We start from the raw sequence: 59,704 nt of genomic DNA on the forward strand, positions 1-59,704 counted from the left end.
ACTATTAGAGGAAACACCTTAGTTTTAAAACTTGAATTAAGTGTGCTTTCCAATGAAGCATGTTGCAGAGAAATGTAACTGCTCAAACAATGCCTTCATAAAATGTGCCTAGAGTGAAACATATATGTTTCACATGTTTCTATGATATGTCACCATAAAAATGGCAAAATGTCTACTGTCGTAATGAATAAAAAGTAGCGCACGTAATCACAAGAATCGTTAAAATCTTTATTTTCATTAAACCTTTCGCCTAGTTATATAAATATACTACTTGAATGTATTTAAATTCTACGGTAAATAGTTGAACAATCTGACGAAACCAAGGAAAATAAGAATGACAACAATTGCAAAAAATTAGGAAGCACCTGGGATTGATTCCAGGTCGACTGTTTCGTGAGCAATGCGCTTGACCATTACGCTACGCCGTCAACATGTTCGCTGCGGCTGACGCATATAAGCGGCGCGTTCACTAGCAGAGTTCTCAGTTTAGTTTGTTCGGCTGTGCACTCGTGTTAGTTCAAGTAACCAACGACATATCACGTAACGTGTTCCTGTCTGCAGTTGTGTGTTTTCGTTTTTTGTCGTCTGTGTTGTGCATTGTTTGCAATGGTGGCGACTGAACCGACACCGGGGCCTTCGAACGCGAAAAAGTGTAGGAAGAGTGACCAATATACTGCCCATGAGTTACTACGTGTGTTAGAAGATAGTGATGTAGAGTTCAGAGAGGACGAACCAGATGAGGGTGACTGGCATTTGGAGACTGCAGAAACAGACCACAGTGATGACAGTGTGGAAGCAGAACTGTCCCGTATGTTTCGTGACAGTTCGGAATCGGACGATACGGGCGACGATGATGAGGAAATCGCCGACGATAAAGAACCAGCGCTCGCAGAGGTAAGCAAACCAGGTGTTACGTGGCATGAAGAACCACATGGGATGCAGTATCACCCGTTTACGAAAGCAGAATGTTTGCTGATGAAGCCTGCTGGCAATACGCCAATGGATTTCTTTAGGCTACTGGTTACAGATGACATACTGCAGCTCATAGTTGACGAAACAAATGATAACGCACGGAATATATTTGCGAGCGCAAATACACAAGAGGGCTCTAGAATTAGTAATTGGAAACCCGTAAGTATAGAAGAAATACGTGTCTTCCTGGGGATTTCATTACATATGGGTAATGTCAAATGTGCCCGACTACAAGACTACTGGAAGAGGGATCCGCTGTTCGAAAATAAAGGAATAACGATGAGTATGAGCAGAGACAGATATTTGCTGATCTTACGCGCATTGCATTTTGCAAAAAATCCAGAGTCAGGAGAACCGAAACCAAATGATCGACTGTATAAGATACGCCCTATATTGAATTATTTCAACAACAAAATGTGTAATGTGTATTATCCAGGTAGGGATCTCTCTTTAGATGAATCAATGATTCTTTGGAGGGGACGATTGTCATTTAGACAATACATAAAAAACAAACGAAATAAGTATGGCATCAAATTGTACATGCTAAATAACCCAGACGGCTTCATCAATAAATGCGCTGTGTACACGGGGATGCGTGGTGATATGGGGGGAAAAGGGCATGCTGAAAAGATAGTATTGCATTTGTTAGAAGAGAAGGTGAATGTTGGCCATCACATTTACATGGACAATTTTTACAACAGCTTTGCCTTAGCTAAAACCCTGTTGAATGCAAAAACACATTGCACCGGGACACTAAGGGTAAATAGGAAAAATACCCCTAAAGACGTGGTATGCGCCAAACTGGGGAAAGGGGACACCATAGCACGATATTCGGACGGGGTAATGATCGGCAAATGGAAGGATAGACGAGAGGTCTCCTATATTTCCACAGAATACCCCAATACAATGGAACGTGTGCAGAATGCACGCCAGCAAATAGTCGCGAAACCACTGCCAATTATCAGATATAATAGTTGTATGTCTGGGACCGATAGGCAGGACCAGATGTTGTCTTATTATTTATGTGAACGAAAGACAATCCGCTGGCCAAAGAAACTATTCTTCCATGTAGTTGACATGCTAATGTTCAATGCACATTACCTATATAATAAATACTCAGGGCATAATATGACTTTGTATGATTATAGAATACAAATAATAAAGGGACTACTTCCACCAATGGACGTTACAAAAGGTGTGCGTAACAAATGTAAAGACACACATGTTGTGCAAAAGCGGGACGCAACGGAAGGGACGAAGCAAGTTATGCGGAAGCGATGTAAAACGTGCGCGGCACGGGGCAAGCGTACGGATACACCATACGTGTGTATAACGTGTCCAAACCAACCTGGATTCTGTTTGAACTGCTGCACAATTACACATCCATAATGTAATGGGACGTCGTATCTACAGAGGAAGATCTGTTTGTGTTTGATTTGTAAAGTGTTTGTTTTATTTGATAGCCATGTAAATATAGTTACATTGGTTGCTCAGAATATGATGTTTCTGTACAGTACCGTATGTGGACGTATTTGTGGTTTGCTATACAAACATCACCTCTACACCTTGAAAACGTATTTGTTACTAGCTGCAGTGCCCGGCGTTGCCCGGGTGTGTATTCATTCCTGTCTTATTTTAGTCCATCTGCTTCTTCTCTCTCTGTCCATCGCCTCCTGTTCTATCGCTATCTATTTTCCATTCATCTCAGTTCCGTTTTCACACAGGTCAATCTTCATGACATAATATTTCCTGTACTATGTGTCCCACAAGAATATAATTTTCCATGTTCCCCGGGAAGAATATTAGGAAACTGCAAAATGCGTTGCGAATGGAGTTGGTATTACAGACGTAATACATTACAACCACATGCATAGTGGGACGGATTTTCGTGCGTTTCATAGTTTTGACGTCATATCTCCTGTACTACGTGTCATACTATGATATAATTTCAAAGCTACATTTAGTGGTATATATGCATATCCTCTGCAAAATTCTTCGCGAATAGCTTTAGTAGTAATGACATAATAAATAGAAATCACAAACCTGATGTTGCGGTTATTCACGAACAGAATTGTTTATGACGTCATATCTCCTGAACTATATATCGTAAGTAGGTTTTGCTACCATAGCAAATGATTCATTACCTTAGAGAAGATTTGTACCAAATTTGATTGCAATCGGTGTACTAGTTTAGGAGCAGATGTGGAATATCGTCACATGATGCGGCTGTTTTTGACGAATTACATTGTTCATGACGTCATATCTCCTGACGTATGTGTCGTATGTGGTTCTTACCCCTACAGTGATAGTTTTCCGATAATAGGAATATGTGTACCAAGTTTCGTTGAAATCGGTCCAGTAGGAGGAGATGTGGAACATACATACATACACATACAGTCATTTCTAAAATATGTATATATTTGTGATTGGGTTTCCATAGCACCACATTGCAGACGAGTCCTGTTTCTTTTTCTTCGTTTTATACATCTTTTGGTGTTTTCCGACTAATTCTTTTTCAATGGAGTGGATTTGTCACTTGTGTGAATTGCATTTTCTGTCCAGTTAGCAATACAATAAATAAATAAGGGGCTTTGTTAGAATTGTTTGCAATAAATGCATGTAACGCTTATAAGCGACAGACAGCAGGCAGCATTTATCACATGATCGGCATGCAGCTAAAGTGTATTTGTATTTCTATATCTAGCACCTCTTCCGCAGACGTTATATTCGTTGCCAATATTACATTCGTGCACAACATGAATTTGTCGCAAAACTAGACATTAGTCTTGCGATCAAAATTTAGGCGTGTTCATAATTTGTATTCAGCCAGGTATGGATTACGAAATATAAATTCCAGCAGTATCTTATTATAACTTGCAACTGCTGACTTCCCTTGCAGAACAAAGTTTTATTCATCCATAAGAATTATGAAACGATACAGTGGCGAGCTAAGTCGGTAACTATGTAAAGTTATTTCCTCGAAATAAAAATCATAGAAGGCCGTGCGGCTGCAAAGAGAAGTGATTGCAGCGCTCCTGGCAGCTGGCCCCGAACTGTTTTGACTGAGTGGAACGCTGCGCCTCTGGTAGCCAGCGTACGAACTCCAAACGAATCAGCTGGCGGCATCTAGTTTATTCGCCACAAACTTACAGGTTTCGCAGGGCTATGATTTCAGCTCTCAGCGCACGTGCGCTTACAAGCGTCCGCCTCGCGTGTTAGCGGCTCGCACTGGCGACCGCAGCGAACGTGTTAAATAAATGTCTGCAGGATGATCTTGGGTGGACTCCAGCTATTATTCTGATTACACGCTTTTGTGCAATAAATACTTTATTCCTCAGTGATGAATTACCCCAAAATATGATGCCATATGAAAGCAACGAGTGAAAATAGGCGTAGTAAGCTAATTTACTAAGATGTTTATCACCAAAATTAGCAATGACCCTTATTGCATAAGTAGCTGAACTCAAACGTTTCAGCAGATCATCAATGTGTTTCTTCCAATTTAATCTCTCATCAATGGACACACCTAAAAATTTGGAATATTCTACCTTAGCTATATGCTTCTGATTAAGGTCTATATTTATTAATGGCATCATACCATTCACTGTACGGAACTGTATGTACTGTGTCTTATCAAAATTCAGTGAGAGTCCGTTTACAAGGAACCACTTAGTAATTTTCTGAAAGACAGATCGGTAATGCATCACTTCAGATAAAGAAAAAAATTATGATTTTTTTCCGTTTATACGTAAGTAATACTTTAATAGTTCAGTTGTAATTTCTGTTGTCAGTAAAGATACCCCTAAGCAAAAGATGTCAACTTTTTTTCAAGAGACGTCTTCACTGTTTTCCACACTTGACTTTCCGAATTATACCTGTAGTTAACAGCTTTGGCAAGTAAGGTAATTTGTTGACCTCCATTGAATCTTAAAAAGTGTTTTAAAACGGGCAAATAAGTAAAGCACTCGTAAAATTAATAGTAAACAATTTATAGGTCAGCTTGTCAAACTTTCAAAACACACTCGAATTTAGGAATTTCATAGCAGAACTGTCACTGTTTTTTCTCGCTAGATTAGAAACACTTCATTATGTTGATGTGTAGATATCTAGAACACCAATATAAAATACTTATGAGGGCACAGAACGAAAAACATTTTCATCCGTGTTTTGACACTTCGCTTTTTGTCAAATTCAGATATGGCGGACACTCAATGATATGATCTCTTGACCGGCACGCGCTAGAGCCATCTATCAGTAGGTCCAGTAGTTGAGCATCCCTCATTTCGCTAGCTTTAGACGCCTGACTTTACGGGCCTTGAGCAATGAATTCTCTGGCAGCTACGAGACGCAGGTGTCTTTGGTAGCCAGGTCCCAGGGGACAGTCTCGCGCCAGTAAAACGCCTGGCTTCGTTGACCACTTCCACGTCACTAACTGCCTTACACTCCTACCGGCAATTGCAAATGAACAGCTTTCGTGGAGCACTATGCTCGAGTAGCTATAAAACTCGTATAGTTTTCCTCATCTTGATCTCTCAGTTATCTATATGCACTAAACAAATTAGCGAATATACTAAAATGGTTGACTGCTATTAAAGGAAGAAAATATGGTACCAATTACATTTCAGTTGTGCTTGAGAATTTTCACTTGAAAGAAAGAAAGCATGTAATTACTATTTTTGTAACACGTTCGTGTGACTCCATTGTAGAAACAGACGCAAGATTAAACAGTAGTCAGCATTTGTTGTAACGTACATGGTCAAGGCAATTGTCATTCTAAACTAAATATTGCTGTATCTGTTATGGTATTGAAGCTTTTCCCACAAAATTAATAAAGTAAGACCATACCATATGTTACTGCTACTTTGGGGATTATTTTAATTACATTAATATATTTTAAATGTAATTATTATTATCTGCCCAAAAATTACTTCAATGTCGTATGATTGTTTGTCTAAGCCAAGTAAAAGACCTCCAAATTTCATAAACACTTCTCTGTTAATGCTTTGTGTAGGACACCAGACTCTCATATTTTTCTAGCCGTCTGTATCACTGGTAGAGGTCATTCATGGATATCTCCATGCCAGCAAAGTTAGAACAATCGAGTTTTATGCAGTCTAAAAACGAAATCTAGATTACTACCACATGCAGGGTCATGTCTGTGTACATCACGTCTTTGTGATAATGACTCACTAAACTTTGATTTACTGTTGGAATGAGGCATCTTTTTAGCATACAGTTAAGTTGCAAATTACTGAGAAGTACGGCCTGTATACTCAGTCACGTACAGTATTAAATATTCCTTTCATAACTCTGTTTTTCGTCGGAATAATGTTAGTGTACATTAATTTAAGCAGAGACTAATACAAAGGAGAAAATGTTAACAGAAGAAAGTGTAGCATGTAAGCAACTGTTTTTCACATATAATGGTTCCTAATTTGTGAAAGATGAAACTATGGTCAATAGCTTGCTGTATATCTAATGAGTGTGTGTTTAACATGTCAATTTGAGGCCTGGATGAACGACTAGCCATCTGACTCAGAGTACTTTTTAACTCTGTCACCGAGTTTGCAGTGGAAAATGTAAATAGCATCAGCTGCAACGTTATTTCCAATATAGTCGAGACGTGAAAAATGAGAGTACCTATTATGCCTACTTTTTTCCAACCTTAAATGTGGCATCATATTCTGGAGCGATTTGGCAGGAGCTAGGCGAGTTTTCAAAATGCAAAAAAGGCCATTAGAATCACGAAGGCCGTGAACTTAAAAATTCCTGTAAGCCCCTGTTGAAGAATCTAGGTAGTCTACCTTTACTGTGTATTTATATTACGGAAACTCTCGTCTACTTTAAAACTGACGTAATGGGCAATGAGTAGCAGACTATTTAAACAGTGACAACCGTCGCCATAACGATGTTGCTGTTGTTATGATCTTACGTCCGAAGACTGGTTTGATTAAGTTCTCCAAGCTACACTATTCTGTGCAAGTCTCTTCATCTCTAAGTAGTTACTGCAGCCTACATCCTTTCGGGCCTGCTTACTTTATTCATCTCTTTAACAGCATTAACTGTGTAAGATGTAAATAAATTCTAGCAGCAAATATCAGACAACAGAAACAAAAAGTAACAAAGAAAGCAAGCATGTGAGAAAAAGTAAGCGTTATGTGAGTAGACAAGTATAGCATATACCGTCGGCGCAGCCAGGTGTTTTACTGGTGCGAGAAATTCCCGCACGGCGTTTCACTGGCGCGAGACATCCCCAGGGGGCCAGCCTATCTTTGTTGCAGTGCTGCCACTCATCTTTGCTCTTGTTTGGGTTTGGGAATGTGTACACCAGTCAGCTGAGACGGGTAATGTTGCCGAAGTTGCGCGTGGTTACGTTTCTTGGCGGTCTGTTACCGACAACGATAACATCTTTAGACAGTGTTGACAAAGAGAAACATGACTATTTATCACTTTACAAGTCTTCGAACGCTGAAAATGGATGGGATAGAGTACGGATGATGTTCAGTACAGAGTAAGCCAAGTTTGTTATGGACTTCGTCATTTGTAGTAATACTTATATGACATTTACCAAAAACGTGGAAGTGAAACGTAGGCGATAGAAAGTTCACAAGAAAAGAAACTTTTCAACTGTGGTGCTACTGAATAATGTTGAAGATTAGATGGGTTGACCGCTGTGCAAAGGACGATGTACTAGATAGAGCTGGGAAGGAAAGAAGTGGTTCAGACTCTTAGATTTATTTTATTGAGTTCAGAAACCGTGGATATCGTCACACAGATTAGCAAAAGATCTTTCATTTCTTTCGGATTTTTAAACTGCGTAGTGTATTGTAGATTATAATTGGAACGTAGGTTTCAAGAGCAGATACTATTCCAAATGTTGTTAGCATGCTTTCCCAATGCTGGGTAGGTGCTATTTCACCGTGGAAAACTACAGCAAATTTCCATAACAGACTGAACTGTAGCGTAAGTAGAGGTATAGATTAGGCTGGAAGTTGACATTTTTGTTGAGAGTTTGTGAAGTTATTGAAGAATGTTGTGGTAATTGATTAATCTGTAACGTTACCTAACGCGATGCCTATGTTCCCTCAATATTTAACGCCATTTTGTTATTAAAACAGCAGCTGCAAGTAAAATTTGAAAAAAAAAAGACTGCTTCTGCCACGATGTTTGTGTTGATGATTGTATGTGAGATGATGATACCCAGATTAAAATTTCACTCTGCAGCAGTATGTGTTCTGATTTAAAACATCCTGGCAGATTAAAACTGTGTGCCAGACCAGGATTCAAACCTGGGTCCATGACAAAGTTTTAAACCACCAGAAAGTTTCTAGTGGTGTGTATTTGTCGAATCCACGTTCAGGTGACAAAATTTTGGGAAGGTTAAATACGTTATCAACAGATGGCTGTACGGTAGGTTTGAAAGAGTATGCAGAATGTGTGTGAAGCTGTTTTGAAAACAACAAAACACTTGGTTTTAAATGTGCTTGAAAATGCGTGCTACTATTTAGGAACAACTGTCATTTCCCAGTGCTTCCAGTCTATGATAGCCTGTTGGAAAAAGGGTTCTTCCAGTTATGTGTGAATTTTAGTTTATTTTTTCCAGAGATCACACTTTATAATGATAGATACATCATATTGCAAATTTATGCATAATAAACAGCACACATTTGCCCAATTCCAACATATCAAAAATCACAGCTGCGCACACAAACAGTGTAAAAGTGATATGATCTGTAATAGAGTTTTGTGTGAATGGAATGAATAATTGCAAGAACCATTTTGCCTCATATTTGTTTGAGTGCATGTTGTGGGGCAGGAGATACAGTGGTGAGAACTATTTATTTATTAAATTTATAGAATAATTTTGCAGAGTTTATAATAATGTATAAAGTTTGTGTTTTGTTCCATTTTGTTGTTTCTGATTATAACTTCATAATAGCCCCAGGAGTAAAGGAGCTTATTCACCAAACAGCAGAAGCATTGAGTTGTCAACAGGCACTCACAAATAAGAAAGAAAACTTGTTAGATTTCTGAATGAACCCTTTCTTGGGCTAGTGTGTTCACACACACACACACACACACACACACACACACACACACACACACACACACACACACACTCTCTCTCTCTCTTCGGCAGGTGGACTAGAGGTTGTGTGGGTGTGGGAGGGAGGGGTTGAGGGGGAGAGATAGAGAGAGAGAGAGAGAGAGAGAGAGAGAGAGACAGACGGGAGGCACGAAGAGGGGTTTGGGGTGGGTAGCTAATGGCTCAGAGGGAGGTAGCTGCTTTACTGGCTACGAATGTGGGACGGAGAGGTGACAGGTGCATGTGTTTTGGAGCTGATGGGGACTGGTGCACAGGGAAGGTAACAGGAGTAGGAAATGCTGGATGGGTGGATTGGGCAGGTCTTGGACCTCGATCTTCCACAGGGATATGATCCTCGTGGCAAGGGGTTGGAATTGAGAGTGGCATAGGAGTGGAATAGAGTGTTGTGTAGGTTGGGTGGGAGACAGCACACAACATAAGGAGAGGTGAAAGGATCTTGGGTAATATGTACCTCAGTTCAGGACATGATAACAGATAATAATCAAAACCCTGGCAGTTGTTCCAGTCCAGGGTGGCAATGGGTGGCAGGGTTGATGCTCTTTTTCGGCTGATTCTGGGGTGGGGGGGGGGGGGGAGGTTGGAGGACAAGGGTGTGTGAGGATATGGCATGGAAAATCTGTTTGTAGACTAGGTTTTGTGGGGTATTACCTGTCTGTGAAGGACTCCATGAGGCCTTGAGTATACTGTGCATCTGAGTTCTCTTCACTGCAGATATGTCGTTCACAAGTTGCAAGGCAGTATGGGAACTTTTTTTATGTGGAAAGGATGATAGTTCCCATTTGCAAATACTGTTGGTAGTTAGTGAGCTTAATATGGACAGAGATTTGGCTGGAGCTATCAGAGAGGTGGAGGTCAAGATTCAGAAAGGTGCCACGTTGTGGTAAGGAGGATCAGGTGAAGTGGATGGGAGAGAAAGTGTCAAGGTTGTGAAGGAGTGAGGATAGGGTGTCTTGGCCCTGAGTCCAGATGATGAGGATGTCATCACCGAACCTCAACTAGACAATGGGTTTGAGGATATTGGGAGAATAGGAATGTTTCCTCTAGATGGCTCATAAAAAGTTTGGCTTAGGTGGATGTCTTGCTGGTGCCCATGGCTACACCGCAGAATTGTTCATGTACCTTTCACTGAAAGGAGAGGTAGTTGTGTGTCAAATAGGTAGCACAGCCATAACAACACAATAAGGCAAGTACACTGAGGTGCTAAAAATCATGGGATGGTGATATGCATATATACAGATGGCGGTAGTATCATGTGCATAAGGTATAAAATGACACTGCATTGGCAGTGGTGTCGTTTGTACTTGGTGATTCATGTGATAAGGCATCTGACATGACTGCGGCTACACATTGGGAATTAACAGACTTTGAATGCAGAATTGTAGTTGGAGCTAGATGCATGGGACATTCCACATTGGGAATTGTTTGGGAATTCAATATTCTGAGATCTACAATGTTAAGAGTGTGCTAAGAATACCAAATTTGTGCCATTTCCTCTCACCGCAAGCAACGCAGTGGCTGACAGCTTTCTCTTAATGAGCAAGAGCAGCAGCACTTGCAAAGGGTTTTCAGTGCTAACAGGCAAGCAACACTGGGTGAAATACTAACAGAAATCAGTGTTGGACGTATGAGGAATGTATCTGTTAAGACATTACAGCAAAATACGAGGTTAATGGGCTATGGCAGCAGACAGCTGGTGTGAGTGCCTTTGCTAAAAGCACGACATCGCCTGGGGTGCCTCTCCTGGTCTCGCGACCATATCATTTGGACGCTATATGACTTGAAAACCATGGCCTGATATGCTGTGTCCCAATTTCAATTGGTAGGGTTCGAGTGTGGTGCAAACTCTAAGACACCGCTGATGGTGGTTCCATAATGGTGTGGGCTGTGTTTACGTTGAACTGACTGGTTCCTCTGGTCCAACTGAACAAAACATTGACTGGAAGTGGTTATGTTCGGCTGCTTGGAGACCGTTTGCAACTGTTCATGGATTTCATTTTCCCACACAACAATTTAATTTTTATGGGTGATAATGCACCTTGTCATTTGGCCACAATTGTTCACAACTGATTTGAAGAACACTCTGGGCAACTTGAGCAAAAGGTATGATCCCCAGATCACCCGACACAAATCTCATCAAACATTTGTGGGACATAATCAAGAGGTCAGTTTGTGCACAAAATCCTGCACTGGCAACTCTTTCGCAATTACGGATGGCTATAGAGGCAGTATAGTTCAACATTTATGAAGGGGACCTCCAGCAACTTGTTGAGCCCATGCCACTTTGAGCTGATGCACTATGCTGTGCAAAAGGTGGTCTGACATAATATTGGGAGGTATACCATGACTTTTGCAACGTCAGTGTGTTACTGTTAGAAAATGTATATTTATCTTAAGGCAGAATAACTGATGATGCACAAATACAAAAACTTTATTCATCCAGTATTTGAGTGTGAGTGTTCGTAATAACTTCCAACAAACGTTACACACAGTTTCAATGTTTAACACACTAACTCATTTGTAAAGCAATCAAGCATTTGACGTGGTTGTATACATGGGAGTTGGATTCTTTAAAGAGACAGGATTTATTGGTTGTAGCCTAAAAGACTAAGATACCTGCTGAATTCATTTAGGATGCATAGGGCATTACAAATGAGCGCACAGACTGGTAACCAAAAGCTGTCTCATGAGTAGTCATATTCAATTCCATTATTCGTCAACTGATCTGTTCCCAACATTGTCATGCATTGGTGGATGTCAGATTAAAGGTCTACAGGGTTGTCAGGTGATCCGAGGACTTTTCTGTGTCACTTATCATTTCGTTAACTTCTGGAAATGATTCGTTGGTGTTAAAAAGGCTAGGCGATATATCAGTTCAAACAGCAGAGGGGAAGGATATACATCATTCATTATTCTGTGTATGTAAAGCACTGCAGTGTTCAAACTAATCTTTAGTTTGAGGACAGCTTCACCTTGAAGCTGGCCAAAGTCGCTGTCCAAACAGTAGAGGTATCTCTACCAGACATATGCTGTTCAAGTGAGCATGTCATTTGTCAGTGAATGGTATGTACAAAACTGCTGGTTCTGTTCATGTGCCATTGACTGAGATGGGTCAGTCATAAGAACTGGACTCTTATTCAAAAGGGCAGCAGTTCAAAACTCAGCTGGATTTGGGTTTGCTGAATTTTTTAGGCAAATACTGTGATGGTTTGTTTGAAAAGGTACGACCAGTTCCCTTCCTCTTTCAGAGCTTATACTCTGTCTCAAATGTGTATGCCATTGCTAGGATGTTAAATCTTAAACTTTCCTTCAGGTGATATCATCTCAAATCATATAGATCATGTCGACTCGCTGTCACGAATTTCTCTGGAAAAAATATGTATTAGACCTCTGTATCATAAGTGTTAAGAAATAAAATATTTTAGTTTTATCTTAATTTTTGTAAACGGATGACCCTTTGAAAAATGTTTATTTTGTAAATAACTCTTAAAACAGTAGAGAACAAAAAAATATAACTAATAAACTAAAAGTACTGAAGACCTGGTGGATGTTTTGTGTTAAAGCTCCATCTTAGTGTGTTAAAATTTAGCTGACACCCACACGCTTACGGGCTTCCTGTAACTTATAAATTTAAGATGAAAATATGAGATTTAAGTTAATTTTTCCTATGTACTGCTATCACAGCAGCCACCTATACTGACAGGGTATAGTTACTGATGCTGATGCCAGGTAGCTGCTCTAAGCAACAGATACATAAATACATACCCACTTCCTCCCATTATTTAATTTCGAAAGCTCGTAAAATACAGAGTGGTTAAAGATATTTGGGAATGCCCAGATTGTTACTGTGGGCATCCGTTGCAAGAATATATGCTTACTGTTGCTCTGGAATACTACCTAAGTGATGTCAAAGATTGCAGCAGGCAAAGCCCTAACAAGGCTGACATATCTGTTACTCAAAATGGTGAGACACTTAAAAAGATGTATTAGAAGATCAATAAGAGAAGCTTACACCTATTAGGTGCTAAACTTGTGTGGCAATATGTACATATGCATATGTAATGTAATTTCATGATAATCTCCTAATGAAGAAGGAGAACCCGAATTTAAAAACTGGTTTCACAAAATTCTACTCCATGCAACGGAAATGGTTGAAATGCTAGCCGGTGAAGGGAGTTTGCACATGTACACTCCTGGAAATGGAAAAAAGAACACATTGACACCGGTGTGTCAGAACCACCATACTTGCTTCGGACACTGCGAGAGGGCTGTACAAGCAATGATCACACGCACGGCACAGCGGACACACCAGGAACCGCGGTGTTGGCCGTCGAATGGCGCTAGCTGCGCAGCATTTGCGCACCGCCGCCGTCAGTGTCAGCCAGTTTGCCGTGGCATACGGAGCTCCATCGCAGTCTTTAACACTGGTAGCATGCCGCGACAGCGTGGACGTGAACCGTATGTGCAGTTGACGGACTTTGAGCGAGGGCGTATAGTGGGCATGCGGGAGGCCGGGTGGATGTACCGCCGAATTGCTCAACACGTGGGGCGTGAGGTCTCCACAGTACATCGATGTTGTCGCCAGTGGTCGGCGGAAGGTGCACATGCCCGTCGACTTGGGACCGGACCGCAGCGACGCACGGATGCACGCCAAGACCGTAGGATCCTACGCAGTGCCGTAGGGGACCGCACCGCCACTTCCCAGCAAATTAGGGACACTGTTGCTCCTGGGGTATCGGCGAGGACCATTCGCAACCGTCTCCATGAAGCTGGGCTACGGTCCCGCACACCGTTAGGCCGTCTTCCGCTCACGCCCCAACATCGTGCAGCCCGCCTCCAGTGGTGTCGCGACAGGCGTGAATGGAGGGACGAATGGAGATGTGTCGTCTTCAGCGATGAGAGTCGCTTCTGCCTTGGTGCCAATGATGGTCGTATGCGTGTTTGGCGCCGTGCAGGTGAGCGCCACAATCAGGACTGCATACGACCGAGGCACACAGGGCCAACACCCGGCATCATGGTGTGGGGAGCGATCTCCTACACTGGCTGTACACCACTGGTGATCGTCAAGGGGACACTGAATAGTGCACGGTACATCCAAACCGTCATCGAACCCATTGTTCTACCATTCCTAGACCAGCAAGGGAACTTGCTGTTCCAACAGGACAATGCACGTCCGCATGTATCCCGTGCCACCCAACGTGCTCTAGAAGGTGTAAGTCAACTACCCTGGCCAGCAAGATCTCCGGATCTGTCCCCCATTGAGCATGTTTGGGACTGGATGAAGCGTTGTCTCATGCGGTCTGCACGTCCAGCATGAACCCTGGTCCAACTGAGGCGCCAGGTGGAAATGGCATGGCAAGCCGTTCCACAGGACTACATCCAGCATCTCTACGATTGTCTCCATGGGAGAATAGCAGCCTGCATTGCTGCGAAAGGTGGATATACACTGTACTAGTGCCGACATTGTGCCTGCTCTGTTGCCTGTGTCTATGTGCCTGTGGTTCTGTCAGTGTGATCATGTGATGTATCTGACCCCAGGAATGTGTCAATAAAGTTTCCCCTTCCTGGGACAATGAATTCACGGTGTTCTTATTTCAATTTCCAGGAGTGTATTTACTGCATAAATTTGAGACTTGTTTGTTTCGCCATGAGCAGTGTCAGAGGAAGATGTACACACTGATGGAAGTGACGCTTTTGTGCATATGTTAAGAGCTGCAAGATAAATGTTGGTTGCAGGAGTGTGCACTGCATCCTGGTGCTGAAGTGATAACTGTTGAATTATTACATCTTGAGGATACTGACAATGATGTAACTTATGCATTGTGGGAGGGAGGAGAGTTGGTGAAGAAGTCAATAGAGACAGTGAAGTTTGTTACAGAAGTTAGGCATTGGGTCATGAAAGGAATAGCTCACCATCATATCTGTAGGATTCAGAGATAGGCCATAGCACAAGTAAAATCAGCCACATCCCACAATATTGGCACATTAGTTCTTCATTTGGACTTTGCTGAGAACTGGTCTGTTGCTTTGCAGAACAAAATTCAAAGTTACCACTGGCATGCACCACAGGTATCAATATTTACATGCATTGCTCATTTCCGTAGAACATCACGTCGTTTGGCTATTGTCAGTGATGATCTCATTCATGACAGCTGCACATGCATGCTATGTTGCCAGTATGATTATTGATGACGTGGCATCTAGAGCCCATGCATTTCCTAAACATGTGTATACGATTGATGTTGCAGCATCTCATTTTAAAAACTGCTTTCAGCTTCGTGAGCTTGGTAAGCACTGTAGTACAGGCAAAAAATTGATATTTTCAGCAACAGAGGGAAAAAAAAGGTGCATGTGATGGTGTAGGAGGTCCATGTAAACATCTTGCAACAAGATTTAATCTCCATCATGAAGTTGTTAACACTATAAGAGATGTTACTGGATTTGTACACACTATGTCAACATTAGTAATGTACATGAAATTCTTAATTCTAAATGAAAGTATGTTAAGGGAATTCCATTTAAAAATGAGTGGCACATACATTACAAGAACAGTTCTCCACAAAATGTAGCCTGTTACTGTGTGTGAATGCTGAGACCACAGTATACATTGGAAGACTGTCGTGAGCCACTTCATTTCTGGTATGTATGATAATCAGTGGTGGGTGGGACAGATAATAAGTGTTTGTCATGAACTGCTAGATATAACCATCTCCTTTATGACAACTGATAGTTCTGTTAATGCTTTCAAATGACCATCATCAAAAGATCAGTGTGCAGTTCCTATTTCCAAAGTACTGGTCTTGTTGAATCATCCTTGTCTGTGTGCAAATTCAGCTCGGCTATACAAGTTCAATGAGAAGAGAAAAGGGAACGAGTGAACTCTTTTTCAGTGGTGCAGTGTTGATTGTTACATTGTAGGCAATTTTAATTCGTGGAAAGTCATGAATAAGTGAACTCATGACAGAAGATAATAATAATTTGTGAATAATATCATTAAAAAAATGGGTATAAATATTCTGTATCTCATTTTTGTTATAAAACACTTTCAAACAAATTTATGAATTGTTTTTCCACTCATCTATAATGTAGTACAGTAATTGTCTTGATTCAGAAATACCAGTTTTGCATGACATTTACTTAAAATTAGCAGTCAGTTTAAATAAATATTGCCCACTCTGATTGTACACTTCCTAAGTACAATGACCCACTACCGTACCATAAAATTTTTATAACATTTAGGATGGGGGTTTTGGAGAAAACAATTTTTCAATGACCAATAAATTTCAAATTCTTTCATCTTTATGTACAAATATTTTGACAGTTTAAGAATTTCATGCATTATTGTGATGGCTCACAATCAGCAGTCCTTAAACTTTATAATTTCTAAAGGCAGATAACATCCGGTGACTATTCATACTTACAAACCATAATTTTTAAATTTGCAAAAAATTACAAATTTTCATAGTTTATTTTTCCAAAAAAGAAAAAAAGCTCATAAGTGTGTGTATTAATCATGCCTCATAGTATTGGGGACAAAATATTTATTGAAAATAAATTGGTTTCTTTATTACAATTTCTCAGTTTTCCCTTTCATTTTGACATTTTCGCAAATACTCTCATTTAGAGAGGTCTGTAGCGTTTTAACAAGTCATCAGAAAATCAAAATATTGTAGCTTTGGAGAGGTGTCATGTGGAACCTCAACATATATTTTTCAGAAAACTGAAATAGTGATGTGACACATTCACTTTTGACCTGTGTGATTTGAGGTGAAATCGACCCATCATAATTCATGTGTCCCACAGGGGGCTCATGGCTTGTGAACACAGGAATTGAACAGTTGCGACGTTATTTCCTTTCCCTTATTGCAGTCTCTCTCTCTCTCTCTCTCTCTCTCTCTCTCTCTCTCTCTCTTCCATTCTTTCAGAATTAATACCTCATTGCACAATAGGGGCTACAGTATGCCTGTGGTAACACCTGCCTGCAAATTAATACAAGGTTATATTTCATGACCGCAGTTTGGCATTCATTTTGCAACCTGTAGGGGATGCTTTACTTGAGATGACATTCTCAATTTACCTCATTAGTTAATCACTTATCTCTTTTTGCATTGATACATTTTTCAAAACTTTACAGAAGTATGAACCATCTGCAGAGAGACCCATTATTTAGCACAGTCCCTATCCACTGTGCGTGAAAACCTAAATCACTCATCAGCTGAATGGCTTAATACTACAGCCCAGCACCCAATTTGGTACCCACCTATGTGGGGAGGGAGGGGGGAGGAATGTTCCTCTACAGTTGCAGCCCCCTGACTGTCAGTGAAGAGATCAAAATGCTGATGCATGAGCTGTAAACTCTTGATGTCAGGCATGCCAAGGAGTAGGTGCTATGCGTTCTGGGGCACTAGAACTCACAGAAAAAGGTTACCGTGCCATGTACTGCTAAGGCATGTTCACACACATGAGAAGGGATTCCAGTGTGGACTATCTGTAATGAAATGAGTAAAACTAACACACAATGACAGCCACACTGAAATGGCTCTCTCAATAAATCATTTGCAAGGAATAAGAGTTTTAATGCAGAGTTCCATGGTTTGTCTGTTCTTATCAACACCATGGTCAGATGGTCAGATGAGAAGTTGATTCAAGGAATTTGCCCAGTACCTTGTTTGCTCAAGTAATAATGGAGAAAGCTATGGCTACAAAATAACATCAAAGATAGGTTTTCTGCAGTTGCTTTTGTAGAGGAAATGGGTAGTTGCTCTCAATTAATTATTATTATTATTCTGGATTTACAATGTGAGTACATTTTTCCAGCACCTATTCTAGATTACAGTAAGTCACTAATTATTGTTCTCCACTCTTCTCTATTTGTCCATAAATCTTCAGGAATGTTGTTCTTCCTCATTGCTGACTGAACTCCCTGTTTCCATCTATCAGGTGGTCGTTCCCTTTTTCTTCTTCCAATTGGTACCCAGTCGATTATGCATTTTGGTAGCCTTTCCTGTTCCATTCGTCTGATGTGTCCATACCATTTAAGTTGTTTGTGCTCGATGAAATCAATAATTGAATTTTTACATTTCATCTTGTCTCTGATTACTTCATTTCTTATTCTTTCTCGTCTTGATATTCTTGCTGAACGTCTCCAGAAATCCATTTCTGTGGCTAATAATTTTGATTTCAGTTGCCATTTTGTTGTCCACACTTCTGAACCATATGTAATAATGCTCCTAACTATTGTTTTAAAAATCCTTATTTTGTTATCAGTTGTTATGTGTTTGTCCCAGAGAATTCCATTCAATAAAGAGATTGTCGTCTTTCCAGAATTTATTCTTGATCTAATTTCTTTGTCCTGTTTCCCATCATTTGTAATTTTCACACCTAAATATTTATATTCCTCAGTAGCTGTTATTGTTCCCATCCCTTCTTCTAATATTAAGTCTCCATTCACTCCACCAATTGCCATGTACTTTGTTTTATTCATGTTTACATTTAGACCTGATTTTTTATATTCTTGAATCAATTTTCTGGTCATATACTCTATGTCCTCATAGTCTTGGGCTATAATCAGTTGGTCATCTGCAAATTGTAACAAGTATATTGTTCTATCATTTATTGGTATTCCCATAGCGTGACATTTTTTCTTCCAATTCTGTAAAGTTACTTCTGCTCTCAATTAATCAAGACATAAAACGCTGCTCAGTCAGGTGCTCTTCAGTCTACTAGGCAACGTACCAGTTTCCATTACTCCTTATAAAATATTGAACATAACTTGGAGCTCCCATTTCATCAATATTTCACACTACAAACTGCTGAGGAACTGTACCCTAGTTATGAGTGCTGATGTGTTCACTTTGTTCATCGGGTATAGTGAGGACTTTAGGAAAATAGAGTAAACACCAGCACATTAATCCTTTACTTTTGAGATGGGCATCTTACCATAAAAGCCTAAGGTAATGATATACAGATGTGAAGTTAAACCCTTCTCCTATGAGGTGTTTTAAGTTCTAAGGCTTAGGCATATGTCCCCCTACTGGACCTGCAGTCTTAATCGAATTAGGCTAATGTACAAAGAAACACCATTCTAACAGCCTCCATATATGTGAACTGCGGGGCAATACTACCCTCTTTTGCTAACCACCCCTGCATTCAAAAAAGGAAAAAAAATGTAAGAAAATAAAACTCTTGATTGTCTCCTATAGCCAGACACCAGATGGAAATAGGAGACACACTGCCCAGTTGACATGAATTCAAGCGTTGTGGGAGCAGTAATAAAACTATCTGTAAAATCTGCATGAATATTCAGACAGGTGATGATTGTATTTCAGAGTGGTGCAAAGCTTGACAACTTGAGATAAGTGTTGAGAAATATAAAATTGTGCATTTCACAAAACTAGAAACATAGTATCTTGTAACTAAAATATCACTGAGTGATAATTGGAACTGGTCAACCCATACAAACAATTTGTGGGTACTTGAAATGGGATGATCACAAATGTTCAGTCGTAGGTAAAGCAGGTGGCAGACTTTGCTTCACTGACAGAATATTGGGAAAATGTAATCAGTCTACAAAGTAGTTCTCTTATAAAATGCTGGAGCAATCTGCCTTTGAATATCTTTGAAGTATGTGGGATCTATATCAAATAGGTCTAATTGGAGGTATTGAATAAATTGTCACAGTTTCGTTTGACCCACAAGAGTGTTTCAGAAATACTGAAAAACCTGAACTGGCAGTTACTTGGAGAGAGATGTCAACTTACCTCCAAAAGCCTACTTACAAAGTTTCAAGAACCAGTATTAAGTGAGGAATCTGGAAGTATATGACTGCCCCTTTACATTGCTCCCATAGTGACCAGGGAACAAGATTAGATTAACTGCCGGACATTGCATTTAAGTAGTCATTCCCTCTGCAATCCATACACAAATGGGAAGGAAAACAACCCTAGTATATGGTACTGTGCAAAGTACCCACTTCCATGCTCATCATTCTGGATTCCAGAATATAGATATGGATGTAGAAGCTTGAACTAAAATTTCCTTCAAGACAAAGTGGAGCTTAATGCTTTTTACTATCTTCTAGCTGAGTACCCCAACTGAGCTCTACTTGTTCTGTTATCTTTGTTGCACTGTAAGAAACTACGCTCTAAGAAAACTTTAATGCATTCAATAAAGACTGTTCTAATTTGAACACAGCATTTGGGGGAATTTGAAGACAGGTTTGCTCTTATATCTATTGTGAGCATGTGTTCCTGAACACTGTATTAGAAGCAGTTGCATCTATGTTCAGATTCACAATATGGTAACAATATGCAGTGTCTGTATTCCACCAGACATGGGAAATACATCCCAAGATATAACGGGCCTTGTGGAACAGCTTCTCCCACCCTTATTAATTCTGGAGGACATAAATGTTGACAATCCACTGTTGGGTAGTTCAAATAAGTCTAGAAGACATAAAATAACAGGAAAATAAGGACAAAGCTCAACCTGTGCCTATAGAATTCTAGAGCTCCATCTCATTTTGGTACAATTCACGCCACATACTTTGCCATAGGCCTCACAAATTATAGTCCAACCCTCAAACATTTATTTCAATAGAGCACCAATGATGACCTATGCCACAACGCTAATTTTCTCATTTTTAATCCCTTTTGATCTAGCAACCAATAGAAAGTCCAATGTGATGGTTATTCAGAAAAGCAATTTGGCCAGCTTTCAGTATCAAAGTAATATTTGAAGTTAACCAGAAGAAGGGAACTGGTGATATTAGGGGAAAAAAAAAAAAAATGCATGACATGGAAGAGGGAATCCCAACGCCTTGGGTGCCATTTCATCAGTAACTTCTTCTGTGGTGGTCTAAGGAGATCACTACAGTCATCAAAGCCCATAGACAGGAGCCTCAGCGGTTCGAAAGTCCTCTTTCCACAGCAAATCTTTTTATCTTTAAAAGACTCTAAGTAAAGGCCCTATTTTAAAAAAGAACAGGATATAATGAATGCTGGGTGCAGTATATGTTATTAATGGTTGTCACACACAGCATTTTCACTATTGTGGGCTAAATATGGCCATATTTGTGTCCAATAGCTCTCTGCAATAGTTTACAGTATCCTTCTGCCATAGAGAAGCTCTTTGTGTTGCACTTAACTAAAACGTCCACTCCTAGAAATTTCCATTCCTCATTCCTCTCCAATAACTGCACAATGGTGTCTGACAATATATCACTTTGTACTCAACACCTGGAACTGCATAACTTTCCTTTCAATGAATGGGAGCTCCATTTGCACTGTCTCGAGACATGCCACCAGAGACAGACAGAATTCACTATCAAATGTTGAAAACATAAGCAGTGGTACCAAAATCTAGTTTCTTGAGGTCTTTAATAACATGTTGCGAGAAGGGCAATTTCCCTACCAGTGGTGGGAGAGTATAGTTTCCCCAGCCTTGAAAGGACCTGTGTCTTTTGAAAAAGTACAGATTGATTTGTCTCATGTACAAGATGTGTAAACTGCTACTGCTCAAAAGGTTGGTGAACTGATGACTCCTCTGATGTTTGAGAATTCTGTGTCAATATCAACCATCTTATACGGACCATAATTTGAGAGTCATTAATGTACCACCAACATTTAATCACAATATTATTTTATTTGCAGAAAGTGTACAAAACTACCTGTCACTATCGTATCCTTTCAGTAAGTGGAGATTCCAGAGTTGCTTACCAATATTTATCCTGAATGTTTTGCATTCCAATGGCTTTGTGTTTGAGTTGGAACATCCATCAGCAACCAATAACAAAAGAGAATGGAGGCCCCCAGCGATAAGTCTTGAGTGTCACCAATGTCACCCTTTTTGCAGTCACTATCAATGGAATCGTGTTCACAGTGGCTGCCTTGCTGTATGTGGATGACTTCTGTCTACTTCACAGCTCCAAATCAATGGGTACAGCTGAGCACCAGCTCCAGAGAGCCATTCGAAAGGCTCAAAATTGGGTGCTAAACAATGGCTCCCAGTTTTCCTCTGCGAAAACCTTCATTGTATATTTCTATAGCCTCTGAAGTATACACCCATATCCCAAACTTTACCCAGGTAATAAAATTTTAGAAGTGTTGATGTAATTTTGCTATCTAGGTCTTATTTGCGGTGAGAAACCAACTTGGTTAACACACATAAGTCATTTATTTACATCTACTACATCTACATCTATACTCGACAAACTACTCTGAGGTCCACGGCAGAGGGTATGTCTGATTGTACCAGTTACTAGGGTTTCTTCCCATTCCATTCAAGTATGGAGTGCAGGAAGAATGATTCTTTGAATGCTCCTCTGAGTGCAGTAATTTTTCTTATCTTATCCTCACGATCCGATACATAAGGGATTTTAGTATATTCTTAGAGTAATCATTTAAAACTGGTTCTTGAAACTTTGTTTATAGATTCTCTCTGAATAGTTTTGTCTATCTTCAAGTCTTCCAGTTTAGTTCCTGTAGTATATCTGTGATACTCTCCCACTGATCAAATGAACCCAGGACATTTGTGTTGCTCTTCTCTGTACACATTCAACAGCCCCTGTTAGTCCTATTTAGTAAGGGTCCCACACATTTGACCAATATTTTAGAACTGGTTGCTCAAGTGATTTGTAAGCAATCTTCTTTGTAGACTGATTGCACTTCCCCTGTATTCTACCACCTGCTTGACCCACAACTGAGCCTATGTGATGATTCCATTTCACATCTCTACAAAGTTTACTCCCACGCACTTGTAAGAGTTGGCCAAATCCGACAGTGACTTATTGATATTATAGTCATATAATACTACTGTTTTTCTTTTTTTTTGTGAAGTGCACAATTTTACATTTCTGAATATTTAAAGCAGTTTGCCAAACTTTGCACCACTGTAAAATCTTATCAAGATCAGACTGAATATTTATGCAGCTTCTTTCAGACAGTACTTCATCGTAGATAACTGAATCATGTGCAAAAAGTGAGAGGTTATTATTAATATTACCTACCAGATAACTGATATACAACATGAAGAGCAAGGATCCTAACACATTTCCCGCAAGGACATCTGAAGTAACTTCTACATCTGACGATGACTCTCCGTCCATGATTACATGCTGCATCCTTCCTACCAAGAAGTCCTCAATCCAGATACAAATTTCCTTTCATACACCATACGATCATACTTTTTACTATAAGTGTAGGTGTGGTACTGAGTCAAATGCTTTTCGGAAATCAAGAAGTACTACATCTACCCCTCTGCCTTGATCCAAAGCTTTCAGCATATCATGTGAGAAAAGTGTGAGTTGGATTTGACATCATCAGTGTCTTCCAAAACCTGCTGGTTGACATTGAGGAGGTCATTCTGTTCAAGATAGTTATGGTTCAACTCAGACAATGTTCTAGGATTCTACAACAAATCGATGTCAAGGATACTGGACAGTAGTTGTGTGGATCACTCCTACTACCCTTCTTGTAGAGTGGTGTGACCTGTGGTTTTTTTTTTTCCAAGAACTGGTCACAGTTTTTTGTTCAAGGGAGCTATGCTAGGTTAGAGTTAGAAGAGGGTCTAACTCAGTCGAAAATTCAATTTAAAATCTGATAGGGATTGTATTGGGCCCTAGAGCTTTGTTTGATGTTAATGATTTCAGCTGTTTCTCAATGCTACTGACACTAATACTTGTTTTGTTCATATTTCGAGTGGTACAAGGATTAAATTGGGGCAGTTGTCCAGAGTTTTCTTTAGTAAAGGAATATTTGAAAATTGAGTTCAGCTTTTGCTTTGCTACCCTCATTTTCAGTTGCTGTCTCATTCACTACAGGCTGGACACTAACTTTGGAACTGTATGAAAAAACTTGGCACTCTCTGATTCCTCAGAGGTATCTCCCACAGAGCTGCTTGTACAGTTCTCATATGACTATATAAACCCTTAATCCTCCCTTGTTTAGATTATGGTTATGGGTGCATAGTGTATGGATCCAAAAAACTATCAGTATTAAGCTTGCTAGATTGTGTTCATCATAACTGTATGAGGCAGCCACATGATCCTTTTGCACAAGCCCCATTGACAACTTTCTGGCAGAAACAGGCATACCACCATTGTGAGTCAGGTGTTAGGCAATAAAAATTTGGTAGAAGCCTAGCCACCCATGCCACCAGTTTTATTTGGCAATGTAGAATCTACACGCAACATTTCCAGAGCCAGTAGATCAAGTGGAATTTGACCAGAATTGTTAAGGAGTTATCTTCAGATTCCTCCATCCTACTGCTTACACAGATTCTCTCCTCTGACTTCTTCTTTGTAGCTCACCCAAAGGGCTGCCTTGACCTGGTCCGTGAACCTACAGGGAATACAGAACCTACATATGAGTATTTATTACAGTCCTTATTGAGTATCCTAATTCAGAAACCATGTGCACAAATGGCCATGAATTGCTCTTAGGAGCTGGAATGTGCGACCATGGACTGCTATCTGTACCAAATGCATGCAGTCTGTTCTCTGTGGAACTGACAACTAGCACCCAAACCTTATTATACATTAAAAGCCAAGGCGGTAAATAGTTGCTGTCAATAATAATCTGTAAATATGACTCCTTAGACTTTCCTCCGGGTTCTGTTAAATAGAAGGTTCTCAGATATACTACCAAAGTCTGTGATGTTTGATAGACTATGTGAGGATGACATCTGGATATGACACCACCTGGCTGAATATCTGAGAAGAGAGAAAAAAAAATTCTGTGATACCTCGTCAAGACAGTTGCTCAACATTATCAGGTGGCTCTGCTGGTGGTTACTATTGGTGACCAGTAATGGAATGTGTTGACATTGTGTTGGTCTTTTTATGGAGGCCTCATTCAAAAGTCATTCATGCACAACCAAGTTACTTACTGGTAGATGATGGTAGCGTGTCCAGAGCCCCATACCAGGAATCGAGCTGTGACCTGTGCATGTGTGGGGTCACTGATGATGCTGTTGAGTGTAGTGTGGACAGGAGTTAAACTAAAACTGGTAGTTAAGTGCATCCTCCACTATGCTGTGACACAGCTACCATCAGAAACTTTTGTATTCCTCTATGGCAATGCCATGTTTCAGGCTGTACTGAGTCCCTTTGTATAAGCCTAACAGTAACCCCAGCCTCCCCCTCCCCCCTCAGCCCCAGTTCTTCAAAGAATTGAAGTCTTATGTATAAAACAGCTTCAAATGTCTGATTACTTTACAAATGATTGACATTGTTGTTGGAGATCCGAAACCCTAATTATGCTAGTTTTATTAGTTTTGAGTTATTCACCCATTGACTATTTGAAGAGTCAAATCTAAAACTATCTGCAGAATGTTTTGTGAATATAGTTAGTAGTAAAGAAGTGATAAATTAAAACGTGCCTGATGCTGAAGTTTTGCTACATGAACAGTGAAAATGTAGTAAGTGATAAAGTTTTTTCCTGTTGTCATTTTGTGGGCATTGTCAGTGTAGAAAAGTGTCAAGTATGATTGTGAAATTGTGTGTGAAGTTTGCTAAAAGTTGCTAAATGCTCTCATTCTCAAATACTAGATGAATGTAGACTGCATAGTTTGAGAAGTGTGTATTATGGTGCCTCACACAGTTTCTAATATTAATAACTGACTTAGTGTGTTAAGCCTTTAATGCAAGACTCTCTCTTAATGAATAGATTATGACAGCATTTTAAATTTCTAAATTCTGTCAGGAATTATATGAAATACTAAAAAATCAGAAGCCATTTGATAGGCGACCTGCAACTGTATGTGGTGACTGTGTTAGCCATTCGCAATGTAGATCTGTCATATGAATATTATTGCCTTCATTATCACAAAGTTCCAGAAGCGAGAGACTGGTGATGTAATATTTATCGTCTCATACATTATGCACTCACCTGTGTTCAGTCAATGCTATATTATTGCAGATTTATATGATGTTGGCCTTTATTATGCCAGTTTTGCACTGTATGGTGTGTCTGGCCAATATGTCATTCCATACTGTTGCAGAATCTTTTGTATGTATAAATCTTTTTCCCTAAGGCTGAGAGTGTATTTGACAGGACCCAGTAAATTCATCAGTTTTGTAGGTTGACAAAAGCTACATCTAATATTATGTTTGTTGAGAACTCTTCTAATTTCTAAGGAAATGCTGAATATGTACAACAAGAAAGCTATGACAATGTGTGCCTCCATTTATTCATTTTATTCCCTTGGCTGGACTTGTTTTCATTGGAATGCACAATGAATTTATGCTTTGAAATATGTGTTTTGTCAAAAAATGCCTTTAGCTGTTCAAGTTCACCCAGCAGGCTATAAACAACTCTTGCTCTGTGAACCAGACTGCAAAATATGCAACTGCACTATGCTGTGTAGTGACATCTAGCCTTAAAATATGTATTGGCGTGAGTGGGTTTGCTATGCCCCATTGTTCTGTCAGCTTCCCTTTGTGCCAAAAGTTCCAGGAAGAGTAATATGCATCTTTTTCCATGTACATTGTAAACTGAATATTTGGAAGGAGCAAATTTAAATGTAGAAGAAACATGGGTAGTGTTTCTATTCCAAGAGTCTACACTGCAAATGTGTCATCTACATACTGTAAAAAGCAGGAAGCTTTTAAGGCTGATGAATGTCATGCTTTCTGTTCAAAGTTGTCCATTCAATAGATAGCTATCATGAGAGATAGAGAATTACCCATGGCCATCCGATCAATTTGCTCAAACTACCATTTACGGATGGTAAAAGACATAACTATCCCTTGTTTCTTCTGTGTCGGGTATGTGTCATCTAGAACTAATTTGCAAAGTGTATGTATTTTTATGAGTCTAGGAGCTCCAACAAAAATAAGCCAAGAAGAGTAATGCAACAACTGTAGACAGCTATGAGTTGTGCAACCAACTTTCAATGTGTGTGGGTGAATTTTCATTCTCTCTCTCTCTCTCTCTCTCTCTCTCTCTCTCTCTCTCTCTTTCTCTGTCTCTCATTTTTAAAACTCTTACATGTGGAACCATGTTCACATTTTCTTCCACAGTTTTTTTACTGCTGAGCTAATAGATCTCATTTGAGTATCTCGTGTGTCTTTTCTTGATTTACAATATTTAGATTGCAGATTCTGGGAAACATTGAGGGGTTAAATAGTAGGACTCTGATGATATTCCACATTTTTGTACTAACACATTATTTATTGCCAGAAATGGTACATTGCAATGCTGAGATGCTGGACTTTACATTGGAAATAGTCAAATTGATCTTGTTACATTACTTAAAAATTTCTGTGATTCTTTTTTCTGTAGATGGATATCAGGATGAATTTTTCAAAATTGTAACAGCCAATACTTCCTACAGTTATCAAATGCTGATTTCATGAATAACCTCTAATGTTTTCACTATCTGTGGTATTCTTAAGAATGGAGAATATTGGCAGGAATCAGTATCTTCATCCATGTTTATGTACCAACTAAGTTTGTTTGTTCCTATGCTTACATCCACAGAAATATTTTGGAAAATATGGTAGAAATAATGTGGGTATAAAGCTGTCATATATGGTCCACATTTTGAACAGAAAATAAATAAACTAATTTCCGAGGAGCTAAGTCCAAATCATCCTGTGACCATCATGACTGAAGGTTTCCATAGCACCTGTAAATCAGCAGAGGCAAACTCTTTGGTGGTTTCTTGTGTAAGAATTGGTTGTTTGCTGTCCCCATCCTCATCCAATGAACATAACCTTCCTTCCAGTTTTGAAAAAAAAATGATGGTTACTGGTCAGATAAAATAACCTGTACCGCATGTTACTAGATATTTAATTCACCAGTTTTTGTGACAGCTTGAAAAGTTATAAAATCTTCAAAGTGGAAATATCAATGATTTAGGAAAAGACAGATTGCTACTTGCCGTAAAGAAGATATGTTAAGTTTCAGACAGGCACAGTTAAAAGACACTTACATAAAGCTTTCGGCCACAGCCTTCATCAGTAAAAGAGAGAGACACACACCATTCATACACACAAGCAAGCACACCTCATGCCCACATGACCGCCTTCTCCAGCATATTGGGCCAGTGCAAGATGCTTGAGTTCGCAGTTATGTGGGCATGAGGTGTGCTTGCTTGTGTGTGTGAATGGTGTGTGTGTCTCTGTTTTCCTGATGAAGGTTGTGGCTGAAAGCTTGATGTAAATGTCTTTTAGTTGTGCCTGTTTGAAACTTAAGGTGTCTTCTTTATGGTAAGTAGCAATCTGTCTTTTCCTGTGTTGTTGGTACTGCTACATGGAGTTTGCATTGTTTCATACTGGAACATACTGGAAGCATGTAGACATCACAGTATACGCCTCTGAACTAACCTGAAGCTATTACACTATAAATCTCTTTTCCAAAGACTTATTTTTTGCTGATCTTATTAATTATGCATGAAATAACAACAATGTTATGGAAAAGGGTAGATTATCATATAGAGCGGAGTCGCAGGCATCCACAATAAAATGACTGCTACTCATTTTAGCTTTTTGTCAAAAGGATTTCTTCAGAAGTAGAATACACACACCATTGACACAAGCACAGCCCACACACGCATTACCACTGTCTCTGCCTCCTTACCCCACAAACAAATTCCTGTTCCCATCAGGTGGATTTACCAGTCAGTCCAGCTACAGAAGCCAGACAGTGGTAATGTATATGTCAGTTGTGCTTGTGTGAATGGTGTGTGTTTTCTACTTCAGAATAAGATAGTTTGACCAAAAGCTGAGATATATAACAGTCATTTCATTGTGCCTGTCTGGAGCTCAGCATCTTCTCTATGTGATGAGTAGCAATCTACCCTTTTCACAGTATTGTTGTTATTCTATCCTGGACTTTCCATTGTTTAGTTAAGCATGAAACTTCTTTTTATCTTTCAGTGAATTTGGAAACATCAGTCCAGAGGTATTTAGTGTTCTTCAGACTGCATTCTTTGGCTCCTTTCTAGGAGGTTGTTATGGAGGCTTCCTTTTTTCACGAAAAGCGTATGTGGAATTCATTGAACGCAATCAGGCCACATCATTTACAAGTCACTTAGAAGCAAAGGTAAGCTTTCTTTTTTAAACTGTGTTTGATGAATAACCTATATAAACCAATATGCTGTTGCTTTTTTTGCGTTGAAGGTTTATATTTGAAACAAATAAGTCTATTCTCATCTGGTTTTGCCTTGTAGGTATCTGTAACCTACTGAATGTCTGAAAACAAGTTCCCCCCAGCTCTTTCTTCTACCTCTTTTGTTAATGAGAAAAACCTCAGTGTCTGAGAAGTGCCGTCTTTTGTGTGTGTGTCGCTATCTGATAATTTTTTCTGTGTTCTGATATGTGGTTTTTGAATTTTATTAGGTGGCAAAGATGATACTAAATTATTTGTACAATATACAGTATGTACCATTTCTATCTGGTTAGTATGTACTTTTTATAGATATTTGAAGACAAGATATCATTTAGCAAACAGGAGAGACACTGGGAAGCAGATACACATATATTACAGGAAGAAAAATGCTTAGTATTTGGAGGAAGTTCTTTGATAGAGTTGACAAACAAATGTGACCCTCGCACTCACAGCTAATGTTGTCTTCCATATGCCTACCATCTAGTATTCGAGCCTACTAACTGTCATTTCTTACACTAACAAAGAAAGGGTTGTCTGTGAAAAAGCCAATCATATACTAACTTTACTGCAGCCATTTTAGAGCTTTCTCACTATTATGACCATAAAAAAATTATCTGATTGAATGAACTGTCATTGCTACATTATGGGCAAAGGCCAGTTGGACCACCTAGTTGAAGAGCATGCTACACAACACATTTGGCTGTCTTCAGTTGCTGCTTGACTTTCCCTGCAACCAGTCCAGCTGTTCTAAGTCTCTGCTAATGCTGCCACCCAGTTGCCTTTCCATCTATACCTATTCTCCTCCCCCCCCCCCCCCCCCCCCCGCCACCCCCCTTGTATTCCTCCTTGTGGGCTTCTTGCACACATATAATTCTTTCACCACAGCACCACCTTTACTCCCATTGTCCCATTCCTCCCTCCCCCCACTCCAACACTCCACACAGCCCCAATCTATCTTTATATGTGTCCATTTGCTGCTGAAAATCTCTCCCATATTCCATCCTGGATTGTCTGTCAATGCTATAAATAATTACTTGTTTTGTGTTAACAGTTATAGGGTCTTGCGCAAGAATTTATTGTATTGGCATAATCTTATAGTTCTGGTATTATTACAGAGGCAGTTACAGAACCATGTAACAGTTAATTTTGCAAAAGGTGCACTAAAATGGGCTTGGCGTGTTGGATTTTTTAGCAGTTCATATGTGTAAGTATTTTGATGGATTTATTACATTTCTTATTAAGTATTAAAGAATTTTACTTAACATTAAGGTCCTTCATTGCAACCACTTCACTTTTCTTCCTTTCTAGTGTATGATTTTTGTAGATGTCTCGATATGATATACTGAAGTTTTTAATGTATGATCATGTCTGTTAGAAGAAAATAGGTAAATAATTCTAACATGTAAACAGAAGCTCCATACTATCACATGTTACAATGTTCTACTGTCTAGGTTGCTTTCCACAATGTTCCAAACATACCGGGGAGAGTCACGCCTAGTTGATTATGTAGCTGCTGGTGGAATTACAGGAGCTTGCTACAGGTTACATCTTGGTGTCCGTGGTTTGCTGGTTGGAGGATTACTAGGTAGGATTTTATGAAATTTTTGTTTGTTTTTAGAATGCACCAATATTATTTACAAATGCTGTTTGGTATGTTGTTAAATATTAGTTTGCAGGTGATTATATTTTTTTGTGTTTGCAGTAGGCATAAATACTCTGTAAATATAATTATTGTAGTAGAAAGTGCAAAAGACTAATATGATAATTGGAGATTACTTGTTGTTGTTGTGGTCTTCAGTCCTGAGACTGGTTTGATGCAGCTCTCCATGCTACTCTATCCTGTGCAAGCTTCTTCATCTCCCAGTACCTACTGCAACCTACATCCTTCTGAATCTGCTTAGTGTATTCATCTCTTGGTCTCCCCCTACGATTTTTACCCTCCACGCTGCCCTCCAATACTAAATTGGTGATCCCTTGATGCCTCAGAACATGTCCTACCAGCCGATCCCTTCTTCTGGTCAAGTTGTGCCACAAACTTCTCTTCTCCCCAATCCTATTCAATACTTCCTCATTAGTTATGTGATCTACCCATCTAATCTTCAACATTCTTCTGTAGCACCACATTTCGAAAGCTTCTATTCTCTTCTTGTCCAAACTATTTACCGTCCATGTTTCACTTCCATACATGGCTACACTCCATACAAATACTTTCAGAAATGACTTCCTGACACTTAAATCTATACTCGATGTTAACAAATTTCTCTTCTTCAGAAACGCTTTCCTTGCCATTGCCAGTCTACATTTTATACCCTCTCTACTTCGACCATCATCAGTTATTTTGCTACCCAAATAGCAAAACTCCTTTACTACTTCAAGGGTCTCATTTCCTAATCTAATACCCTCAACATCAACCGAATTAATTCGACTACATTCCATTATCCTCGTTTTGCTTTGTTGATGTTCATCTTATATCCTCCCTTCAAGACACCATCCATTCCGTTCAACTGCTCTTCCAAGTCCTTTGCTATCTCTGACAGAATTACAATGTCATCGGCAAACCTCAACGTTTTTATTTCTTCTCCATGGATTTTAATACCTACTCGGAATTTTTCTTTTGTTTCCTTTACTGCTTGCTCAATAGACAGATTGAATAACATCGGGGAGAGGCTACAACCCTGTCTTACTCCCTTCCCAACCACTGCTTCCCTTCCATGTCCCTTGACTCTTATAACTGCCATCTGGTTTCTGTACAAATTGTAAATAGCCTTTCGCTCCCTGTATTTTACCCCTGCCACCTTTAGAATTTGAAAGAGAGTATTCCAGTCAACATTGTCAAAAGCTTTCTCTAAGTCTACAAATGCTAGGAATGTAGGTTTGCCTTTCCTTAATCTATTTTCTAAGATAAGTCGTAAGGTCAGTATTGCCTCACGTGTTCCAGTATTTCTACGGAATCCAAACTGATCTTTCCCGAGGTCGGCTTCTACTAGTTTTTCCATTCGTCTGTAAAGAATTCGTGTTAGTATTTTGCAGCTGTGGCTTATTAAACTGATTGTTCGGTAATTTTCACATCTGTCAACACCTGCTTTCTTTGGGATTGGAATTATTATATTCTTCTTGAAGTCTGAGGATATTTCGCCTGTTTCATACATCTTGCTCACCAGATGGTAGAGTTTTGTCAGGACTGGCTCTCCCAAGGCCGTCAGTAGTTCCAATGGAATGTTGTCTACTCCGGGGGCCTTGTTTCGATTCAGGTCTTTCAGTGCTCTGTCAAACTCTTCACGCAGTATCGTATCTCCCATTTCATCTTCATCTACATCCTCTTCCATTTCCATAAAATTGTCCCCAAGTGCATCGCCCTTGTATAGGCCCTCTATATACTCCTTCCACCTTTCTGCTTTCCCTTCTTTGCTTAGAACTGGGTTCCCATCTGAGCTCTTGATGTTCATACAAGTGGTTCTCTTATCTCCAAAGGTCTCTTTAATGTTCCTGTAGGCAGTATCTATCTTACCCCTAGTGAGATAAGCCTCTACATCCTTACATTTGTCCTCTAGCCATCCCTGCTTAGCCATTTTGCACTTCCTGACGATCTCATTTTTGAGACGTTTGTATTGCTTTTTGCCTGCTTCATTTACTGCATTTTTATATTTTCTCCTTTCATCAATTAAATTCAATATTTCTTCTGTTACCCAAGGATTTCTACTAGCCCTCGTCTTTTTACCTACTTTATCCTCTGCTGCCTTCACTACTTCATCCCTCAAAGCTACCCATTCTTCTTCTACTGTATTTCTTTCCCCCATTCCTGTCAATTGTTCCCTTATGCTCTCCCTGAAACTCTGTACAACCTCTGGTTCTTTCAGTTTATCTAGGTCCCATCTCCTTAAATTCCCACCTTTTTGCAGTTTCTTCAGTTTTAATCTACAGGTCATAACCAATAGATTGTGGTCAGAGTCCACATCTGCCCCTGGAAATGTCTTACAATTTAAAACCTGGTTCCTAAATCTCTGTCTTACCATTATATAATCTATCTGATACCTTTTAGTATCTCCAGGGGTCTTCCATGTATACAACTTTCTATCATGATTCTTAAACCAAGTGTTAGCTATGATTAAGTTGTGCTCTGTGCAAAATTCTACCAGGCGGCTTCCTCTCTCATTTCTTAGCCCCAATCCATATTCACCTACTACGTTTCCTTCCCTCCCTTTTCCTACACTCGAATTCCAGTCACCCATGACTATTAAATTTTCGTCACCCTTCACTATCTGAATAATTTCTTTTATTTCATCATACATTTCTTCAATTTCTTCGTCATCTGCAGAGCTAGTTGGCATATAAACTTGTACTACTGTAGTAGGTGTGGGCTTCGTATCTATCTTGGCCACAATAATGCGTTCACTATGCTGTTTGTAGTAGCTTACCCGCATTCCTATTTTCCTATTCATTATTAAACCTACTCCTGCATTACCCCTATTTGACTTTGTGTTTATAACCCTGTAGTCACCTGACCAGTAGTCTTGTTCCTCCTGCCACTGAACTTCACTAATTCCCACTATATCTAACTTTAACCTATCCATTTCCCTTTTTAAATTTTCTAACCTACCTGCCCGATTAAGGGATCTGACATTCCACGCTTAGATTACTTATCATATATATATATATTCCCTAAGGTAAGTGTTTCCGCTCCCGGGACTGGAATGACTCCTTACCCTCTCCCTTAAAACCCACATCCTTTCGTCTTTCCCTCTCCTTCCCTCTTTCCTGATGAGACAACAGTTTGTTGCGAAAGCTTGAATTTTGTGTGTACATGTGTTCGTTTGTGTGTCTGTCGACCTGCCAGCACTTTCATTTGGTAAGTCACATCATCTTTGATTTTAGGTATATATCTATATATATATATATATGAATATAATAGAGGGAAACATTCCACGTGGGAAAAATATATCTAAAAAGAAAGATGATGAGACTTACCAAACAAAAGCGGTGGCAGGTCGATAGAAACACAAACAAACACAAAATTCAAGCTTTCGCAACCAACGGTTGCCTCATCAGGAGAGAGGGAAGGAGAGGGAAAGACGAAAGGATTTGGGTTTTAAGGGAGAGGGTAAGGAGTCATTCCAATCCCGGGAGCGGAAAGACTTACCTTAGGGGGAAAAAGGGACGGGTATACACTCGTGCGCACACACACATATCCATCCGCATATACACAGACACAAGCAGACATTTGTAAAGGCCTTTACCATCCTTGTAACCATTAATGCCACTTCCTTATACACAAATATTCCGCATGTCCAGGGCCTCGCTGCGATGGAGCACTTCCTTTCACGCCGATCACCTGCCGCCCTACCTAAAACCTCTTTCCTCATTACCTTAGCCAGCTTCATCCTGACCCACAACTTCTTCACTTTTGAAGGGCAGACATACCAACAATTAAAGGGAACAGCCATGGGTACCAGGATGGCCCCCTCGTACGCCAACCTATTCATGGGTCGCTTAGAGGAAGCCTTCTTGGTTACCCAGGCCTGCCAACCCAAAGTTTGGTACAGATTTATTGATGACATTTTCATGATCTGGACTCACAGTGAAGAAGAACTCCAGAATTTACTCTCCAACCTCAACTCCTTTGGTTCCATCAGATTCACCTGGTCCTACTCTAAATCCCATGCCACTTTCCTTGACGTTGACCTCCATCTGTCCAGTGGCCAGCTTCACACGCCCGTCCACATCAAACCCACCAACAAGCAACAGTACCTCCATTATGACAGCTGCCACCCATTCCACATCAAACGGTCCCTTCCCTACAGCCTAGGTCTTCGTGGCAAACGAATCTGCTCCAGTCCGGAATCCTTGAACCATTACACCAACAACCTGAAAACAGCTTTCGCATCCCGTAACTACCCTCCCGACCTGGTACAGAAGCAAATAACCAGAGCCACTTCCTCATCTCCTCAAACCCGGAACCTTCCACAGAAGAACCCCAAAAGTGCACCACTTGTGACAGGATACTTTCCGGGACTGATCAGATTCTGAATGTGGCTCTCCAGCAGGGATACGACTTCCTCAAATCCTGCCCTGAAATGAGATCCATCCTTCATGGAATCCTCTCCACTCCACCAAGAGTGTCTTTCCGCCGTCCACCTAACCTTCGTAACCTCTTAGTTCATCCCTATGAAATCCCCAAACCACCTTCCCTACCCTCTGGCTCCTACCCCTGTAACCGCCCCCGGTGTAATACCTGTCCCATGCACCCTCCCACCACCACCTATTCCAGTCCTGTAACCCGGAAGGTGTACACGATCAACAGCAGAGCCACGTGTGAAAGCACTCTGGTGATTTACCAACTGACCTGCCTACACTGTGAAGCGTTCTATGTGGGAATGACCAGCAACAAACTGTCCATTCGCATGAACGGACACAGGCAGACAGTGTTTGTTGGTAATGAGGATCACCCTGTGGCTAAACATGCCTTGGTGCACGGCCAGCACATCTTGGCACAGTGTTACACCGTCCGGGTTATCTGGATACTTCCCACTAACACCAACCTGTCAGAACTCCGGAGATGGGAACTTGCCCTTCAGCATATCCTCTCTTCTCGCTATCCGCCAGGCCTCAATCTCCGCTAATTTCTAATTTCGATTTGCCGCCGCTCATACCTCACCTGTCTTTCAACATCATCTTTGCCTCTGTACTTCCGCCCCGACTGACATCTCTGCCCAAACTCTTTGCCTTTACAAATGTCTGCTTGTGTCTGTGTATATGCGGATGGATATGTGTGTGTGTGCGAGTGTATAACTGTCCTTTTTTCCCCCTAAGGTAAGTCTTTCCGCTCCCGGGATTGGAATGACTCCTTACCCTCTCCCTTAAAACCCATATCCTTTTGTCTTTCCATCTCCTTCCCTCTTTCCTGATGAGGCAACCGTTGGTTGCGAAAGCTAGAATTTTGTGTGTATGTTTGTGTTTGTTTGTGTGTCTATCGACCTGCCAGTGCTTTTGTCTGGTAAGTCTCATCATCTTATATATATATATATATATATATATATATATATATATATATATATGATATGGTTATAATAGAAGGAAACATTCCACGAAGGAAAAATATATCTAAAAACAAAGATGATGTGACTTACCAAATGAAAGTGCTGGCAGGTCGACAGACACACAAACGAACACAAACATACACACAAAATTCAAGCTTTCGCAACAAACTGTTGCCTCATCAGGAAAGAGGGAAGGAGAGGGAAAGACGAAAGGATGTGGGTTTTAAGGGAGAGGGTAAGGAGTCATTCCAGTCCCGGGAGCGGAAAGACTTACCTTAGGGGGAAAAAAGGACGGGTACACACTCGCACACACACACACATATCCATCCACACATATACAGACACAAGCAGACATATTTAAAGACAAAGAGTTTGGGCAGAGATGTCAGTCGAGGCAGAAGTGCAGAGGCAAAGATGTTGTTGAATGACAGGTGAGGTATGAGTGGCAGCAACTTGAAATTAGCGGAGATTGAGGCCTGGTGGATAACGGGAAGAGAGGATATATTGAAGAGCAAGTTCCCATCTCCGGAGTTCGGATAGGTTGGTATTAGTAGGAAGTATCCAGATAACCCGGACGGTGTAACACTGCGCCAAGATGTGCTGGTCGTGCACCAAGGCATGTTTAGCCACAGGGTGATCCTCATTACCAACAAACACTGTCTGCCTGTGTCCATTCATGCGAATGGACAGTTTGTTGCTGGTCATTCCCACATAGAATGCATCACAGTGTAGGCAGGTCAGTTGGTAGATCACGTGGGTGCTTTCACACGTGGCTCTGCCTTTGATTGTGTACACCTTCCGGGTTACAGGACTGGAGTAGGTGGTGGTGGGAGGGTGCATGGGACAGGTTTTACACCGGGGGCGGTTACAAGGGTAGGAGCCAGAGGGTAGGGAAGGTGGTTTGGGGATTTCATAGGGATGAACTAAGAGGTTACGAAGGTTAGGTGGACGGCGGAAAGACACTCTTGGTGGAGTGGGGAGGATTTCATGAAGGATGGATCTCATTTCAGGGCAGGATTTGAGGAAGTCGTATCCCTGCTGGAGAGCCACATTCAGAATCTGATCCAGTCCCGGAAAGTATCCTGTCACAAGTGGGGCACTTTTGTGGTTCTTCTGTGGGAGGTTCTGGGTTTGAGAGGATGAGGAAGTGGCTCTGGTTATTTGCTTCTGTACCAGGTCGGGAGGGTAGTTGCGGGATGCGAAAGCTGTTGTCAGGTTGTTGGTGTAATGCTTCAGGGATTCCGGACTGGAGCAGATTCGTTTGCCACGAAGACCTAGGCTGTAGGGAAGGGACCGTTTGATGTGGAATGGGTGGCAGCTGTCGTAATGGAGGTACTGTTGCTTGTTGGTGGGTTTGATGTGGACGGACGTGTGAAGCTGGCCATTGGACAGGTGAAGGTCAACATCAAGGAAAGTGGCATGGGATTTGGAGTAGGACCAGGTGAATCTGATGGAACCAAAGGAGTTGAGGTTGGAGAGGAAATTCTGGAGTTCTACTTCACTGTGAGTCCAGATCATGAAGATGTCATCAATAAATCTGTACCAAACTTTGGGTTGGCAGGCCTGGGTAACCAAGAAGGCTTCCTCTAAGCGACCCATGAATAGGTTGGCGTACGAGGGGGCCATCCTGGTACCCATGGCTGTTCCCTTTAATTGCTGGTATGTCTGGTTTTCAAAAGTGAAGAAGTTGTGGGTCAGGATGAAGCTGGCTAAGGTAATGAGGAAAGAGGTTTTAGGTAGGGTGGCAGGTGATCGGCGTGAAAGGAAGTGCTCCATCGCAGCGAGGCCCTGGACGTGCGGGATATTTGTGTATAAGGAAGTGGCATCAATGGTGACAAGGATGGTTTCTGGGGGTAATGGACTGGGTAAGGATTCCAGGCGTTCGAGAAAGTGGTTGGTGTCTTTGATGAAGGATGGGAGACTGCATGTAATGGGTTGAAGGTGTTGATCCACGTAGGCAGAGATACGTTCTGTGGGGGCTTGGTAACCAGCTACAATGGGGCGGCCGGGATGATTGGGTTTGTGAATTTTAGGATGAAGGTAGAAGGTAGGGGTGCGGGGTGTCGGTGGGGTCAGGAGGTTGATGGAGTCAGGTGAAAGGTTTTGTAGGGGGCCTAAGGTTCTGAGGATTCCTTGAAGCTCTGCCTGGACATCAGGAATGGGATTACCTTGGCAAACTTTGTATGTGGTGTTGTCTGAAAGCTGACGCAGTCCCTCAGCCACATACTCCCGACGATCAAGTACCACGGTCGTGGAACCCTTGTCCGCCGGAAGAATGACGATGGACCGGTCAGCCTTCAGATCACGGATAGCCTGGGCTTCAGCAGTGGTGATGTTTGGAGTAGGATTAAGGTTTTTTAAGAAGGATTGAGAGGCAAGGCTGGAAGTCAGAAATTCCTGGAAGGTTTGGAGAGGGTGATTTTGAGGAAGAGGAGGTGGGTCCCGCTGTGACGGAGGACGGAACTGTTCCAGGCAGGGTTCAATTTGGATAGTGTCTTGGGGAGTTGGATCATTAGGGGTAGGATTAGGATCATTAGGGGTAGGATTAGGATCATTTTTCTTCGTGGCAAAGTGATACTTCCAGCAGAGAGTACGAGTGTAGGACAGTAAATCTTTGACGAGGGCTGTTTGGTTGAATCTGGGAGTGGGGCTGAAGGTGAGGCCTTTGGATAGGACAGAGGTTTCGGATTGGGAGAGAGGTTTGGAGGAAAGGTTAACTACTGAATTAGGGTGTTGTGGTGCCAGATTGTGTTGATCGGAATTTTGAGGTTTTGGAGGGAGTGGAGCTGGAAGTGGGAGATTGAGTAGATGGGAGAGACTGGGTTTGTGTGCAATGAGAGGTGGTTGAGGTTTGCTGGAAAGGTTGTGAAAGGTGAGTGAGTTGCCTTTCCGGAGGTGGGAAACCAGGAGATTGGATAGTTTTTTGAGGTGAAGGGTGGCATGCTGTTCTAATTGGCGGTTGGCCTGTAGGAGGATGCTCTGAATAGCCGGTGTGGATGTGGGAGAGGAAAGACTGAGGACTTTTATTAAGGATAGGAGTTGACGGGTGTGTTCATTGGCTGAGTTGATGTGTAGGTGAAGGATTAGGTGGGTGAGGGCAATGGATTGTTCAGTTTGGAACTGGTATAGGGACTGATGGAAAGAAGGGTATCCCGCACGTCCAGGGCCTCGCTGCGATGGAGCACTTACTTTCACGCCGATCACCTGCCACCCTACCTAAAACCTCTTTCCTCATTACCTTAGCCAGCTTCATCCTGACCCACAACTTCTTCACTTTTGAAAACCAGACATACCAGCAATTAAAGGGAACAGCCATGGGTACCAGGATGGCCCCCTCGTACGCCAACCTATTCATGGGTCGCTTAGAGGAAGCCTTCTTGGTTACCCAGGCCTGCCAACCCAAAGTTTGGTACAGATTTATTGATGACATCTTCATGATCTGGACTCACAGTGAAGTAGAACTCCAGAATTTCCTCTCCAACCTCAACTCCTTTGGTTCCATCAGATTCACCTGGTCCTACTCCAAATCCCATGCCACTTTCCTTGATGTTGACCTTCACCTGTCCAATGGCCAGCTTCACACGTCCGTCCACATCAAACCCACCAACAAGCAACAGTACCTCCATTACGACAGCTGCCACCCATTCCACATCAAACGGTCCCTTCCCTACAGCCTAGGTCTTCGTGGCAAACGAATCTGCTCCAGTCCGGAATCCCTGAAGCATTACACCAACAACCTGACAACAGCTTTCGCATCCCGCAACTACCCTCCCGACCTGGTACAGAAGCAAATAACCAGAGCCACTTCCTCATCCTCTCAAACCCAGAACCTCCCACAGAAGAACCACAAAAGTGCCCCACTTGTGACAGGATACTTTCCGGGACTGGATCAGATTCTGAATGTGGCTCTCCAGCAGGGATACGACTTCCTCAAATCCTGCCCTGAAATGAGATCCATCCTTCATGAAATCCTCCCCACTCCACCAAGAGTGTCTTTCCGCCGTCCACCTAACCTTCGTAACCTCTTAGTTCATCCCTATGAAATCCCCAAACCACCTTCCCTACCCTCTGGCTCCTACCCTTGTAACCGCCCCCGGTGTAAAACCTGTCCCATGCACCCTCCCACCACCACCTACTCCAGTCCTGTAACCCGGAAGGTGTACACAATCAAAGGCAGAGCCACGTGTGAAAGCACCCACGTGATCTACCAACTGACCTGCCTACACTGTGATGCATTCTATGTGGGAATGACCAGCAACAAACTGTCCATTCGCATGAATGGACACAGGCAGACAGTGTTTGTTGGTAATGAGGATCACCCTGTGGCTAAACATGCCTTGGTGCACGACCAGCACATCTTGGCGCAGTGTTACACTGTCCGGGTTATCTGGATACTTCCTACTAATACCAACCTATCCGAACTCCGGAGATGGGAACTTGCTCTTCAATATATCCTCTCTTCCCGTTATCCACCAGGCCTCAATCTCCACTAATTTCAAGTTGCTGCCACTCATACCTCACCTGTCATTCAACAACATCTTTGCCTCTGCACTTCTGCCTCGACTGACATCTCTGCCCAAACTCTTTGTCTTTAAATATGTCTGCTTGTGTCTGTATATGTGTGGATGGATATGTGTGTGTGTGCGAGTGTGTACCCGTCCTTTTTTCCCCCTAAGGTAAGTCTTTCCGCTCCCGGGACTGGAATGACTCCTTACCCTCTCCCTTAAAACCCACATCCTTTCGTCTTTCCCTCTCCTTCCCTCTTTCCTGATGAGGCAACAGTTTGTTGCGAAAGCTTGAATTTTGTGTGTATGTTTGTGTTCGTTTGTGTGTCTGTCGACCTGCCAGCACTTTCATTTGGTAAGTCACATCATCTTTGTTTTTAGATTATATATATATATATATAATAGAGGGAAACATTCCACGTGGGAAAAATATATTTAAAAAGAAAGATGATGAGACTTACCAAACAAAAGCGCTGGCAGGTCGATAGACACACAAACATACACGCAAAAATCTAGCTTTCGCAACCAACGGTTGCCTCGTCAGGAAAGAGGGAAGGAGAGGGAAAGACGAAAGGATGTGGGTTTTAAGGGAGAGGGTAAGGAGTCATTCCAGTCCCGGGAGCGGAAAGACTTACCTTAGGGGGAAAAAAGGACGGGTACACACTCGCACACACACACATATCCATCCACACATATACAGACACAAGCAGACATATTTAAAGACAAAGAGTTTGGGCAGAGATGTCAGTCGAGGCAGAAGTGCAGAGGCAAAGATGTTGTTGAATGACAGGTGAGGTATGAGTGGCAGCAACTTGAAATTAGTGGAGATTGAGGCCTGGTGGATAACGGGAAGAGAGGATATATTGAAGAGCAAGTTCCCATCTCCGGAGTTCAGACAGGTTGGTGTTAGTGGGAAGTATCCAGATAACCCGGACAGTGTAACACTGTGCCAAGATGTGCTGGCCGTGCACCAAGGCATGTTTAGCCACAGGGTGATCCTCATTACCAACAAACACTGTCTGCCTGTGTCCATTCATGCGAATGGACTGTTTGTTGCTGGTCATTCCCACATAGAACGCTTCACAGTGTAGGCAGGTCAGTTGGTAAATCACGTGGGTGCTTTCACACGTGGCTCTGCCTTTGATCGTGTACACCTTCCGGGTTACAGGACTGGAATAGGTGGTGGTGGGAGGGTGCATGGGACAGGTTTTACACCGGGGGCGGTTACAGGGGTAGGAGCCAGAGGGTAGGGAAGGTGGTTTGGGGATTTCATGGGGATGAACTAAGAGGTTACGAAGGTTAGGTGGACGGCGGAAAGACACTCTTGGTGGAGTGGAGAGGATTTCATGAAGGATGGATCTCATTTCAGGGCAGGATTTGAGGAAGTCGTATCCCTGCTGGAGAGTCACATTCAGAATCTGATCCAGTCCCGGAAAGTATCCTGTCACAAGTGGGGCACTTTTGGGGTTCTTCTGTGGAAGGTTCCGGGTTTGAGGAGATGAGGAAGTGGCTCTGGTTATTTGCTTCTGTACCAGGTCGGGAGGGTAGTTACGGGATGCAAAAGCTGTTTTCAGGTTGTTGGTGTAATGATTCAAGGATTCCGGACTGGAGCAGATTCGTTTGCCACGAAGACCTAGGCTGTAGGGAAGGGACCGTTTGATGTGGAATGGGTGGCAGCTGTCATAATGGAGGTACTGTTGCTTGTTGGTGGGTTTGATGTGGACGGACGTGTGAAGCTGGCCATTGGACAGGTGGAGGTCAACGTCAAGGAAAGTGGCATGGGATTTAGAGTAGGACCAGGTGAATCTGATGGGCCCAAAGGAGTTGAGGTTGGAGAGGAAATTCTGGAGTTCTTCTTCACTGTGAGTCCAGATCATGAAAATGTCATCAATAAATCTGTACCAAACTTTGGGTTGGCAGGCCTGGGTAACCAAGAAGGCTTCCTCTAAGCGACCCATGAATAGGTTGGCGTACGAGGGGGCCATCCTGGTACCCATGGCTGTTCCCTTTAATTGTTGGTATGTCTGCCCTTCAAAAGTGAAGAAGTTGTGGGTCAGGATGAAGCTGGCTAAGGTAATGAGGAAAGAGGTTTTAGGTAGGGCGGCAGGTGATCGGCGTGAAAGGAAGTGCTCCATCGCAGCGAGGCCCTGGACATGCGGAATATTTGTGTATAAGGAAGTGGCATATATATATATATATTTAAAAAGAAAGATGATGAGACTTACCAAACAAAAGCGCTGGCAGGTCGATAGACACACAAACAAACACAAACATACACACAAAATCTAGCTTTCGCAACCAACGGTTGCCTCGTCAGGAAAGAGGGAAGGAGAAGGAAAGACAAAAGGATATGGGTTTTAGGGGAGAGGGTAAGGAGTCATTCCAATCCCGGGAGCGGAAAGACTTACCTTAGGGGGAAAAAAGGACAGGTATACACTCGCACACACACACATATCAATCCATACATACAAGACACAAGCAGACATTTTCTGCTTGTGTCTTGTATGTATGGATTGATATGTGTGTGTGTGCGAGTGTATACCTGTCCTTTTTTCCCCCTAAGGTAAGTCTTTCCGCTCCCGGGATTGGAATGACTCCTTACCCTCTCCCCTAAAACCCATATCCTTTTGTCTTTCCTTCTCCTTCCCTCTTTCCTGACGAGGCAACCGTTGGTTGCGAAAGCTAGATTTTGTGTGTATGTTTGTGTTTGTTTGTGTGTCTATCAACCTGCCAGCGCTTTTGTTTGGTAAGTCTCATCATCTTTCTTTTTAAATATATTTTTCCCACGTGGAATGTTTCCCTCTATTATATATATATATATATATATATATATATATATATATATATATATATATATATATATATATATATAATAGAGGGAAACGTTCCACGTGGGAAAAATATATTTAAAAATATATTTAAAAAGAAAACTCTTTGCCTTTACAAATGTCTGCTTGTGTCTGTGTATATGAGGATGGATATGTGTGTGTGTGCGAGTGTATACCTGTCCTTTTTCCCCCTAAGGTAAGTCTTTCCGCTCCCGGGATTGGAATGACTCCTTACCCTCTCCCTTAAAACCCAAATCCTTTTGTCTTTCCCTCTCCTTCCCTCTTTCCTGACGAGGCAACCATTGGTTGCGAAAGCTAGATTTTGTGTGTATGTTTGTGTTTGTTTGTGTGCCTATCGACCTGCCAGCGCTTTTGTTTGGTAAGTCTCATCATCTTTTAAAAATATATATATATATATATATATATATATATATATATATATATATATATATATATATATGGTTATAGTAGAAGGAAACATTCCACGTAGGAAAAATGTACCTAAAAACAAAGATGATGTGACTTACCAAATGAAAGTGCTGGCAGGTCGACAGACACACAAACGAACACAAACATACACACAAAATTCAAGCTTTCTCAACAAACTGTTGCCTCATCAGGAAAGAGGGAAGGAGAGGGAAAGACGAAAGGATGTGGGTTTTAAGGGAGATATATGATGTCTGCTTGTGTCTGTATATGTGTGGATGGATATGTGTGTGTGTGCGCGAGTGTCTACCCGTCCCTTTTTCCCCCTAAGGTAAGTCTTTCCGCTCCCGGGACTGGAATGACTCCTTACCCTCTCCCTTAAAACCCACATCCTTTCGTCTTTCCATCTCCTTCCCTCTTTCCTGATGAGGCAACAGTTTGTTGCGAAAGCTTGAATTTTGTGTGTATGTTTGTGTTCGTTTGTGTGTCTGTCGACCTGCCAGCACTTTCATTTGGTAAGTCACATCATCTTTGTTTTGGCATTAAGCTAATTGCTATTTTTGTGAACTTTGTATATCAGTAATCAATAGTGATCATGCTGTAAATGAATTTGTGAACTCCAATTTGTTATGCAGACATTTTTGTGAGCTATGAATAATTACAGTGTAAATATTGATTTGGGTGTAGACAATACCAGTACCAAAGAATGTTATCATTTATGTATAATGATCATAATTGTTTACAATAAAATTAATGTTTCTTTAAAAAGAAATGAGAATTGGACTTCCTAAATCTAAGGCAACTGCATGAAATTATTAAGGCCCACTTTTGAAGATTGTGATGATTGGAGACTATTTTATGTGAATGAATTGCATATTTTCTGTTTTCTATAGGACTGTAGGATGCTGTATTTGGCTTATGACTGCTGAGGAATACTGAATTGTTTCCTATAGTTAGTTATTGCTTGAAGCACAAAATGTGCTTTACTACACTGCAAAATGCAATGCAGATAGTTAAATGTTTTGCCAATCAAGATGTGATTATAATCAAAATTAAACTTCTTAAACGCTGTAGAAGTAACACCACTGGTCAGAATGGCATCAAATTTCAATGGAATATTATCAGAGAAGGGGGAAAATGTATGTCCAAAGAAAAAGAATAGTATGAAAATTGATCAGTGGATGGTGCTGCATGGGTCAGGATATGTAAATGAAAACACCTGTCATGCGCACAACCCATTGAAGTTGGTACAAACATGTCGGGCACACGGGTTTTCCTCCTTTGGCCTCTAACGTTTGCCATGACTATCTCAATACAGGATTGCGATCTGCTTGTAAAGCTGTATTACAAGAATGATGACTGTGCATATGTCGCTCTGCAGAAGTTCCGGACACTGAAGGGTTTGGAAAAAGGTATTGGTCCGATGACTGCCATGGGTCTGGAGAAAATGATTCAGAAATTCGAAAAGATGGGTTCTTTTGGTGTGTAACCTGGTAGAGGGAGGAAACGAATTGATTCGACGTCAGTGGAAGCAGTGCCCACAGAAATGCAGAGGAGACGACTGGTGGTGTGCAAATGTGCCCAAACATTGGACATACCCATGAGCACAGTGTGTAAAATCCTACGAAACATCCTTCTTTGCTATCCATTCAAAATTATCCATGTGCACGAGTTCCTTCCTGGTGACCTGCCAGCGAGAGAGACCTTTGCTTTAGAATTTCTTGCTCGCATAGAAATGAACAATGATTGGCCGTGGAAGATTTTGTGGACAGATGAAGCCCACTTCCATCTGACAGGATATATCAATACACATAATTGTCAATTATGGGCAACAGAAAATCGCAAATCTACCAGTACCTCTTCATCCTGAAAAGGTCACTGTGTGGTGCGGTTTTACATCATCATTTATCATAGGGTCATATTTTTTCGAAGGGACAGGTCCTTCCGGTCGTGTTACCTGTACCATCACTAGTGAGCACGATGGGTGTCTTTGCTGCTGCGCCTGTTCTGAAATTCTCACCCTCTAGAGGTTTTCTGCTATGGTGAAAAAGTAACATTATAGTGTAAAGGCTGTGGAAGTGAATGGCTTGTTTACATACATCAGTCTTTCTCTCAGCTGTTGACTGATGCTGAAACGAAGTTTTGTAGAGACAACACTACTTTGAGTAGCACAAGAATGATAATGGAGCTGTAACATTAGGTTTATTCATTAGGAGAGCTTTGCTTGCTCAGCTGACAGCATATTTGAGTCTCTCTCAATTCAAAACAATTTCAATGTCAGTCCTGTTTCAGCAAAAACTGCTGCTGAATGGAACACATCGTTTAATAATACACTGCTTACAAAAATGCCTTTACCCTTTGGATAATGTTCAATGATCTCTCTAATCCTATGGGGTTCAAATCCCCATGTGATCCATTAGGTTTAGTTTTTTTTGTGGTTTCTATCAGTTCAGACAAATACCAAGGTGATTCCATTGAACAAGACATGCCACCTATCCAAGCTTGTGCACAATCTCAGTTGTGCCATCACTGAAGGTACATACAACCATTCCTTCTTCATTATTTTTGCTCCAACAGCATTTCTTGTAACTTCCGTAAATTTTTCATAAATTTTAATTTTGTTTGCTGATAGTTGACTTATCCGAAAATAATTAGAATCTTCAATTAGCGTATGTGATATGTATTAACTGGGGGACGGGGACACAGCTGTATAGCTATTGATTTCCAGATCCGAAGAGCAATAATATTGCAGTGCAGATGGAATAATTGTGGATTGTACCTTAATTTTGCAAGTGCTTTTCAATTATTTGAAACCTCAGAACATGTGCCTACTGACTTCTTGATACTATTCTGATAATTTTAAGAATAACTCAGGTTATTTAAATTTTTGTTAGAAGTATCTGAACTGTAGTAAATTATTGTTTTCTTTAACAGACATGTACCATTTATATGATTATACTAGATAAATATTTGAAACTTTGTGGCAGATTAAAACTGTTTGCTGAACCAGAACTAGAACCTGGTAAATGCTCTATTGACTCAGCTATCCAGCCACAACTCAAAGTCCATCCTCTCAACTTTACTTCTACTACCCACTACATCTATACACTGTGAAGAGCATCCCACTGAACCAGTTATTGTAATTAATCTAATCGTATCCTCATAACTCCTATGGGAGAAATATGTAGAGGGTTGTAGTATATTCCTAGAGTCATCATTTAAACCCATTTCTTGAAACTTTGTTTGTAGACTTTCTTGGGATAGTCTGTCTTCAAGAGCCTGCCCGTTCAGTTCTTTCAACATCTCAGTGACACACTCCTGTGGATCAAACAAAGCCCTGACCATTTGTACTGCTCTTCTATATATATTTTCAATAGCCGCTGTTCTATTTGACATGGGCGCCATACACCTGAGCAATATTCTAGGATGGGTCACACGAGTGATTTTATGCAATCTCCTTTGTAGACTGATTACATTTCCCTAGTATTCTACCAATAAACTGAAGTCTGCTACCTCCTTTACCCAAGACTGAGCCATTTCATGTCCCTTCTAAGTATTACAGAGTCCAACTGTGACTCACCAATATTATATTCATAGAATACTGCATTTTTTGTTGTGTGAAGTGCACAATTTTAAATTTTCATTAGTACCCCATCTCCTACCTTCCGGACTTCACAGAAGTTGTGCATACCATGTGGGACTAACACTCCTGGAGAGATACTGTCACAAGTTAGACTGTGAGCATTTGCTCATTAAAGGGAAAGGTTTTGGTATCAAGACTTGGTCTGGCACACAGTTTTAATCTGTCGGGAAATTTCTAGTCAGTGTACATCCTGCTGCAGAGTGACAACTCATTTTGGAAACAAATATTTTCTTCTCTTGATTTAGCAGTGCGACCAGGTCCTTCTTTCAGAGTGAAAAAGAGTGGAGAGATAGAATAAGTGCTCAGAGGTTACAGCGAGAGTAAAGAACCAGTGGAAATAGTAACTTAAGAGACAAATGAAGTCATAATAAAAGATTATGTACTTGTGCAGTATAAATAAAAGTGTTAACACTTTCGAGACTAGCGACGTAGCTCCTTCGTCGGTCCGACAGTACCCCAAAAAGACGATCGATGTAGATCCTATGTCGGCCGATTATCAATGATGTTAACGACTCCCAGCGCATGACTTTCATATTCTGTTGGTATATCCTAGTACCAAGAAAAAATTATAGATGGCAGCATATGTCACTGTTGGAGGTGGTACAGGAGTATATTTTGAGTCATTTGCTTTGCCGCTCTCACACTCGACTTACAATAGGCGCGCGGCAGTTCGGAACTTAAGATTGTTGTCGGCTGATAGATTTGCACTTTATTTTCGTCATGGCCTTGCGAGATGAAGAAATAGAGTTTTTATTGAACAATAGTGATTCAGAATTAGATGAAGAAATTGCAGATTTTGACATTAGTGATGATAAGCTATTTTTTGTCCGAATTTTCTGTAATTCTGTGGTTCGATTCCTGGTCAGAAAAAAGATAATTTTTATGAATTTTCTTATAGATGAAAATGATCCCTCGGATGGTGAACCATCAGGAAGACCTGAAGATGATACTGTTGACATCGTTGTCACAATAAACATAACTGGTCATTGCAATTTGCCATATTCTTCTGGCCAGTGGACAGATGACAGTACAATCACTCCCCAGCTTCCTGTTTTTTCTGAATCCTGTGGAATTCAAGATGGGATTGACCAACATTCTTCAGTGTTTTATTGTTTCGCGTACTTTTTGATGAAGAACTGGTGAGATTAATCAAACGAGGGACAAACTGCTACACTAGAATGACAATAGAGACACTACGTGCTACGGGAAAACTGAAGCCACAGTCACTGTGGCGTAAGTGGACAACAGTGAAACTCAGTGAACTGTATAAATTTTTTGGTATTATTTTGCATATGTGCCTAGTCAAGAAACCAAAACTGTCTGACTACTGGTCAACGAATCCTGTGTTGCAGTCCTTATTAGCGGCAAAGTGTCTGCCAAGAGATAGATTTTTGTCAATTCTACGAATGTTACATCTCGTAGATAACGCAACATATATTCCTAAAAACCAGGTAGATCATGATCCTATTCATAAGGTAAGACCTGTATTCGACAGATGCGTGACCCAAGTGGAAAGGCTTACAAGCCAGGTGAAAATATTATTATAGATGAAGGAATTTGCCCTTTCCGTGGTAGACTTTTAGAGTGTATATGGAAAATAAGCCTAATAAATATGGCGTAAAATTTTTTATGCTATGTGAAAGTGGGTACGTCCTGAACTGTGAAATTTATTCTGGGAAACAGTCTAATGCCGATAACAGCATTTTACACATTGTAGACAGATTGTGTCATTTGTTTCATAATGAAGGTCACACATTATACATGGATCGATTTTACACCAGACCTGATTTACTGGATTATTTGTGGGGGAAAAGAACTAAGGCAGTTGGTACTGTGCAGAGAAATAGAAAAGGACTACCAAGGGATCTTCTTGGCCAGAAACTTGAGGGGGGGGGGGGGGGGGGGAAGAAAAATGAACTTTCGTTTCGCAGACGAGATCACTTACTGTTTGTAAAATGGAAGGACGACAGAGACGTTTTTCTTTTGACAACAAATGTCAGTGTAAACACTAAATTTGGAATGGTGGAAAAAATTAAGCGAGATTGTGTTTTGGACTACAATAGTAAAAAAGCTGGTGTGGATCGTAGCGACCAGCTAATGGCGTACTATTCTTTTGAACGAAAACAAATAAAGTGGTGGAAAAAAGTTTTCTTTCACATTTTCATGCTCATGACTGTAAATTCATACATTCTGTACAAAACATCGTGAAATAAAAGCAAACATCTGGTTGAATACCTTACAGAGTTAGCAGAGAACTTGGTTCATAAAGGTGGCCTCTTAGACTCGTGCACTTCTCAGAATAGTTCACCCGTCAACAGACTAAGCGGAAGACATTTTACAAAATTTATTCCACCCACAAAATTGTGTAAGTGGCCTCAGAGAAGGTGCAAAGTATGCGCAGAAACAAGCAAGGCCAGATATGGTAAAGTTTCAAGGAAAGACACGCGCTATTATTGTGAAACCTGTGACATAAGGCTTTGTTTTCCAAAATGTTTCGAAATATTTCATACAAAAGCCAATGTAACTGTGTGATTATTAATAAAATAAAAGTTCATATTTCAACAGTTATTCATTTGAAACTAACAACTTCAATCCTATGTCCCTTAGAGGTCCTAAAACCTAAAAAAAAAATTTTTCACTTTGAAAACAGCATACTCTCAAATTAATATACAACCCCTGTTACAAACGTAAATGTTTATTTCTTTGCAGTACTCTGAAGGGAATGGACGTAGTTTCTAAATGCAAAAGAGCACTCTATTTTCTGTGGTATAGAATCTGCTGTAGAAAATTCAGAAAAACTGTGAAATCGCTCAGTACCAACTGGTTGAGCGACCACATTCGCGCTCAGTCCTCAAAGTGTTAAACACTTTTCCTAGAGTCGTCATTTAAACCCATTCTGGGATTTGTTAGCTTACTATGTGTACTTCGTTCAACTTTTACAGGTTGCGTTTTAGGAGTTTTGGCTGGTGGATCATCAATGCTGTTATTGATGGCAGCTGGTACTTCAGTGGAAGAAGTAAGGTTCTGGCAGTACAAATGGAAGACATCGAGAGATATGTGAGTATCCCGTATTATAAAGCCATACATGGTAACAGACTTTTATCAGATTTATGGTGAGAATTTTATGTGGTTCATACCAGCATGGTGATTACAACACTTATGTCAGAACTTCAAAACTTTTCTTTTCTGGATCACGTGTTTCTTTTGTATATGAAAAATCAGGGTGACACTAATTTTAATCCGAACTGTCCACAAAACAATGATTTATTTTGTTTAGTCTTTGATAAAAGTCCTTCCTTCCAATGGTTATATCTATGCTTCTGCCAAACAGTTACTGCTTGCAGACTTTTATTTATGGAGTTGTTTTTGTTAGACTCTTTGTTATTTTACCAATGGTTCTACTGAGCAACCACAAGCTAAGAAGTGTCTCTCTCTTGACTCCAACAGTGAAAAGTTTTGTGCATCTCTGCATTCAGTTTCAACTGTAAGCTGACACACCACTTAGTGAAATTAAAATTAAAATTAATGGTACCGACTGAGTAATATTCAGCCACTTGATGTAGCAGTATCTTGTCAGAAACTGTTAGTATTCTGATGGTGGCATATTAATAATGCATTTTAGGATACCAAGAATTAAATTAGGAGCATACTGCACTAACTTTGTGGCACTGAATAGGAACTCCACTTCTAGTTGAGCATGGGAAGCCTCCTGCACTCATTATTTATGTTGTTTTTCATTTTAAGTGCACAAATTGAAAACCTCATTCACCAGATGGTTTTTGGTGTTATTGAAAAAGCATTCTCTAGTAGTCACGTGGAAAATGTTTCATATATTATTTTTATTATAGGCCCAAAAATTGATTTTCTCCCTCAAAATAAAAATTAAACACCACTATATGTGCATTCTAAGAAACTCTCAGTGATATGGCAGATGGAAGTAGCCGACTTGATACATTGATAGACTGTTTCTTATTGCCTCAATTTTAACTAGCTAGACACTACGTTTGATTCATTTAACATGTCTGTAACTAAAATAATCAGACTTAGTTACTTTTAACAAAATGTGATATAAAAAACTTATCTAATGAGTCGCTTTGCATTTAAGCTGCACACTGCTTACCACAGGACCACTAACACGTATACCAAAGGACAGTTCAAGGGGAAGCGAACATTTTATCCACAGACTATCCCAGCAGCCATAGTTACCTGCTTTTGCAGATTGCTGGGCAAATTTATATGTAGCATTTAAAAGTTGGCTCTGACTTAATCAGTGTTATGGCCACCTTGAAGTCAGGCACTTGTGAAAGGCGACATATACATCACTGGCAGGAGAAAAAGAAAACCTCGGATGACCTATGGAAGAGGTGGAAGATCAACAGAGGAAAAGAGGAATTCGGGAAAATGTACCAGAATGTAAAATTAAATAAGAAATAGAGCTTTCATGTATTCATTCATCTAATGTGCATTACGGACTGTTGAAAAGAGGTGGTAAGTAGTTTAATTCTTCAGTTACAAATACAGCCCATATTTTTAATTGTTAGTATTTAATGAGGTGGTGTAGTGGTTAAAGTTTTCCATTTTTTCCCCTAAATTATTTAAGGCAAATGCTTGGATGGTGCCTTCTCAAAGGTTACAATCAATTTCCCACCCCATCCTTACCCAATCTGAGGTAGTGTTCTATTTATAATGAGATCATCATTGGCAAGATTTGAAATCCTCATTTCCCTTTTTTCCAGTTATTAGTACTTTAATTACCTCCATCCGTAGCCGAGATTGCTAAGGCAGTTGTGCTCGAGTCTGAGGCTCTAATCGTGCTGGCAGAAGAAATCTTCTTCATTAACATTTGGTCAGCAAAGGAAGGAGTGGTGACGGTGTACAGTTATTGATCACCAGCCTTTGTGTCTGGATTAAATTCCAATCATCTCCATGTTGTCTTATGGAGTGTGAGGACATGTGATACTGTTGATGATGATATGTTCATCGGATGGAAATTTTAAGTTTGATGTCCCCATGGAGCAAGTAGATTATATATTGGCACCGGATTTCATCGTACTCGTTTCTTTCAACTGTAACAACACAGCTGCTTGATAGTGATGTGCACTAGTTGACACTTTGTAATGGGTCAGAGGAAGGCAAGGCAATCCACTTCTACTAGGACCTTGCCCATGGTGGAAATGTGGGATTCATGCATCAGCCACTAATACACATTTCCATAGAATCTGACTTTAACTCGAATTATTTGAATACTTTAAATTTTTGCAATTACTTTGTGAGTTTGTTAATTTCCATTCAAATGTCATGAGCAACCATTTCAACAATTCGTTTGAAATAGAAAATATTTATCCTTATAAATGTTAGTAATTTCAGTTTGTTCATGGCATGAGGAGGCACTTTGTGGTTGCTTCTTTTACTGTCTAGCTACTGCTGGTAAACGGAGGACAAGTCAGCCACAGAAGGAATCTGTCTGTTTACATGAATACACTCTCACATTGTTCATATTGGTTTGTTGTCTGTTTCCACAAATCACCATCTCTGTTAAATTTCACCAAATGTCACGCCATTTGTTTTGGAATTATAAGAACTTTACCCTGATTTTAAAAAGTTCTACAATGTTTGAATTCTGTCCAGTAGAAAATACATTACAATGTTGAACACCTTTCAGAAATCTTCCTGTTCAGCAACACCTTTTTACAAGATATGTGAAGTGATTGGTTTCCCCAGATACAGAAAATCAAATTAAAATTGTCTCCCAAATTAAAATTGTGTCTTCTGAACAGCTCCTTGTTTATATTACGTGATTCTAAGAATGCAGATCTCTGCTAAAATTAAATTGCACATACCGTATCCAACAAGAATGTTGTTGAAACTTCCTGGCAGATTAAAACTGTGTGCCCGACCGAGACTCGAATTCGGGACCTTTGCCTTTCACGGGCAAGTGCTCTACCATCTGAGCTACCGAAGCACGACTCACGCCCGGTACTCACAGCTTTACTTCTGCCAGTATCTCGTCATTCTAGAAGAATGTTGTTGTTGTTTTCTTTTGCTTTGTAAATAATACCTCATATTTCCTTTCATTTGTAGAAATTTAAGTTTTGATATTAATATGCATCTAGTGTATAACATTGTAAATTAATGTGTATTTAAAAATTACAGCTATATATTTCTGACAATGAACACTATAAATATACTAAGTGCACTCCCGTGCAGTTCTAGTATTGTGAAAGTGTCACATTTTGTAAAAGTGCGCTTTCAGTGTTGGTGTATTTTTTGCACCATGCTAATACCCACATGGCTTTCATGCTCATGTTGAACAAGCAGCAAAAATATTTACAGTCTTGCTTGTCAAAAATACTGTGCTGTTTTTTACAAATATGTCACAATTTCTGAATGTGTTGTTAGATAGGAACCTCAGAGCACAACTTAATTTGTTGCAGGTGAAATGAGCAGCAATATTTATGTAAAAATGCTCTTCTGAAGTTGCATATTATGATGCTATGAGAAAGCTGTTCACAGTGCAAGTGTACTTTCACCACTTCCAAAAAATGAATCTTGATTCCTCATATTAATTTGTTGCTTTTCAAATATATAAAAACGTGAATTGTTTTGATTTTCCGTAGTTAATCATGCCATTACCAATAGCTGCATGTTGTGTGAAAAACTGCCAATTTGTAATTGTACTTTTACCCTCTCTTAGGGACCTATATGTATAAGATGTTAATACTTTTTACTGCAATCCTAATTTTTGTGGTTATCACACAAGCAGTTAACAGTGAAGATGATATGAAGAAGCAGTTTGGACTAACAGGTTTTCCGTATTTATTTTGTTCTCATATCAGTACTGAAGAAATGTGTGAATGGATGAAAAGCCCATTCAGTTCTTTTTTCACTCTGCTGTACTTAACATTCCATGAAACTGCCATGTGTGAATTTAACTGATGTTGATGGTTTAGTTGAAAATAAATAATTGCAAGCATAGTTTTTGTTAACAGCTGAGTATGTTTACATTGCTAGATGCCTAGCAGTGAAGAATTTCTAACAATTTTTAACTTTAATCGTCAGTGTCACAGCTACTTTGAATCTATATGTATGTTACAGGATGAAGAAAGAGCAGGCAGGTGCTGCCAGAGGTTACGATGATCCTCTGATAAAATGGCACGATGAAGTTCACACAAAGGACTCAAACCAGTCGACTCAGAAAAGTGAGAAACAGTGACTGTAATGCTGAGTGACATGACTGTGATAGTTGTGAATTGTTGATACGCTTTACATTAAAATGTGATGTTCTTATAATGCTTGCTCTGTCAAGAGAATAAAGTAAAACCTGTGTAGGATTATAATGGCGTAACCAATCAAATCTCCTCTGTAAAACACCCTGTTACAATGTGAAGTTCATTTCTTCTGGAATTCAGCAGCCACAGAAATAGTATAGCACACATTTAAATACTGAAATAGTTCTCGATAAGGGTAAATAAATAGAAAATTGCTTGAAACAAAAGAAATTACAAAAATTATTGGTTTACTGTTATTTTGAAATAAATTGACTTATTACTTGTGTAGAAAAACAGCTATTTTCTGATTATGTTCTTATTGAAATAATCTAGCAGTTGTCAGTTGCTATTAGTAATTGACGGAAATGTTGTTTTATGATTTGAGAATTCAATCTTTAAATTTCGATGAAGAGGCAGAATTTGTGTTTAATTATTGACTTTCTCAAGCAGGACAAACAAAAAATATGTAAAAGAAGGGACACTCCTCCACTTCTGCTGTATTTATTTTATTGGTTCACAACTAGTTTCTGCCTTCTAGGCACTTTACTAATGATTTTCTATGTACAATAGAAATGCAATTACATTAGTTTAACTTACTAGAAAGATAATTTTCTGCAATAGAAAATATCCTTTATGCATTTAAATGGCGTCATCTTACATTTTCTACTTGTTGTGTTTCACTATATGCTGTCTTGTTTGTTTGACAGCTTGACAATTCAATACAGAGAGAAATTTAGAAAGTTATTACACTGAACAAAGAATAAATCTAAGCAAGTAGTAGTAATTTCCGACAACAGTGACTGTATATTTATGTGTATTTTTGAGAGTTATTCCAATATTATAGTTTGGTTGCGAGTTGTCGAAGCCACAAAATGTGACTGGAGGAAAACAAGCTGCGGTAACAAATGGATCTTTAGTGTAGCCTGAGATCTAATTAGGTAGAAATGTTAGCTTGGTGTAACCCGAGGTATAGATTATGCTATAATGTTACAGTTTGGTTGTAAGTTGATATAAGACCTACCAATGTGATTGAAGGAAAACTGGCTGTGGTGTTGCACTGATCTGTAGCATAGCCCGATCATCATTTCAAAAATTTTATTGAGTATTTTCAAAATGTTCCGGTTTCCATGGTTGCAGTTATACAAGACCCTAAGAGCACAGATTAAATTTTATGGAATATTCTGTTTTACATGACAGCATTCTACACAGTATATTCCATTATGTCGCCATGTAATTTCATACACTGCAGATTGTGACAACAGTTTTTGAACCCTATTTTCTCATTGGTTCTGCCATCTTTCTAATCATAAAACTCATGATTTTTCATGTTCACTTCCCATCATTCACAATGCCTACAGTTATTAAAGCTGTCAGTGGATCAGTTCAATATGCAGAAACAAAAATGTTTGATCTTTTGCCCAATAACATCATTTCAATGAAGCATTCATTCTAATGATATATGGAAAATGTAGATAACAATTTTACTAACTGCAGAATATAGCAGAAGAGCTGCTGACACCTTAAATGCACTTCTAACTAAAAGTTTCAACCATGTCTGAGTCGGGGATCCCAGTTATCAAGTTGTAAAAGTCACCTCTTTTGTCCAATATCCTGTATAAGATCCTATCATTATTCTTTTTATGACTATACGAGTTTGTAAACTCTTTCACAGTTATCATCTCCCTCCCCTTCCTCATATCTCCTTTTGAATGTAACTTGCTTTCACTTAGCAAATAAATGACAAAAATTATGAATCACATTCTTTTCTGACATATCTTCACCATGTGAAGATTCCATTGCAAACAGCACATCTCTTAACATTGGTTCTATCACGAGCAGTTATGATATGGATTGCCTTTGAAATACTATAAAAAAATGGTTCAAAAATGGCTTTGAGCACTATGGGACTTAACTTCTGAGGTCATTAGTCCCCTAGAACTTAGAACTACTTAAATCTAACCAACCTAAGGACATCACACACATCCATGCCCGAGGCAGGATTCAAACTTGCGACCGTAGCGGTTGCGCGGTTCCAGACTGTAGTGCCTAGAACCGCTCGGCCGAAAGTACTATAATTTAAAATTATACACAGCTCTAATGGCTGTATAACAGATGTTACATTGGTAATGACCCTACTACATTCAGCAAAGAATTTGTCGGGTCAAATTGTGACATTAAGAGCAGTAAGAAACTGAAATGGCAGACACTTGAAGACCCTTACCAGATAGGACTAACAGGGTTGATTGAACATATACAGAGAAGGGTAGCACGAATGGTCACATGTTTGTTTGAGCCATGGGAGAGTGTCACAGAGATACTGAAGGAACTGAACCGGAAGACTGTTGAAGATAGATATACATTATCCTGAGATAGTCTATTAACAAAGTTTCAAGAACCAGCTTTAAATGATTACTCTAGGGGTATACTACAACCTCCTACGTATCACTCACACAGGGATTGTGAGGATAAGATTAAAATAATTGCTGCACGCACAGAGACATTCAAACAATCAGTCTTCCAATGCTCCATACGTGAATGGTACAGGAAGAAACACTAATATCTGGTACAATGGAACATACCCCATGCCAAGCACCTCACAGTAGTTTGCAGAGTATAGATGTAGATGTAGGTTGCTACTTACAGACACGTCAAGTTGCAGACAGGCACAATTAAAAGACACTCACATATAGCTTTCGGCCATAGCCTTTGTCAGTAAGACACACATACACATGCACCATTCTCTCTCTCTCTCTCTCTCTCTCTCTCTCTCTCTCTCTCTCTCTCCCTCACACACACACACACACACACACACACACACACACACACAAAAAGCAAGCAAGCACACCTCATGCACCCACAACCGCCAACCTCAACATCTCAGCCCAAGATGCTGGGGTTGGTGGTTGTGTGTGTGTGTGTGTGTGTGTGTGTGTGTGTGTGTGTGTGTGTGTGTGTGTCATATGTGCGCGCACATGGGCGTGTGCATGCAAGTATTACTGGCATAGGCTGTGGCCGAAAGCTATATGTAAGTGTCTTCTAATTGTGCTTGTCTGCCACGTGACATGTCTCCTTTACGGTAAGTAGCAATCTGTCTGCCTACATTGTTGAATTTCTACCTGGAGTTTCCATTGTTTGATGTAGATGTAAGTCATTCCTTTTTTTTTTTTTTATGGCATACACAAGCATAATCAGCCATTGTTTCGTGATTGTACCTGTAACACAACTTTTTTTATGGCAGTTCTTGTGAAATGGTAAAGTATTTCACCAATTTTTCCTTTCTGTATTCACACAAATGAAAAACAATCTAAATTTTGCAGCTAATATTGGAAAGAAGTATTCAGTTTGATTCCCATTATGAAAGTTCTAACTTGCAACTTTCAGTAAGGTGACTTTCTCCTCCCAGTTTTAGTATCCACATTGTTTTTATTGATTGCTTCATCTTAATAATGTTCGAAATGTTGAATTGTTTTTTTTCCTGATTTCTAAGCTGTCACATGACCCATTGGTACTAACTTTGGAATTGTCCGCTCGTGCATTTCTAAGTCATTTCCTGGTGGTCGAATTTATTTCTTTACTGGATGCTACTTTTCTCAACCATTCTTTCCTGGGATTACCATAAATAGTTTAATTGTTGCTTTCTGTTATAGTGTAAGCAGTAATTTTCAGTTTTAAATTTTTGCCTATATTTTTGTTCACAATTTTTTTTCTTTTGCTCTGTGTTTTATCAGGAAATAAGGCCTCCTATTATCACTACAATCGTACATACTTTATAAACATCAAAATGCTCACTCCTATGATTCTTGAGTATGACATCCGATGTAGCTGCAGGAACTCCACAGTACTCAAGAACTTAGGAATACAAATGGGAAAACATGAACCACATGTGCTTTGGTCCACAAACCAATCATTTTGTTCGGTGGAAATAGAGAAACATTGATCTGTATCTGCAAGTCACTGTATATTGGTATGATACATATTGACATATTCAACCTATACTTTGGTGAAATAAGACTGTGGACAATTAATCAAATACAATCATCTCATCTGACATCAGTGGCATTCCTTGAGGAAGTGGCCACATTCTTCAGAAACACAAAGACAGGCGCATAGTTTTGTTTTCATAAGGATGATCTCAGTCTGCGAAAACAAAGGCAATATTACATTGCTGGGATGTATCGCCTTCAACTGTGGGCAGCACTTCGAATAGTCTACAGGTGTACTGCCGGTTCATAATGTCCAACAGGCACTGTATCTTGGTGATCAGACATGCTGCCATTGTCAGGTGCGCTAATGAACTGAACTTCTGAGGGCGCATGTACAACTAATGTCTCCTGCCTCGATGAGCCGTTCCCTCCATGCCTGTGGCTGCATGTCAGTTGTCTCAGAGATGCAATCATCAGTGTTTGTGATGTAGGTGCTCGATTCACTCTGGTCACCTTTTTTTCTGAAAATCTCCTTCCTTAAACTCAGTGTTGGTTCCCAAGCCTTGCTAAAACTATAACCGCAATCTTGGTTGCTGAGATTGTTCCTAGTAAGAATTTCTACGGCCTCTCTAAGGACGGGTGTCCCGGTATTTGGAAGTCTATGCCAAGATCCTGGTACGTTCATACTCCATTGCGTGATTCTCAGACAGTGTTCTGCGACCACTGACTTCTTGAGATACATCAGTCAAGTGTGCCTCTGGCATTCTTGGCAACGATCTTCGATGGTGTGCAATGTCTGTCCAATATGTCTGTCCACATTGCCATGGAACCTGGCATATGCTGGCTTTCTGCAAACTGAGGTCATCTTTGATGCTCCTCAATAATGCTAA

The 59,704-nt window shown here is 40.4% G+C and overlaps 2 protein-coding genes across 2 annotated transcripts; both read left to right on the forward strand.

The window, feature by feature from the left end:
• Nucleotides 1-606: 606 nt before the first annotated feature.
• LOC126176623 (piggyBac transposable element-derived protein 4-like) lies at nt 607-2,361 on the forward strand. Its single transcript, XM_049923815.1, has one exon. The coding sequence runs from the start codon at nt 607-609 to the stop codon at nt 2,359-2,361; it is 1,755 nt and encodes a 584-aa protein (XP_049779772.1).
• Nucleotides 2,362-7,269: 4,908 nt separating this feature from the next.
• On the forward strand, nt 7,270-55,134 carry LOC126174608 (RPII140-upstream gene protein). Its single transcript, XM_049921048.1, has 6 exons — nt 7,270-7,483; nt 28,956-29,121; nt 30,303-30,391; nt 30,639-30,772; nt 50,566-50,680; nt 54,719-55,134. Exons 1-6 carry the CDS (start codon nt 7,320-7,322, stop codon nt 54,834-54,836), a joined length of 786 nt encoding a protein of 261 aa, XP_049777005.1. The 5' UTR covers nt 7,270-7,319; the 3' UTR covers nt 54,837-55,134.
• The last annotated feature ends 4,570 nt before the right edge of the window (nt 55,135-59,704 follow it).

This window comes from Schistocerca cancellata, chromosome 1 (assembly GCF_023864275.1).
Source record: "Schistocerca cancellata isolate TAMUIC-IGC-003103 chromosome 1, iqSchCanc2.1, whole genome shotgun sequence".
Taxonomy (NCBI): Eukaryota; Metazoa; Arthropoda; class Insecta; order Orthoptera; family Acrididae; genus Schistocerca; species Schistocerca cancellata.

Bases quoted from the DNA above. Each gene is read 5' to 3' on its own strand.
- LOC126176623 (XM_049923815.1), top strand. From the start codon at position 607: ATGGTGGCGACTGAACCGACACCGGGGCCTTCGAACGCGAAAAAGTGT.
- LOC126174608 (XM_049921048.1), top strand. From the start codon at position 7,320: ATGTTGCCGAAGTTGCGCGTGGTTACGTTTCTTGGCGGTCTGTTACCG. The intron at 30,392-30,638 runs GTAAGTATTTTG...TCTACTGTCTAG, and splicing joins TTTTTTAGCAGTTCATATGT to GTTGCTTTCCACAATGTTCC. The intron at 50,681-54,718 runs GTGAGTATCCCG...TGTATGTTACAG, and splicing joins TGGAAGACATCGAGAGATAT to GATGAAGAAAGAGCAGGCAG.